General features: G+C 42.0%; 1 protein-coding gene, 1 long non-coding RNA gene and 3 other non-coding genes across 5 annotated transcripts; 1 reads left to right on the forward strand and 4 right to left on the reverse strand.

Moving 5' to 3' along the window:
• Positions 1–12,372: 12,372 nt before the first annotated feature.
• LOC138242820 (uncharacterized) lies at positions 12,373–17,099 on the reverse strand. Its single transcript, XM_069198378.1, has 9 exons — positions 16,969–17,099; positions 16,716–16,850; positions 16,401–16,466; positions 15,837–15,928; positions 15,589–15,715; positions 15,374–15,494; positions 14,783–14,841; positions 14,561–14,675; positions 12,373–13,995 (listed from the first exon to the last, which is right to left on the reverse strand). Exons 1-9 carry the CDS (start codon positions 17,044–17,046, stop codon positions 13,979–13,981), a joined length of 810 nt encoding a protein of 269 aa, XP_069054479.1. The 5' UTR covers positions 17,047–17,099; the 3' UTR covers positions 12,373–13,978.
• Positions 17,100–44,085: 26,986 nt separating this feature from the next.
• LOC138242902 (uncharacterized) lies at positions 44,086–45,207 on the forward strand. Its single transcript, XR_011191777.1, has 3 exons — positions 44,086–44,236; positions 44,324–44,437; positions 45,118–45,207. It is a non-coding gene; the product is annotated as an uncharacterized lncRNA (long non-coding RNA).
• A 1,746-nt stretch (positions 45,208–46,953) lies between these two features.
• On the reverse strand, positions 46,954–47,027 carry trnat-agu (transfer RNA threonine (anticodon AGU)). The gene has a single exon. It is a non-coding gene; the product is annotated as a tRNA-Thr (tRNA).
• A 1,529-nt stretch (positions 47,028–48,556) lies between these two features.
• Positions 48,557–48,628, reverse strand: trnaw-cca (transfer RNA tryptophan (anticodon CCA)). The gene has a single exon. It is a non-coding gene; the product is annotated as a tRNA-Trp (tRNA).
• A 2,154-nt stretch (positions 48,629–50,782) lies between these two features.
• trnal-uaa (transfer RNA leucine (anticodon UAA)) lies at positions 50,783–50,865 on the reverse strand. The gene has a single exon. It is a non-coding gene; the product is annotated as a tRNA-Leu (tRNA).
• Positions 50,866–72,089: the final 21,224 nt, after the last annotated feature.

A 72,089-nucleotide genomic window follows, 5' to 3' on the forward strand; every position in this document is an offset into this window, starting at 1 on the left:
ACTGAGCTTTCGGGTGAACGTCAAAGTGAAAGACAAATTCGCAATTTTCACTTTTTGATTAAGGAACAAGAAAACACCATCCTTCAAACTGGATTCAGACCAGGGACATAAGGCATACTCGCTGTTTTTTCTATAGTTTTAAGAGCTAGCAACTGAGCTATCGAGAGGTCTAAAATAAACGTTTTGTCACACGCGTAGCCCAATGTAGTGTAGTGTTCCTCTTTATTTAAATCCCAGTTCGACATCAAAATACTCACTCCCCATAGTCTCGTTTAGTAGAAGAAATGCAGGCTTCTACTCTATTAACGTCAAGAGTTCTTCTAAAACATTTGAAGGGATATCAGTGCAGGCGGAAATTGACTCTTTTTCTTTATGATTTGGTCATATGATTTTTCTTCATATGATTTGGTTTTGATTTTGAATCGTTATATTATTAAGTTTGTGCTTTCTCTGTTTTTATCGTATTGTGAACTTATTTTTTAAACAAATGCTTACAAAGGCAAACAGGGCACACAGTACAAGCTAAATACCCCAGACTGCGTGTAAAGTCCTCCTTGAGGTATGCTTTCAAAATAGCTGCACCAGGCACTTGGACACAGATAAACACAGGGATTCAAAATTCAGGAATATGAATGGTCAATTGCATACAGTTGGGTTTTTTTCGTTTTGTATTTAGCGATTTGTGTTTAAATCTTTTAACAATTCATTAAAATGCTAACAATATGTAAAATAAAAACAACAGCAACGTTAAATGCCAGGGAGACGGGCAGTTTTTTTTTACAATCAGATTCCAATCTCTAATGCTGTGTTTGAGAGCTGTGTGTGAGAGCTTACTGTACATAACTTTCCTTTTCTCACATTTTCTGAAAACTATTCCAAAGGGGCACCTGTCACGGACGTCCAAAGGGACTAGCCATGGGGAGTAGGAGAGCGGAAAAAGACCCATATGCGTAGCGGCGAGACGGGAAAAAGGCCCGGGCTCATTAGTGCAAGAATGCCGTAAAGAAACCTATGCCTTCTCGGCCTTTTGGCTAAGATCAAGTTCAAGTGGCATGCCCGCAGTTCTTGTCTTTCCAAAGGTCTAGAAGGCGATCGAAGATTCTGAAGAGTGCTTTAGCTGGTATCGCTCTAGGTTGAGCCTAGGGGGTTAAGGCCAAGCAGCAGCTGAGCTGGGTGGGATCCGGCAGTAACGTTCTCTCTCTCTGCTCTCTCCTCTCCCCTCCCCCTTTCTCTTGCTCTGCCTCCTTGGCCTCTTGGCTGGAAGTGGGTACACGTGGCCTGCCCGCGGTGCTTGCTTTCTTCCTCGAGACTCGGAAGCGCTATCCGCTCCCTCTCTCTCTCGCTCTCTCTCTCTCCCTCTCTCTCTTCCTCCTTGGCCTCTTGGCTGGGAGTAGGTACACGTGGCCTGCCCGCGGTGCTTGCTTTCCACCTCGAGGCTCGGAAGCGCTATCCGCTCCCTCTCTCTCTCGCTCTCTCTCTCTGCCTCCTTGGCCTCTTGGCTGGGAGCAGGTACACGTGGCCTGCTCGCAGTGCTTGCTTTCCACCTTGAGACTCGGAAGCGCTATCCGCTCCCTCTCTCTCTCGCTCTCTCTCTCTCTGCCTCCTTGGCCTCTTGGCTGGGAGCAGGTACACGTGGCCTGCTCGCGATGTTTGCTTTTCACCTTGAGACTCGGAAGCGCTATCCGCTCCCTCTCTCTCTCGCTCTCTCTCTCTCTGCCTCCTTGGCCTCTTGGCTGGGAGCAGGTACACGTGGCCTGCCCGCGGTGCTTGCTTTCTTCCTTGAGACCCGGAAGCACTTTCCGCTCTCCTCTCTCTCTCTCCTCCTGCGCCTGCACCTAGCTGGGCTTTGCCCACAAGGACAAAGGCCAGGGCTCCCTCGCTGCTCCCTTTGCTCTCTCTCTTTCCCTCCTTTTTTTTTTTTCTCCCTCAGAGATGGCAGACAAGAGGACATTGATCCGGTTCCACTGGACAAAGAAGACGGAGCCGATGCCGACTGCAAAGGCCTTCTTTATGACCTTCCTGCGAGGGATCTTGCAGTTGGTGGCCGGAGATCTCTACTGCCTCCAGGACAACAAGGCAGAGAGATACATGGAGGCCTACATGGCTACGGACGCATCGTACGAAAAGGCAACGAGACTGATCAGGGAGAAAGGTAAGCACCCTAGTTTCTCTGATTACAGGCCGGAGCCGATGAGGAAGACGAATCAGAGGACCATCACGGTTTGCACATACAATCCCTACGTACCAGCGGAACGGGTAACAGCGTACCTAGGGAGGTATGTAACCGTGGTGGGAAAACCGACAGAGGTCAGGGACAAAGGCGTCTGGTACGGCAAACGCCAGTACCGAGTCCTCCTGAAGGAGGACCCAGAGGGCGTTGACGGTTTCCAGCACCCCCCGGCTCACTTCAACATCTGAGCCGACAGGGGGTACCTCTACTACCCCAAGATGCCGGATTTTTGCAGCAAGTGCAGACAGTCCGGCCACAAGACAAACACATGTGACATCGTCAGATGTCACAACTGCAATGAGGATGGGCACCTGGCAAAAACCTGCCGGGCAGCCAAAAAGTGCGACGGATGCGACGCCGAGGGACACCTCCTTCGCCAATGCAAGGTAAGCAAACCTTCGTTTGTGCAGGTGGTGGAAGCCGGCAGGCAGAAACCGGTCTCTAGACAAAGGGAGAGGGCTGAGAACAAAGAACCCGCACCTCCCCCGCTGAGAACCGAAACTGCCGAGGCCACACCCCCAGCCGCATCGGTGCCACAAGATGGCCGCCAGGAAGAGGGACAAGATGGCCGACCGGAGGAAGGGCCCTGGATAACTCCCAGCAAAAAGGGAAAGCGAAAGGAGGAGAAGAGACCCAGGGCGGACCCACTTTCAGAATGGACAGAAAAAAAGAGTGGTAAGGGAAAACCGTTTCCTCGTCCTAGAGGAAACGGAACTTTCTTCCCTCGAGGCCCAGGAACAACCGGAGGAGGCGCTTCAATAAATGGAAACCCTCCCCCCCGAGGCCCAGGAAACGGAACCCCCCTCCCCCGAGTACCACGGACAAAAGGAGGAGGCAGCCCAGGAAGAGGTAACCCCCTCCCCCGAGGCCCAGGGACAACAGGAAGATGCATCACAGGAAGTCGGAACCCCCTCCCCCGAGGCCCAGGAACAACAGGAAGAGGCAGCCCAGAAATTGGAGCCCCCTTCCCCCGAGGCCCAGGAGAAACTGGAGGCCCCCGAAACTCCCGGAGAAAGGGAAGAAAGGAGCCTTTCCGAAGCGGTGGCGGAGAGTATCCTCGAGGACGACGAGGATTATTTCGAAGCCGCCCTGGAGCCCGGACTGATGGTAGGGCTGGACCTGTCCAGCATGTTTACATTTTAGTCCCCAGCGAAACCTGGAGGGAGCCCAGCATATTCCCCCCAGGACCCGAACGAGAGGAGTTACATCTAGGCTAAACAGTGCCCAGATGTAAACTCCCAAGTTTCAACTGTAAGTACAGAGAGGAGGTATAACTTTCACTAGTTTAACCATGACTGTGAAACTAACCTTCCTAACAACTAACATGAGAGAGCTGAGAGACCCAGTGAAAAGACGGGGAGTCTTTCATGATCTGGCCTCAAAGTCTTTCTCAGTTTGTTTCTTACAGGAGGTCCACCTGAAGGATGAAAGCGACAAGCTGACATTCACCAGGGAATGGACGAAGGGAGAATCATGCTGGAGCGTAGGAGGGTTCCACTCTTCCGGAGTGGGAATCCTCCTCGGAAACCCAGAGATGACGCTGGTTTCCTCCTTCTCGGTGGTGCAGGGCCGGATCCTGGTCGCAGACATTGACTGGAGGGGGCAGAAGTTGAGATAGATTAACGTCTATGCTCCGACGGAACCCTCTATCCGGAAGGAAGTGTTTGCTGACCTGGCCAGCTGCTGCACCACTAACAGACAGGTGGTGCTCGGCGGGGACTTCAACGTCGACCGGGAGAAGGGGAGCGATGCTAGCTCGGCAGAGCTGGAGTCACTACTCAAGCAGTTCTCCTTGGTAGACGGCTTCAGACGGTGGCGCCCTAACGACGCCGGAACGACCTGGAAAAACTCCCGGGGAGTGTGCAGCCGCCTGGACTACATCTTCCTGCACACGACCTGCTCCCTGGAGTCGGCGACGGTGTCCCCGGCGTGGTATTCCGACCACGGTCGCTTGACGGTGGTGGCTAACACCAACCTGCCGGCATTCAGTCGTGGGTCCTGGAAGCTGAACTGGGAGATAATGGAGGAAGACGACTTCAGGGCACTGTTCCGGAAAGACTATGCGAGCTGGGTTGATCTGAGAGACGGCTACAGCTCTGTGGTGGAATGGTGGGAGTCGGTGAAGGACAGGACCCGAACCCTGGCGCAGACGTACTGCAGACGGAAGGCGGCCAGGGAGAGGAAGGAAGCTGCACGACTCCAGAGGCAACTCGAGGAGGAGTACAGCTCGGCTAACGAGGGAGGAGCCTTCAATTCAGCTCAGGCACGGGACCTGAAGGAGAAGTTCCGCAAAGTGCACACCGAGAAAGCCAAGGCTTTCCTGGTCAAGGCACAAAGGGAGCATTATGAAAATAATGAAACCTGTTCCTCCTATTTCTTCAACCAGGTCCGGGGAGCCCAGAAAAAGAGGGTGATCCACAGCCTGAGATGAGGAGATGGAGAGGAAGTGCTGGACGAGAGCGACAAAGTAGAAGCGGCCACCGCTTTCTACACGGAGCTCTTTTCAGAAAAGCAGACGGAGGTGGAGGCAGGCGATGCTTTTCTGGAGGGGCTGAAGGCACGAGTACCGGAGGAGGTGAGGGAGGACTTGGAGGGTCCGATCACGGCCGAGGAGCTGAAGGCGGCGTTCTTGTCCATGGAGAATGGCAAGGTGCCGGGGCCGGACGGACTCCCCAAGGAATTCTACACCTGCTTCTGGGACACCCTGGCGGCAGATCTGGTGGAAGTGGCGCAGGAGATCTTCCGCCGGGGGAAACTCGGAGACACCATGAGGGAGGGCGTCATCTCCCTGCTCTTCAAGGGAGGAGACGCCACCGACCTCAAAAACTGGAGGCCGATCACGATGCTCTGCGTGGACGTAAAGATCCTGTCCAAGCTCCTGACCGGCAGACTGAGAACCGCCCTCCCCCACATCATCCACAGCGACCAGACGTGTGGGGTGGAGGGGCGATCCGTCAGCTGGAACCTCCAGCTGACCAGAGACGCCATCGCCTGAGCCGAGGACCGGAACGTGCCCATGATGGTGGTCAGCCTGGACCAGGAGAAAGCCTTTGACAGAGTGAACCACAGCTATCTGTTCAGGGTGCTGGAACGCTTCGGTTTCGGAGAGAGTTTCAGCCGCTGGATTCAGATTCTGTACTCTGACGTGGGCAGCAGATTGAACGTGAACGGAAACCTGGGGGATTTCATTCCCCAGGAATCCGGAGTACGACAGGGCTGCCCCCTTTCACCCCTTCTCTATGTTCTCTTAACAGAGCCCTTAGCAGAGGCGGTGAAACGGGACCCCGTCATCGACGGCCTGGAGATACCGGGAGGCGCGGGGGAAACCCTGAAGATCTCCCAGTACGCCGACGACACGACGCTGTTCCTGAGGTCGGACAGGGGGTTGAGGAGGGCCCTGCAGGTCATGGAGCAATACTCCAGAGCCTCGGGGTCGAAGCTCAACCGCCGAAAGAGCAAACTGAAGTTCTTCGGGCCCTGGAAGCACAGGACGACGGCGCCGGAGGGTCTCGAGCTCTGCACGGAGCCCCTCAGAATACTGGGGGTTTCCTTCCAGAGCCAGGACAACGAGACCAACAACTGGACCGAGAGGATCGCCAGGGTGAACGCCAAGCTGGGTCTGTGGAAAACGCGGTCGCTGTCCTACACAGGGAAAGTGATGGTGTTGAAAGCAGACGTCCTGCCGGCTTTGGTTTACCTGGCGGTGGTGTACCCGCTGCCGGCCAGACTCAGACGAGCGCTGCAAGGGATGATCTTCGGCTTCGTCTGGGGCGGCAGGTACGAGTACATCACGAGAAACCGGATGTGTCAGCCGGTCGAGGAAGGGGGTCGAGATGTCCCACATTTCCCCCTGAAACTTGACTGCATCTTTTACTGCAACCTCTGTCGGGCGCTGCGGGAGCCCATCGGCCACAAGTACCAGTACTTTGTCAGGCTGTGGCTCTCCGTCCCGATGAGGCACTTGGTCCAGTGGTCAAACACTGGGCCCAAGGCAGAGAGGCGACCAAAGTTCTACACCCACGCTGTCAAGTGGAGCAGGAGGTACGAGGCCACGAGACAGCCAGAGCTCTGCACCAACCACAGAGCTCTGTACAAAGAGGTGAGGGGGCATCTGGTCGCCGACGAAAGGCTGCAAGTTCCCCCACAAGTCTGGGAAAGGACGCAGCCTAAAGAACTGGACAAAGAACTGAAGGACCTCAACTGGATGGCCATACACAAGAGACTGGCTAACAGAGAGGTCCTCTACAGACACTCGCTTACCAGGAACCCGCATTGCCCCCGGGACACGGGTTTCGTCGAGGAGACTCAGGAGCACGTGTTCTGGAGCTGCCCCTTCGCCAAGGCGGTGTGGGGCAGAATGGACAACACCATGCAACTCCTGGGGACGGGTGCAGTGCTCAGTTACCAGTACATTCTGCTGGGGCTGGCACCTACCGGACTGGACAGAGGGACGCAGTTCCTGATATGGCTGCTGCTGTCCCTCACAAAAAAAGGCCTGTTGGACGCGAGGAACAATCTCATCCGGCACAACATCGAGTGGGGAGCGAGAGAGCTGGAGGAGAGGATCCTGGCGGACCTCAGGAGAAGGATGAAGAGCAACGTTGCTAAATGGGGTTTCCCCACGGCAAAGGAGCACTGGAAAGGCCTATGGACCCTGTACAGGGATTAATGGTTTACAGCAAGCGGTAGGGTTTGGAGGGACTCTCATAATAGCGCAAATCCGCCCACCCTTGCAAAGATTGATAACGGACAATCACCGCCGTTCCGCCGTTGTTTTAATTATGTGGAGTGATGATGTGTGAGATGTTTTCTTTTTGAGATGTGTTTTTTTCGGAATAAAGTATATTTTATAAGAAAAAAAATATGCGAGCTTACTGCCTCCTACGGGCTCTGTATTTGTTAGCGGTACAAGACCGGCCGTGGAGAAATGAAGTGAGGAGGGTGTGTACATAGCGTCCCTGGAAGGGCTCAAACCACCACCCTTTTGGTTAACAACTGAGCCACAAAGACGCATGTACAGCTTAACACTTCTCGGTCTCAGTGAAAGTGATACACTCCGTAAAATTTCCAGAGATTCATTTATTTTAAAAGGAAAATCACCAACAGCGGCCGAGATCTACTGGAGTTTTTTCATTCTATACTGCGATTTCTGAAGGGTACCCTGTGAAAATACGAGTTTTTATGAGAAGGGATGGACATATAAGGTCAAAAGGCTTGGGGAATTGAACTTTAAGGTGAAGACTGCGGGTTCAGTAGCAGCAGAACCTGATCAGTATCAGTTGACACCGATATACTTTGAAAATGAACTTGGGGATTTAGAGTCAGACGTGCTACCGTTGCACCATGGGGTACTTAATTTAAAAAAATAGAAAAAACAATCAGTGTTCCTGGATCTGTAATTGAGAACAACACCTACACAAGAGCTGCGCAGGAAGAATAAAATGTGGTCTGGGAAGAAAAGACTCTCTTCGGAAGAGCTGCGCTCTTCACAGATTTTTCTTTGTGAAGCTGATTTGTCTCCTTTGGGGAATTCAAAGGCATGGACAGCCGTGACTTCATGGCCCAATGGTAGCGTGTCTGACGCCAGATCAGGAGGCTGCGTGTTCAAATCATGTTGAGGTCAGCTGTTACTTTTTCAGGTTCTGCTGGTCCTGAACACGGAATTCACACCATGCAGTTGAGTTCTATCTGTACACCACATAGATAATCTAAACAAAATAGAGCAGTACAGGACACGTAGTGTGGAGCTCACACAGGCTTACAGTCTCCAGCATTGGAGTGAAGGGGAAAAAAAGAACTTTGTTTTTTTTTTTAAGAGAAAAGGCACAGTTCACATCTGCTTAACATCACGTCCAACTTTAGAGACAGCTACATCAGATAATGGAATTCCTGAAGTTTCAGATAACTTTTTTTAATACAGGTTCAAGCAAACCTGAAAGTTAATGAGTTTCCGGACACTTTTGTTTTATTAAAAAGTGTCTGAAGGCTAAAAATGTAATTTGAAAAAAAAAACATTAGCAGGTGCTTTTTGTAACGATTTGCTATTTCATGCCGGAAAACAAAGGAAACAGACCCAACGTTTGCTTTCAGGTGCGGTTCATTACATAATATACATCTATTACTGAGGAGCTTGAATAAAATTTACACGAGCCAGGTAGAAGTCGAACCTACAATCTTATGATCCGAAATCAGACGCGTTGTTGATTAAACCGCTGGCATTTTACATGACCTGAATTCCCCCATAGTGTGCTCAGCGCCGCTACTAGTAATGCACCGCTCCGTCTAAAATTGAGAAACGTGTTTTCTGATTTTTTATGAGTTTTAAAATATAATCTCTTTAAATCAGACAAGGGGTTTATGTTTCGCACTGAAATTCCGATTGACTGAGAATTCAAAGAAAGACTGTTTTCTTCCACCGTATAACACCGTATAATTATCACATCCACCAGACTCTCCAACCTCTCCAGACCTTGCTGGTTGAGCAATTGCTCCGATAAATTAGGTCACGTATCATGTTAAATCATTTCTTCTCAACAGAACATTTCCTGGTGCACGTTTTCTGTATGAAAAAAAAGACATTTTTCCCTTGCACGATTTCTCGTTTTTTATCAAAGCGTACAGAAATAAAAAAGAAGAAGAAATAGTGTCACAAAAGAACTCTGTCGCCCTTGGGAGATGTCAAACGCATTGGACATGAAAATGCCAGATAAAAGCCAGTTCTCTTCGTTTCTCAGTGTCGGGGCTGCTATGTAAAAGAGGCAATTTGCTCTGAGCGCAGGTTCAGCGCTTACTGAACGCAGATGTCTTAGAGCGGACCGGGGTAAAGTTAGCTCGAAGTTCGAAAACGATTTTGGCACGCCTGTAGCGCTTTCACGAAACCTCTTAGAATTGCGAGAATGCTTGTTTTGTGTATAAAATACATTGTGGATGCTTTCTCAGCCTTTACTTTTTCGTTTTTATGACATTTTTTTGACCAAGCACGAATATTCTTTTGTCCATATCTTCGCAATGGAAGCACAGAACGCCGTCAAACCAAATGCATTTTAAAGACCACGACTTGTGGATATTTCCACACTCTTTACATCAAACTATCAGTGAGCTAATTATCTTTTTTTAAACCTCCGGTTTTTCATCGATGCGTAATTACGCACGAACTGGAACCCGGGGGACCGCTGTGTGCACACGTTCACAACGCGAGAAATACTGTTCAAATCGCTTCGTGCGAAAAAACCCGTATATGACCATAGGAAGCAGAACAGCGCAGTCTCCCATTACCCAGACTGTAAGCACGGGAATAAAGCTTTGTTTGACTTCTGAAACCCTTCCTTTACGTCCTGTTTTCATTCAGGTAAGGGTCAACTATATTGAAAATACTACTGACAGCAGGAAGATTAAAATATTCTTTACTCAGCATCTTATTAAAAACAGCTCCCATGATGTTCAAACCGATTTTTTACACAGAACACTGACACAGCTTTGCATTCTGAATCTCTTTTTCTCATGCTTTTATTTAATATGGCACAATGCACTGGGAAAGGGGTATTCTGTTCACAAACCAATAGCATTTAAACCACAGCACCCACAATGCTGCAAGTGTTTTGCACACTAAGCGGGTCCTCTGACTTTTCCCAGCTTTATTTTGGGTTGTGGAACCTTTCTTTATATTTTTTAGGATTTTCTGAAGATAACACTACAGGTGGGATGGGTGGGTTGTCTTCATGGCTCAATAGCATTTCAAATACAGCACCCACACTGCTGAAACCAAGTGTTTTACACACCAGACAGGCCCCCGAACCTCATACAACCTTACTGTGGCTGTGGCCCCTGTCTTTATTTTGTAATGAGTTTCTGAAGATAACACTACAGGTAATACACTGGGACAGGTGGGTCGTCTTCATGGCTCAATAGAATTTCAAATACAGCACCCACTCTGCTGAAACCAAGTGTTTTACACACCAGACAGGCCCCCAAACCTCATACAACCTTACTGTAGCTGTGGCCCCTTTCTTTAATTTTTTATGATTTTCTGAAGATTACACTACAGGTAATACACTGGGACGGGTGGGTCGTCTTCATGGCTCAATAGCATTTCAAATACAGCACCCACTCTGCTGAAACTAAGTGGTTTACACACCAGACAGGCCCCCAAACCTCATACAACCTTACTGTGGCTGTGGCCCCTGTCTTTATTTTGTAATGAGTTTCTGAAGATAACACTACAGGTAATACACTGGGACAGGTGGGTCGTCTTCATGGCTCAATAGCATTTCAAATACAGCACCCACTCTGCTGAAACCAAGTGTTTTACACACCAGACAGGCCCCCGAACCTCATACAACCTTACTGTGGCTGTGGCCCCTGTCTTTATTTTGTAATGAGTTTCTGAAGATAACACTACAGGTAATACACTGGGACAGGTGGGTCGTCTTCATGGCTCAATAGCATTTCAAATACAGCACCCACTCTGCTGAAACCAAGTGTTTTACACACCAGACAGGCCCCCAAACCTCATACAACCTTACTGTAGCTGTGGCCCCTTTCTTTAATTTTTTATGATTTTCTGAAGATTACACTACAGGTAATACACTGGGACGGGTGGGTCGTCTTCATGGCTCAATAGCATTTCAAATACAGCACCCACTCTGCTGAAACCAAGTGTTTTACACACCAGACAGGCCCCCAAACCTCATACAACCTTACTGTGGCTGTGGCCCCTGTCTTTATTTTGTAATGAGTTTCTGAAGATAACACTACAGGTAATACACTGGGACAGGTGGGTCGTCTTCATGGCTCAATAGCATTTCAAATACAGCACCCACTCTGCTGAAACCAAGTGTTTTACACACCAGACAGGCCCCCGAACCTCATACAACCTTACTGTGGCTGTGGCCCCTGTCTTTATTTTGTAATGAGTTTCTGAAGATAACACTACAGGTAATACACTGGGACAGGTGGGTCGTCTTCATGGCTCAATAGCATTTCAAATACAGCACCCACTCTGCTGAAACCAAGTGTTTTACACACCAGACAGGCCCCCAAACCTCATACAACCTTACTGTAGCTGTGGCCCCTTTCTTTAATTTTTTATGATTTTCTGAAGATTACACTACAGGTAATACACTGGGACGGGTGGGTCGTCTTCATGGCTCAATAGCATTTCAAATACAGCACCCACTCTGCTGAAACCAAGTGTTTTACACACCAGACAGGCCCCCGAACCTCATACAACCTTACTGTGGCTGTGGCCCCTGTCTTTATTTTGTAATGAGTTTCTGAAGATAACACTACAGGTAATACACTGGGACAGGTGGGTCGTCTTCATGGCTCAATAGCATTTCAAATACAGCACCCACTCTGCTGAAACCAAGTGTTTTACACACCAGACAGGCCCCCAAACCTCATACAACCTTACTGTAGCTGTGGCCCCTTTCTTTAATTTTTTATGATTTTCTGAAGATTACACTACAGGTAATACACTGGGACGGGTGGGTCGTCTTCATGGCTCAATAGCATTTCAAATACAGCACCCACTCTGCTGAAACCAAGTGTTTTACACACCAGACAGGCCCCCGAACCTCATACAACCTTACTGTAGCTGTGGCCCCTGTCTTTATTTTGTAATGAGTTTCTGAAGATAACACTACAGGTAATACACTGGGACAGGTGGGTCGTCTTCATGGCTCAATAGCATTTCAAATACAGCACCCACTCTGCTGAAACCAAGTGTTTTACACACCAGACAGGCCCCCAAACCTCATACAACCTTACTGTGGCTGTGGCCCCTGTCTTTATTTTATAATGAGTTTCTGAAGATAACACTACAGGTAATACACTGGGACAGGTGGGTCGTCTTCATGGCTCAATAGCATTTCAAATACAGCACCCACTCTGCTGAAACCAAGTGTTTTACACACCAGACAGGCCCCCAAACCTCATACAACCTTACTGTAGCTGTGGCCCCTTTCTTTAATTTTTTATGATTTTCTGAAGATTACACTACAGGTAATACACTGGGACGGGTGGGTCGTCTTCATGGCTCAATAGCATTTCAAATACAGCACCCACTCTGCTGAAACCAAGTGTTTTACACACCAGACAGGCCCCCGAACCTCATACAACCTTACTGTGGCTGTGGCCCCTGTCTTTATTTTGTAATGAGTTTCTGAAGATAACACTACAGGTAATACACTGGGATAGGGGGGTGCTATTCATGAGTCAAAAGCTTCATCACAACATCTGAAAATTTTAGATTTTACATTCTTTTTATTTCCCATGTTTCGTTTAGTTTTTTCCTAATTTCACATTTTAAATAAGCTATATCTGTAATCACAATGAAGGTGTGGTATGCAGTCTTGATGATGTGACTGTGTAACCATCAGGCACGAAGGAGAGAAAAACAAAAAACTCCAAAGGAGAAAAAAAATCTCTGGGGGTCCAAGGCCTGATGGTTGACCTCCCCTCCAGGTCCTGGTTGTGTATGACAAATAGTTACTAGAAACAGTTCACATGCACAACCATGCAGATTGACACGGTGAATTCTATTTCATATATTATGTGAGACTAGATGTTAATGTTGAGTGTGTCCCATCCACTGGGTTGAGCAGTACAGGATCTTGAGTTTTGTAGGCTGGGTTCCTTGCTTCAGAAATCCAGGAGGATCCCTTGTCATGGGGGACGGAGCTCAATATCAACCAAAGGCACCGAAGAGAGAACAGTGGCAGGCATGGTGTGGAGAAAAAAAAAGGGTTAGACACAGAAAAAACAATTGCAACGTGGTTGTCTACTTACCCACTTGATATCTATGTTTCTGCACCTCCTAAAGAATTAGATCACTTGGGATAAAGAAGACTACAGAGACGATGTAGAAGACTACAGCATTGTTAAATATGCTTGTAGGTATGGGGCATCCTTAAAAAGGTCTGACATATATTTCCACAATTTAGGGGCTGTGTGCCTAAATGCTCTGCTACGTGCTTGCTATTGTTAACATAATCTGTTCATTGATCTAGACAGCATCCTACAACTACCTTAACCTTACTGTAAGAAAAGTATCACTTTGGTGTCTAGGCTGTTCTTTTTCATGAGTCTCCACTCCTGGAGATGTACATGGTACGATATTGAAAGCCAGTGGGGTTCGGACTTCGATGATGCAATTGTGTTTTATTGTTCCGGTTAGAATCCTTTTAGCACTGTGCCCTGTCTGAAGGTAGATAGAGTACTGTTTTGGAAACCTAATAAAAAGGAATCACCCTAGATACACTTCTATTTGATAGAAGCCATTTTTCTTTGATCTTTCTCACAACGGAGTGGAATTTCTTGATTAATCTATCTTACTAGGATGGATACAATTTTATCTGGAAATCTTTCACATAAATCATGTCATGGTGACATACTGTCGTTTTACATTTCTTTGCACTACTACAGTGATGTTAACAGTGTGTAGTGATCATATTTAAAAGGGACTGTGTTGTGTCATGATTAACTTTTTTACTGTTTTCATACAGACTTTGTTTGGTTTCTGGCAATAGATAACAAATGGTTTCTAGTGATTTTGTGTTCTAGTGTTTTTCATTATTGTTTGGCAAAGTGTACGAAAGTTTACTCTTACCCAAGATAAAATTTTTGGGGGGATATTGAAACTTGTACTTACGTGTCTTTTGGAGGTGAATTCTGCTGAGAACACGTTGACAGTCTTCTTGAGTTTCCAGCATGTCTTTTATGTAATGCTCGGGAGTAGGGGGTGGATGCTCACTCATCAACAGTGCCTGAAATATAAAACCGTAAGAAGGGTTACGAACTGCAAAGGATCCAAGGAGTATAAATGGGTCACAAATCAAGATCTAGGTATTTGCACAATTTGCCAGATCTCTCTTAATCAAACTCCTTTTTTCTTACTTTGTGTTTTTACAGCAAGACGTTATATTGTTTCTGTGCTAAATGGCAAGCTCTTTTAGGTGTTCATGGTTGTGTCTTTGTTTCTATACTATTGGAAAGAAACCTAGTAAGTGATTTGATGCATCCATGTCTAATCATTAATCTGACACAGTAATTCTATCTTTGAGATGCCTGTGTCATGTAATAAATTGCACAGATTATCAGTAATCTTTTATGTGTGCCTTCTTTGGTGTGTTTTTTGAAAAGTTATCTCTAATTTATAGAACCATTAATGCCAGAAGACAAGCCTGCAATCCAAACTTCTTAACAATAACAAACAATTATAACGTCCACTGAAATATGTCATCCTACTGTATGTTTCTGCTGAATCTAAAACTACATGTCCTGCTTAAAAAACCCTTTCATAGTGATAGTTTGCATGCAGAGCATACTCACCAAACTGGGGTTGGCAAAATGTACATATCCATGTTACTTCATTCTTTGCGCTTTCATACTCTTCTTTTGAGATGCACAATTCATGGAACCAGTTTTCACAACTGTCACACTGAATCTACACGGACAGTAAACCTTATATCAGTTCAGCTATCACCTTTCACTGGCATGTTTTGTTATTATGTGCTTACATTACACATACAGATAGAGATGATGTTCACTTACCCAGTTTGTCTGCCGCACTGGTGTTTCTCCACACATCAGGCACATGTCCTGGAGAGGAGCTATAATAAACATGCCAAATAGACTGATTTTTCCAATGTTATCTACAGATCATTGTTGCATAATTGAAGACAGTTTGATAGAGACCTTTTCGTATGCACTTTCCTGATTAGGTGTTCTACTGCTTCTTAAACCGCACATTGTCATGTCTCAGAATACTCCTGTCAACACCTGTTACCCTTTTTTGCGTCAGCGTGTGTTGCTATGATTTTAAGGGGGCACATGATAACACAGCTATCATGTTTCAGTTTGCTTTGCTTCACTATGGGCAATTTAGACCCACACTTTTCCCAGACAATGGTTGTGTCAACCACGACGAAGGCCAAAGTGTCATTGAATTTTAACTGTGTGAAATGTGATTTAATTAACTTTTCATCACTGTGTTATATAGTACAAAAAGAATACCCAAATGAGTTCTGCATATAAATAAATTGAGAATCTTTTTCATCCAGACTTGTTACAGAGAGAGAACATGCTTCAGGAAAATAATATACACCAAGAAACGTAGGCAATGAGGATCAAATGGTACAATACCTGAAGCCTCAAGAATTCTGATTGACAGGTCTTCCCGCAACTTTCTCATTTCTTTGGCACTGCTGTTTATTTCGATATATGTTGGAATATCCGGGAAATTGTTAATGATGTCTGCGCCCATCTAACAGACAAAAGTTTGTTTCAATTATTTCCCTAAAAATCTCTCATACAATAGTTTTAAGTCCAAAATTTCGGCGTGGAAAGGTTATGCTGACCTGCATCACAAAGACCCCACAGCTTGAGGCATCTGCTTGCCTGGTGTGACCAATCACGCTTGGGTGCCAGTTGATATTCAACCAGTCTTCTTTTCCTAGGACATTCCTTCGCATCTTAAAAAAGTCCCTGTGAATCAAAACAATAGGTTATTGATAAATGAGGAAATATTTGTCATGCTGAACTTGAACCTGAAATGTATGTGTGCCCCTGCAGAATTTCACCACGAAACTAATGCTTGATTTCTTACCTGAACCTTTTTGCCGCTGCAGTGGAGTCTCCCATCTCATCACTCCCCATAGGGTCGACCACAAAGACTTTCTGGGATGGAGCATACAGATACTGCAAGAAACAAAGGGCCCATCATCAGACATGAAGTTGCATTTAATGTGGGGCCAGACACACAGGCAGTTTCAGGAGTTTTATGTTGTTTAAACAAAGGTTTTTAATATTTGAATATTTTATATATATAATATTTATATTTATATATTATTTAACATTTAATATTTTGCAAACCTCGGCAAAGACAGTCAGGAAATGACCTAACAGTACTTTTTTTCCTACATGACACTTTGACTTGTTTGGTTGTCTGTTCATTACACAGCAGTATTCACAATAATAATTTAGGAAAAGTGCACTGTCACCATTGCCTTGGACACTCACTATCAATGTCCACCTTTTTTAACAGGAGAGGAACACATACATTGTGACTTTGTAATTTTTTTAGATGCAACAAGGATAATCACTTGAACTGTAATGGTTCCAGGTGTAATTATAAACCTACGCTGTTTTGGATTACCTGCACCACACTTACCAACAATTTCCAGTGGACACCAGTGTTAAAAAAGCTAATAATGGCTTCATAGTTTTCAAAGTTGACCTGTAATGAAAAGAATGACAAGATTAGTACAACAGGCTGCCTCACAGGGATGGTGTGCTACCTTTGAATTTTGATTTCTGACTATAAAGGTAGTTTCTTTAGGCAGCACCATGGGCACAGTTGTGACCTGTTTTGATTGCTTGTAGCTCTCCTTGTTTCTCTATTGATAAAACAATCATCAGTTAGTGAAAAACCATGTTTGCCCCCTCACTAATGTAATCCATCAACATTTGTGTTTGATGTCCTTACCTTGGACAAACGTTGTCTAGCCATGCGCTCTCTATTCCCACTCATGATTACACCAGTTGTGTAGTGGTTCATTAGGAAAACCTTCTTCCCCAAGTCCATGGATTCTTTCGCTACTTGAAAGTAACACTCAATGGTCTTATGGAAAAAGCAAACACAATTGAAGAAGATGTGATTTCACGCACTCACACACATTTGATTACACAAAAGCTCAGAAACCTTAACAAATGCATGCAATCAAACACTTTCATCTTACCTCGCCTATGAGCCACTCATCTGGTTTCAGAGACACAAACTCCGAGTGTCTGAGAATATATGTGTCTGCACTGTGCATGGATGGCAAAACTGCAACCACTAATTCACTCGGATTGATGTTCCAAAGGGCGTGTACCTAAAAAAGATTTACCAAGCCAAAAGCATACACAAGAGATCACTGGACCTAACATAATGAAAATTGAGATTACACATCACAAGTATAACACAAGTATGTCAACAAGTATAACAAGTTAGAGAGAAACGACAAAGAACACCTACAGTAGTAGAAGATGACATTCATAAGCTCTGAAAAAGAAGTGAATGTCCACACAGAGAAATATTTGAAATACAAATCCTACCTTCTTTTTGAAATCTGTTTTCTCTTTTATAAGTTTTGAGATGGGGCGTGCATCACAGTGTGGTGTGATCACTTCAGCCATGCCCACGGCAGCTTGCTTGGGTGACACTTTCCTTTCTTCTTTGTGCTGCCATTCTTTATATTCTGTGGTTCCTGCTTTCCCCTGCTGTACTTGCAGGCCGTTGCTGTCATCTGGCGATTTTTCATTTGTTTCAATATTTCTATTGGTAACTTTTTTTTCCTGTGTTCTCATTTTTTTGGGGATTGGAATTTTCTGTGGTGCGCTGTAGAATTTATTTTTTGTTTCTTTGCCTACACCTGGTGCTCTCTTTGCCCATTGTTCCTGTGCATGTTCATGACGTGTCTTAGTGGTGATCAATGGAGCCGTCAAAACCTTTTTGGGGAGAGCATTTTGGATTATATGTTCTCTGTACCGGCCTTGGAGGGATTGTCTCATTATCGTAATAAACTCTGCTGGCCTCAGTTTCCTCCTGTGCTGAAGTATTGAATGCTTGACAATGCCAAACCAGGTCTCAACATGACAATTAGTGGCTCTTGTTTGTGCTACCTCTGACATTGATATGTCTTTTTTGCTGTCTGAAGCATATCTTGCCAGGTCACCCAACAAAATTCCACTCCACAGTGGAAATAGTGCCATGTATCTTTGCAACAGAAATCTTATTATGTCTTCACAGAAATAGGGGTTCACATTGTGTTGTGTCCCATAGTCATCATGTCCTTGAGCTGATATGCTGTCTTCATAAATACCTTTGAACTCCACAGCGAAAGGAGAGCGGCCCAGGCTGCCTCTCATTTTTGGGTACAGTACCTCATCTGTGTCTTTGACTTCTGCTTCCTTTTCCATCTGGTCTGGTGTGGTTGTTTGAGAAATGTAAGCGTTAAGGAGGCAGACACTAGATTGGACTTCATTTGTGAACCTCCTGCTTGAGAGTACAATACACATGTGTTTGAAAACATTTCTGGCGACACTCAAAGTTGTGCTGTTTTGCAGGATGGCAAAGGAAAATGTTGCAAAGTCTCGCAGTCCTTTGTCTGTTGTTTTTTTACTAATTGCTTGAGAGACAGCCTTTATGACATGGGCAGAGCAAAGGTGCAGAACAGTGAACATCTGAAGTTCTGTGTACTTAAGTTTGCCTTGGCAGACTTTCATTGCACGATTTAAGTATGCATGGATGGTGTCCCCATTGAAGGCAAAAAGAACACTGTGAATCAGGGCCCAGCTGTAGTCAGTTTCTACATGCTGCACTCTCTTGGTAGTACATGTTGAGATGTCAAACATGAATTTCCGTAGCCAACGTTCTATACTGACAATGGTGTGGTCAGTTGTCAACATTTCAGACACTGGTAATGGAGGCTTTCTTTTTCCACCTCCAGGTAACGTAAGACTGTAGTACAAAATTCTTTTGTTCTCCGATGGAATTTTTCTGACTACCCCTCCTGTTGCATCCAGGTAAAGGCTGACTTTCTCCTTCATCTTTAGATGGGCAATAAGAATTCGCATACTCTGTTCTGTGTAAAGATAGGCAGCAAATGTGTCTAACTGCAAAATCTGTATATATCCTGGGAAATGGACAATGTCGAAGTCGCATGCTTTCATATATTTTTGTGCCATATGTAATTCAAACACTGGATCATAGTGAATGCGTTTACTGTTCCTGAACTCTGATGAAATGACTTTCAGGACATTCTGTGTTAGTGGTTTAGATAAATTGCCTGCTGCAATTTCAGCAAGCGGTGTTCTGCTCAGGTTCCTGTAGTACACATTGCTGATTCCTTTTGTGAGGGCACGGGCAATCTTTCGACGATAAGGCTGACGTGCTTGTCGAAATTTTGTTTCCCTTTTACTGTGCTGTATTTGCCCTGCTCGTACAACATCAATTGTGATGTCATCATTGCCCATTGGTTTGTGTCTTGTTGTCATAATGTATTTTACATTGCAGGACCTGAAGGTACAGACTGCTTTTATCATCAGAAAGTTTTTTTTTTTTCTGCTGTTCTCTTTCCTGATGTATTGGTATTTGAAGGCTATTGGGCAACAAGGATTTATCTTCCTGAACTCGTTATATAAGATCTGGGTCCATGGTCGTCTTAGTTTAGATGTACCTTTTAGAGGTGCTATTTTTCTCCATTGTTCAGCCTTTAAACATACTTGGAAAGTTTTAGGCACAGACATAATCTTTCTTAATCCCCTTTTATCCTGAGGTGATGTCCCAGATGAGCTTGCCCCCTGGGAATATTCACTGTGCTCTTCAGGCTTTTTTTCTGATTCTACACAGATTTTTTCTCCCTCTAACATGTCACCACTGTCTGTGCTGCCGTGTGCTGCCCATGCATCTTCTGTATCTTCTGATGAACTTCTGAGCTCTGTGTTGCCTTCCAAACTATGTCCCTCACTTTGACTTGAAATATTGACTATAGATTGTGTACTGTCATCTGGTTTGGAATCCCTACCAATACTCTCCTCTTTCTGCGCCCTAAGCACTTTGGTTCTTAGTTGTTTTCTATCTTCATGCCAAATCACTGATAACCATTTCTTGTTGCTGGGGCATTCCTCTCCAAGGAGTCTGTTTGACAGTGTTGACCACATACTGTCATTCCACCTAATTTTTTTTTCGAGTTTAGAAAACTTCAGAAATTCGTTGATCACATTCCCTACTCCACCAGCCCTTGACCACAGGTCTGGCCTTCTACTCCTCTGTCCTCCTTTAACATGTGACATTGCCAGCAATCTGAAAAATAGAGAACATATCTGAATGGACTGGAAACATAATTGAAATTCAATGCCCAATGGATGTTAATAGTGTAGGAGCGCAACAGATGTACAAGTCCATTAAATGGTTTTAGTTCTGTGTTTAATTTTACGGGCCCTATATTTTGATATAGCATCAATCACAAAACAGCATTCTGTCACTGTCACAACCACCAGCTAGCGGAGAATAACTCACAAAAGAACTAACCACTACCAGCAGCGGGTTAATTATAACAAGCACCGCCGCACGTGTTAATCCATCAGCACACACTCTACTGTGCGGCAAGCAGCACAATTTTAACCATCCAAACCCTCGGTATTGAGTCTTCTCTTTGAGAGCTCTACCTCGCGTTTACTCTAAATCTCGCTTACTGGTTACTGATCTCCCTTTTGCCTCTCGACCTTGGGCCTTGCCTTCTGTTTCGGATTGTTTGCTTCTCTCTGTACTTCCTGGATTTTGATCTACCTTTCGCCGATCGACTATGATCTTGCCTGACGTTTCGGATTGTTCTCTTGTCTCAATAACTACTTGCTCCTGCGTCTGCACAGGATCTGCATACCTTTTCACTGAGGATTCCTGGCAGCCACCACATAAAAAAAAAACTAGAAAAGAAGTATGTGTTTCTTTTAAAAAAATGTTTTTAAAGAAGTCAACATATCTGGGTTGTGTTTGCAAGATTTTTAAAAATTGCAAAGTTTTTGTGGGTATGATTGTAAAAAATCAAATCATAACTGAAGAAGGCTCCATGGTCAAAACATTGTGTTTTCTTTCTTCTCTTTTCAGCATGGAATAAATCTGATTACTGTATTGACCATATACATTTTCTTGCATTAGGACTTCATATTCTGCATACCTCAGCTTGCTCTCCATGAGACACACAGACAGGGAGAAAAGCTGGGAGTCAGAGCACAGGGTCTGCCATTGTACAGCACCCCTGGAGCAGCTGGGATTAAAGGCCTTACTCAGGGGCTCAACAGAGTAGGATTCCTCTGTCAACCATGGGATGTGAACCAGCAACCTTCCAGCCACCGGTGCAGATCCTGAGCCACAGAGCCACTCCTCCGCCTATTGTGCCAATTCTTTAAAATTTGTCCAAAAAGATGCAATTTTGAAAAAAAAAAACTGTTGTAAATAACATCAGTGGCTATTGAAAAGTACATAGAAAAAAAGAGACAAGTTAATAAACTTGGAATGACTACTTACAGCTCTGGAAAGATCGAAGATAGTGTTTCAGGTTGTTGTCCTTTAATTGATCCTCAACCAAAACAGAAATCCTCAACAGTCGAACAAGTCCATGTGATGAAAACCCTTATGCTCTTTAAATGGTTTTTAATGGATTGTGCATCTGTACTTAATTTTTTTCCACTCATAAGCTTTTGGATGAGAGATTCTGACCACTGTATAAGATCAGAAGCAACAGAAAAAACAGGCCTCTTTTCTGCTTATTTAACACACTCCTAATGCAAACAACACATTATGAATACAATGGAAAGGTTGCACCCAATGGGATCAAGCAGCTTAAAACATATGTTCTGGGGACAGGAAAGTTGTTATAGAGATAAATGGTATTCATGAAACAAATTATGTAGCAAAAAACTTTGCCAAAAGTCACAACCCATTTAACATATGTCTGACAGGTTAAATGAGTTTGATATCTCTTAGGTTTGAAATGCACTCCAACGGCTGTATGATGCAAGCTCAAGAGTCAAAAGAACAGTAGTGAACTACAGTTCTTACAATTATAACAAGCAGCCGTGTGCTCTTGTGAATGATCTACATCATACACCCTTACAGACTTGGAAGTTTGCACAGTTTGTAGTCTTTCTAATTCAAAATTGGTTAAGTGTGAAATAGACGGAATGGTTTAAATAACCAGACAAAACAAATAGTAACAAACATTCCTTACCTTGGTCTTACATGGCACAGTTTGTTTATTTCAGGCTTTACTTTTTACTTTTAAATCCCTTCTAAACGAAACATGTCCCATAACTCCCTATGTACAGGGTGAGGCCTATTTATAATTTAACTTAATCTTTAAGTTGTTAATTCCTTACAGGAGCAAGCAGCTTGGAGCATGCGTTCTCAGCACTCCACGTGCCACATAGAGAAAGGAAAACTTTTTAATGGTGTTCATGTACATTACAGCTACATGAGTTAAGCTTTTGAAGGCTGATTTGTAGAGAGGTAAAAACAAATTAAACTGGTTCATGACAGTTCAAGAGAAAATTTTTATATTAAACTCTCTCTCAGATATCAGAGTATGCCAGTTTGACTGCTGTAAAAGTATTAAAAAAATAACAATACCTCTTGGTTATATTATATTGCGAAACCCAAGTGTAACTAATATTTAACAAGTAATAGTTTAATTCCATGCTGAAAAGAGAAGAAAGAAAACAAAGTTTCGGCCATGGAGCCTTCTTCAACTGTAACCCTTGAAGAAGGCTCCACAGCCAAAATGTTGTGTTTTCTTTCTTCTCTTTTCAGCATGGAATTAAACTATTACTTGATCCTTTGCAGCCTACACCTGCTGACACAGCTAGCCATCTGAACTAATATTCAACAGGTTCCACTCACATAGAGATTCAAAAATGCTTTATTATCATGACTGTTAAATCACAGAGTTGCCAAGGCCAATACAACATCCAAAAACATCCACAAAGAAAATACAACATAAGCAGATATTCTGCTACAGATTATTGTCTATGTGGCATTCTAGTTTGTGTTATGTTTGTGTACTCCTGTGGTTTTATAAGTGATTTTTCTAGTTTTTTTCTGTGCTGTGGTAGATTTAGAAGTGTGTTATTTTTGTTGTGCTATACTTCCTCCTCTGTATGCAATTGCATTTGACCTCAAGTACAGGCAGCAAAGCTATTATCAAACTTTGGTTTTGATCTTAACATCATCAGAGGGGTTACTGATTTCTGAACAGACTTAGAGTGTGAAAGTCAACAATGTATTATCCAACAACAGGTATTGTTTTACTGGTTCCCCCAAGGATGCATATTGTCTCCGTTACTCTTTGTCCTGTAAGCAAACACCCTCAAGAGCTCTCACCACTCCAGACACTTAATAAAATTTGCAGACGACTCTGTCATTGTTTGTCTGCTGCAAGTAAATGAGTGTAGCTATGGACATGTCAGATGAGTATGATAGGAGGTGTGAAGAAAACTTCCTGAAGACAAATGTGTCCAACATCAAAGAAATGATAACAGGTTTCTGGAAAAAACCCATACCCCCACCCAAACCTAAAGGGGGAGAGAATTAGCTGAGGTGGTAGGAAAAAAAATTAGTAGTTGTGAAATGTTCTGAACCCTAAGTGAAATTTCAAAACAACTTAAAAAAACAGGTCCAATGTGGACATGATCCTCACAAAAGGACAAAATTGTCTTTATTATAAAGGCAACTTAAGCATTGTAATGTTAATGATTCATTGTTGATCTTCTCCTATCGGTCCTTCCTCAATTTGTTTTAATTTTCACTCTGATGTGTGGTTTGGAAATTTCAAGAACCAACTGGGTTGTCTTGTGAAATTATGTCCGTCTATTGTTCACTTGTTCTGCGTACAGCAAAATACATCTGTAACGAATCTTCACACCCCTTGTCTAACTAGTTCCAAGTTCCAACCAACTACAAAACCAATAGATTAAAATTCTGATTCATAGCTGCAGCCATTTCCTTACTTCATACTTGATTTCTGCGCTATTTTTTATATGCATGTTATTGGTAATTTATGTATGTTATTGTTATTGTAGACAGTAGTTAGTACATCACATTCAAACACTTTAAAAAACAACCTTAGGCCTTCAAGGCTTGAAAATATAGAGCTCTAAAATATTGGAATTATTTGAAGACAATATCAGGAGTGCAAGTGGCAGGAAAGAGATGAGCACAACATGTATTCTTATATTATTTAGTATGTTGTTTAAGAATAAAATAAACTGTGGGAAGACTGCAATAACAGCAATAGTACAATAAAAGATGAGAATAACAGTGGAAAAAAAATTACAGGATTACTAAAAAATAAGGAACTTAAAATGCAATCCAACATCAGACAATACTGATAACAGGGAAGAAAGTGCAAGAGACTCAACAGCTGAGGAGAAGGGGAAAATATCACATTGAGATAAATAAGGAAAAATGGGTCACAGGAAAAAATTAAATCAAAGAGCAAAAGGGAAAAACATGGAAAAGCCAGCAGAAATTCTAGCACCAGCACAAAAATAAGGGGACAAAACAGAAAGAATACAAAACAACTGAACAAAGGAACAAGACATGGAAGAAAAGAAAGCCCATGCATTCATGAACCTACACCAAAGAAAAGATAAAAATAGCTTATCTCCACAAAGAGTTAAAACCCATCGTAACCATAAATACTGTAGGGAAAAAAAGTCCCTAGAAAAGCTGTGTCCTGTTTTCTCTGGTTATCTCACCTTTTGGAAAGGGTGATTGTATGCAAAACATTAATGCTAAAACCTGTTTACATATACTGTATCTACCTTCCTGCCTGGGCAGATGGCAGATCCACCACATTCACTTCTGTCAGACCTACCCTTGTAATCCATTACCATGAAAAACTCAAATCAGCCCAGGTCTGGAAACAATGCAAAAGGAGACATACTGTATGGAGAGAGGACCCAGAATCCCCCCTGTAGTAGACTGCTACTGGGCAAGGGGTAAAAAAAATAGAAAACCAACCTATTCCTTTTTTAAAAAAACCCTAGAAGCAGGCACACAGGCGAGCTCAATTTCTAACAACACATAAGCAAAAGAGGCATCTATAAGGGCAGGTGACTGGAGATCTCAATAAGAGTCAACACAAACACAAATGATACAAAAACCAACACAGTCTTCCTAAAATAATTTATGTAAGTATTTTCAAACCGCTTATACTTTCTGAGTACGCTAAAAAAAATCAGTTGTGGACTGTACCTCTTACCCCACATTGAAAGTTTGTATATTTGTTATTTGTTCAAAATAGAGCCTATTGCTTTTTAGAAATCAAAGACACAGGTCACTATTTTTCTGTTCATTTAAAGTGTGTGTTGAGTGCGTATGTGGTCAGATATGTGCCAGCTTCATATGAAGTCGATCTGACTTCTATTCAGGACACTGTATTTGGCAAGCTGCCAGTAATAGGGTATTGAAGATACTGGTGAATAGCTAGCCCAGGTTACTGTTCACACAAATGCTCCGGCAGTTGTTAGGGTCAGGTGATCAGTCCTGGATTCCAGGCCAAAGGAAAACATCCGTACTTCAGGATGGGGTTGAGTATTTTAAACTAGGCTCATCACTAGGCTCATGCAGTTATGTCACATGATGTGGCTGTTTACCCTGTCTACGCCACAGGCCTTTTGTAGTTTAAGGGTATGGAGTTAGTATACTTGCTCCAGCTTTGTGTTTGGGAAATCCAAGGGATATTGGTTGTTTTTTATAGACAATTCAACAATGTTCTGTTTTTAAGACTTTGTACCATACACCGATCCGCCCCGGAGACCCAAGTGATTCTGGTTTAGGTAAGCCAAGGGACAATGATCTTCACGTTACCAGGGGGACAGTGGGTGGACAAGTCTCCCCTAAACAATGTATCTTGTCAGATTATGATGTCAGTCCGTTTAATAATGTTGTTGAACTCCCTTCAGCCAAAATACAGAGGAGCCCAGGCCCAGAATGTTACACATACTGACAGAAAGTGATCTCATTATGTGTGTCATGATGGTGCTGTCTGGCTGTCCTGCTGGTCTGGATGAGGGGTGCGTAGTGTGGTGCAGGTACTTGTCCCATCCTGCTCTTGGTCCAGGTTGGAGGGTTGCACCGATTCTGAGTCTTGTTAGCTGGTATGGATTGGTTTGGGGGTGTTGATACCAGAGTGGTCCAAGAGGGGGGTGCAGATGTCTCGGGGGCATTCTTGTTTTTCTATGACTTCACGTTGATTCTGTTGGTTCTGAGTGTCTTGGTTACATACGCTTGTGTGTATAGATGAAAAAGCTATTGAAGAGCACCTCATTCATCTCGGTGGAAGTTCCCATGTTCAAAAAATCCTAAAAAGAGAATTAAAGTTTCACACAACAAAGCATGACTGTGAAAGGTCAGGAGGCCTGACACTTGCACAAATGCACAACACTTGATTACAGTCAAAAAATCATGAAGCCATGAAGACGACCCACCTGTCCCAGTGTATTACCTGTAGTGTAATCTTCAGAAAATCATAAAAAATTAAAGAAAGGGGCCACAGCTACAGTAAGGTTGTATGAGGTTTGGGGGCCTGTCTGGTGTGTAAACCACTTAGTTTCAGCAGAGTGGGTGCTGTATTTGAAATGCTATTGAGCCATGAAGACGACCCACCCGTCCCAGTGTATTACCTGTAGTGTAATCTTCAGAAAATCATAAAAAATTAAAGAAAGGGGCCACAGCTACAGTAAGGTTGTATGAGGTTTGGGGGCCTGTCTGGTGTGTAAAACACTTGGTTTCACCAGAGTGGGTGCTGTATTTGAAATGCTATTGAGCCATGAAGACGACCCACCTGTCCCAGTGTATTACCTGTAGTGTTATCTTCAGAAACTCATTACAAAATAAAGACAGGGGCCACAGCTACAGTAAGGTTGTATGAGGTTCGGGGGCCTGTCTGGTGTGTAAAACACTTGGTTTCAGCAGAGTGGGTGCTGTATTTGAAATGCTATTGAGCCATGAAGACGACCCACCCGTCCCAGTGTATTACCTGTAGTGTAATCTTCAGAAAATCATAAAAAATTAAAGAAAGGGGCCACAGCTACAGTAAGGTTGTATGAGGTTTGGGGGCCTGTCTGGTGTGTAAAACACTTGGTTTCAGCAGAGTGGGTGCTGTATTTGAAATGCTATTGAGCCATGAAGACGACCCACCTGTCCGTGTGTATTACCTGTAGTGTTATCTTCAGAAACTCATTACAAAATAAAGACAGGGGCCACAGCTACAGTAAGGTTGTATGAGGTTCGGGGGCCTGTCTGGTGTGTAAAACACTTGGTTTCAGCAGAGTGGGTGCTGTATTTGAAATGCTATTGAGCCATGAAGACGACCCACCCGTCCCAGTGTATTACCTGTAGTGTAATCTTCAGAAAATCATAAAAAATTAAAAAAAGGGGCCACAGCTACAGTAAGGTTGTATGAGGTTTGGGGGCCTGTCTGGTGTGTAAAACACTTGGTTTCAGCAGAGTGGGTGCTGTATTTGAAATGCTATTGAGCCATGAAGACGACCCACCCGTCCCAGTGTATTACCTGTAGTGTAATCTTCAGAAAATCATAAAAAATTAAAGAAAGGGGCCACAGCTACAGTAAGGTTGTATGAGGTTTGGGGGCTTGTCTGGTGTGTAAAACACTTGGTTTCAGCAGAGTGGGTGCTGTATTTGAAATGCTATTGAGCCATGAAGACGACCCACCTGTCCCAGTGTATTACCTGTAGTGTTATCTTCAGAAACTCATTACAAAATAAAGACAGGGGCCACAGCTACAGTAAGGTTGTATGAGGTTCGGGGGCCTGTCTGGTGTGTAAAACACTTGGTTTCAGCAGAGTGGGTGCTGTATTTGAAATGCTATTGAGCCATGAAGACGACCCACCTGTCCCAGTGTATTACCTGTAGTGTTATCTTCAGAAACTCATTACAAAATAAAGACAGGGGCCACAGCTACAGTAAGGTTGTATGAGGTTCGGGGGCCTGTCTGGTGTGTAAAACACTTGGTTTCAGCAGAGTGGGTGCTGTATTTGAAATGCTATTGAGCCATGAAGACAACCCACCCATCCCACCTGTAGTGTTATCTTCAGAAAATCATAAAAAAATAAAGGTTCCATAACCCAAAACAAAGCTGGGAATAGTCAGATGACCTGCTTAGTGTGCAAAACACTTACCTGCAGCATTGTGGGTGCTGTGGTTTAAATGCTATTGGTTTGTGAACAGAATACCCCTATCCCAGTGCATTGTGCCACATTAAATAAAAGCAAGAGAAAAAGAGATTCAGAACACAAAGCTGTGTCAGTGTTCTGTGTAAAAAGTCGGTATGAACATCATGGGAGCTGTTTTTAATAAGCTGCTGAGTAAAGAATATTTTTATCTTCCTGCTGTCAGTAGTATTGTGAATATAGTTGACCCTTACCTGAATGAAAACAGGACGTAAAGGAAGGGTTTCAGAAATCAAACAAAGCTTTATTCCCGTGCTTACAGTCTGGGTAATTGGAGACTGCGCTGTTCTGCTTCCTATGGTCATATACCGGTTTTTCGCACGAAGCCGTATTGAACAGTATTTCTCGCGTTGTGAACGTGTGCACACAGCGGTCCCCCGGGTTCCAGTTCGTGCGTAATTACGCATCGATGAAAAACCGGAGGTTTTAAAAAAGATAATTAGCTCACTGATAGTTTGATATAAAGGGTGTGGAAATATCCACAAGTCGTGGTCTTTAAAATGCATTTGGTTTGACAGCATTCTGTGCTTCCATCGCGAAGATATGGACAAAAGAATATGCGTGCTTGGTCAAAAAAATGTCATAAAAACGACAAAGTAAAGGCTGAGAAAGCATCCACAATGTATTTTATACACAAAACAAGCATTCTCGCAACTCTAAGAGGTTTCGTGAAAGCGCTACAGGCGTGCCAAAATCGTTTTCGAACTTCGAGCTAACTTTACCCCGGTTTAGAGCGGTGTGTCCAAGCGGCTGTAAACGGTGATTGTTGTCCTGTCACCGTAGCCTAGTTGGTTAAAACGCTTCTCTATCAAACAAAAGAGCGGAGATTCAAATCCCAGCCGTGTCTTTCTTCCTATCTTGTAGTACAGAACGTATCATTTCGGGCAATCACAAAGGGCTTGATTTCGTTAAATGCATGCGTTCATTTCCTTTCTGGAAAACTTGTTTTTGATTAAATTCACACAGATTGCGAAAAATGAAATTCAATTCTTGGTTATCAGTGCAGAAGAAATATTACCGGCTGGCAAAATAAACGGTAAGAGATTATTTTTTTTTAACCGAAAACTTGTGATTCGAGAGAAGGACTTGCCAGTCAGTGTCTGTGGTGCAATTGGTTAGCGCGTTCGGCTATTAACTGAAGAGTTTGTAGTTCAAGTCCACCCAGGGACGGGGTTTTTTTGCGATGTAAACGTTGTCTTCAGTCGATTGGATTTCTCAGCGAAACCATAACCATTTTAATATTTGCAGGAAATGCGAGTGTTTAACACGTGTCAGGGTCACCGGGAAATGTCCAATAATGCCCAACATTGCAACTCCCTAGAAAACCATATTCACACAAGAAAAAGTATCGTTGAATCTTCATTTATACTCCAGTTGAATCCTCTGCTGAAATATTTAAAAAATAAAATGCAGGTTTGTTTGAGAACTTGACAAGCATTGTTACGATAGCACTGTGCAGTTGGATTTTGATATTTTGACATATTTACCTTAATTTTAAACATAAATACTATACAGTCTATTGTAATTTTAAAATATGTTAGCTGAGGATGCAAAGGGGTGAAAGGGAAAGGTCAGAGGGTATAGTAAAAACAAGGTTAGGATTGGTAGAGGTGGTAGGGGTGTTGATGGTTTTTCTCTGTAGAGGATGACTGAGTTTTTTATCCTTCTCTGAAGTGAGAAATTGGAAGAGTTGGGAGTTGAGGGATCTGATGAGGTTAGTTATGAAAGGAAGTTGATGTGGAGCTGTTAGCCGTAAAACTTCCTAACTTCTTTGATGTTGTCATCAAAGATAAACTGCAGTAAGCAAAGATAAAGAAAATTATCTTTGCTTACTGCCCTGTCTTTCTCACACCTGAAGAAACACGTTATGTTTCCTTTCTTCTCTTTTCAGCATGGAATAATCCTTTACTTTTTCCTTTGCAGCCTACGCATGCTGACACAGCTACCCACCTGATAAAATTCCTATAATCACAACTATGAATGTCCACTGTGGGTATTTTTTCCATTATTATTTATTTTGGCATTGAAGCATATTTTATGTAATACCGAAGTGTCATAATCACTGAAAAACATATTTTTCATTTAGAAAGAATTAAAAAATATAAATCACTATGAATTACATTTAGCCTGTTCTGATCTAGGTTTTCTATATACTTTAACATGCCATGTTCAGAATGTCACAACGCAGAAATGCAACAGTGAAGTTTTGTAATTACAAATGTTCGTGATGAGTGATTTTGTCTCTCTTACCTTAGTGTCAGAATACTAAGATGTTTTGGTAACAAGGACGGAGGGAAAAAGTAATTCAGCAGAAGGGGTGCTATTTTGTTGACTATAAATCCTCGCATGCCATGTTTAGAGGGTCATATTAAAAAAATGGTACAGTAAATTTTCTTATACTTCATGATTTTCATAATTTGTTACATTGTGTCTCACACCTTTGTGTCACAATTCTGAGATGTTTTTTTTTTTTCTAGACAGGGGCCATCGCAACACAACAGAAAGAGCAATTAGCTTTTCCCTATGAATTCTCTCATGCCATATTCAGATGATCATATTTAAAAAATGGTACAGCAACATTTCCTGAAGTTCAGGATTTTTTAGAGTCTGTTACATTGTGTCTCACACCTCAGTGGCAGAATTGTGAGATGATTTTATAATCAGGAGGGAGGATCATAGCAATAAGCAGAAAGTGTCATCACCCTTTGCTCATCCTCCGTTAACCATATATTCTCATATGCCATGTTCTAAATGTCCCATTGTAAACTGCTATAATAATATTTCTTGCAAAATGCAAGATTTTGAGACTTTGAGAATTCACGTTTTGCCTTTGTCTTATTTACTTGTTGTCTGACATGCCAGTTTGTGTTATTGTGAGTTTTGAAAATTGGTTTTCGATTTTCTGAAATGTGTTTTATACAAAAATGCAATTTGGATAATCATTACTTACATATTACCCTTTACTGAGGATATGTGCAGTAATCCACTCGGATTAGTATTTTTAAAAATTACTATAGAGAGCCATCTACAGGCGAAAGGCGGCATAACATCACAGCAGCAGCATTTAAGGTGGAACAAAAAACGCGAAACGAAGCTGGCGAATAAGCAGCCAACTTCAGCCTCGTTAATGCAATAGGATTGGGTGAGGTAGAAAAATATTTCTTCCTCTGAATCCTAACATTTTTGTAGGTGTTCTAGGACTTCTCGCCTCAGATAAAGCTGCCAATACATCACTTATTTCTACTCCATCAATATCAGCAGTGTTATCAGTACTGAGCCCTAAGTGTAGGTCCTGTTATCATATAAAAACTTGAACGTATCGACTGCATTCACCTGATAAAATCTGATAAAATTGAAAAATACATCGGAAACAAATTTGCGTGTTTTTTTCAGATCCAGAATAGCATCATCATGAGACTCAAAACAGACCTGTTTTTAATTCTTTCCAGGAGGAAAGATTATTCAGATGCAAGCATGGGTCCAAAATCAATGTACTCACCTTTCGCTGTTGCTTCTTCAAATCCTTCAACTGAACGTCGATATTGAGGGATGATATCATACAAATTTTGGTTTTGTTTTAAAGCAAATTTTATTAAAATATGAGCCTCTATTATAGTTGTCTTTGATGTTTCGCAAGGTATAATAGACCCCCTTGTGCCCTCTGCTAAAATATTATAAAATACAACAATCTTTATATACAGTATATATAGATTTCATATACATGTATATGAAAATTAAGATAAATATACACAAATATTAAAATAGAAATGTACAGTCCTAACATTATCATGCTGTCCAACTGTCTTTTTTGCTTTTCAAGTTGTCCAACAAATCTGTGTTGTAATTTTAAATATTTTAACTAAGGGTGCAGCGAGAGTATAAATGAATTCTCCCGGCAGCCATTTGAAGGTCAAAGTCCATGGCTGAATATGATTTCCTTGAATGTTGGTCATTATTGGCCATTCCCAGTGTTAATGACTAATGTACTCAATTGTTTACTTGTTGTAGTTCGACGCACAAAACAACTGCATTTCCTGCAAATATCAAGTGGGTTAAGGTTTTACTAAGAAATCCAATTAAGTAGAATAATGAGAAATGGGCTCGAACCACTAACCTTTCAATTAACAGCTCCCAGAGACTCACGTGCAACCCTTTTCTCCATTTGCAAGCTTTTGGTAAAAAAAAAGACTTTATTCTTGCCAGCCTGTGATATTTGTTTTGCACTGATAAGCAAGATCTGTGTTTCATCTTTCGCAAGCTGTATGAATTTCATGAAAAGCAAGTTGTTCTAGAAAGAAAATGAAAACTTGCATTTAACAAAATCAAGCCACACGTGATCATCCATAGTGATACATTCTATAAGACAAGACAGGAAGAGAGGCACCACTGGGATTTGAACTCAAGATCTCCTGTTTTAATAGGAAAACGCATTTACCAAATCAGCCAAAGTGGTATCAGAGTATTAACATCATGTCTGATGTCAGTGATTGCAGCTGACTATCGCTGGAGGACAGTTCACTGTGAACAAGTCAGCCTGCATAATGAGGGGAAGAGACCGGCCTCTGTGATGCACTATAGAGTTACACTAACCTTCTGCCCTACTGTTCTCTGCTGCATTCTACCCTAGCAGAAAAATATTGGTTTCCATGCGTGTAAGGTTTCTTTTTTTTGTCAAATATTTTCAAGCATATTTTTGCTGTTGAAAATAAGTGGTTTGTGGTTTTGAGTGTTGTGTTCCTCTTCCCTTAGTGTCACCCAAAGTGATACATTGTGCTTCGGCAATTCTTCAGGCTATAGTGTTTAGAGGAGTTCAGTTGAATTAGTTTGCATAGATAAATTATTTATTTTCCTTTTAATCCTTTAAAGCATATTACATTGTCAATACATTGTATCTTTCTTCCTACTAATTGTCATCATTTTTTTTTCTGGCTTGATCTCGTAATCAGATATTTCAGAATCTTCCTTAAAAACTAGTAAAAGAAGTGGGACACATTCATGCACACTAAAAAATACGAAAGGGTAGCAGGACACAGTAACCACCAAACATCTTGTAGATTATGAATGTTCCTAAAATATTTCAGTACTTTAGAGGGTTCTGCCATTTAAGATGTTGTACTGTGCCTGTCTGATTTATCAAACGTCTCATTTAAATCTCCCGTCATTTCTATATCAGTCTGAAGGCCTTGCAGTAAAGATTGCAATTCATCCCAAAATGCCGTTTCCCACTGTTGATACGTGCAAAGAAATTAATGTACATTTTCCCCCCAAATTAACCAATTTAAAAATCAAATGCATCCCTCCTCATCTGCAGTTGGAGAGAATAATGTCAGGATAAATACAGGTTTAAAAGTGAGGAGCATTGATAGTCCTATTTAAAAATTGTGCTAAAAAGCTCACAATATATTAAAAAGTTATATAAAATGCAAAAATCATTAAAACATTTTAAAACAAGGTAAAAAGAAATGATACACAGTTATAAAGGTCAGGAATTATCAATTGGAAGTTACAATCCACTTACAATATGCCAAAAATGGCAAGAATATGTAAAACAGGTGTATATATATATATTTTAAATAAAACAAGTTAAATATAAATACTAAATACTTTTAAAATTCAGGAATGTGTTTGGTCAGATGCTTACGATGAGTGTTGGTGTTTCGTGTGATTTAGCGACTTGAAAAAAGATTCCATTTAAAAACGGCAATAGCTCGTATGAAAAAAATAGTTCGTAAGTATCTTTGTTGTAACAGCTGTACCAGAACTAGTGTATTCATATTCAGCAGAAAAGTACCTGAACTTGACTGGTTTATATTCAGTTATGTGCGTTGGGAACAAAAGGGAGACGTACATGGATTTTCTTAGGTTTTAGGAATCAGAAAATGTATTTTTACACGTTTATGCCTACCAGCAGAAATAACTTCCTGCTTTCAGTGCTTTTATTGTTTCTGCTTGTAACCTCGAACAGAGAAACCCAGTACGGACTCACAGAAACGCCCTGGAGTTTCTGTGTTTCTGGGATTTAAGAGGGATGTATGAAGACAGTAAAGGTGAGTTTGTTGTTTTTTTCCCCCCGCTGAAGAGTATGAAGGCGGTTTGACGAGTCTGGAGGGAGGAGACGCGCATTCCGCACAGGGAGTGCAGAGCAATGAGTTTCACCTGCAGCTCGCCGAGTCCTGTCCTATATAACCGCTGAGCCCGAACACACAGAGTCTCCAGCCAGTGTTGGAGACGCACTATGTCAATAGTTTTTTTTTAAGAAGAAGTCGGTGTTCTTTCGCTATTATTAGTATTATAATTGTTATTATTTTTATTATTATTGAATTATTTGAGTTAGTGGTTACTGTGCTAGACCGGCGCGAATACAGCTTCTATTTCTTTTCTCTGTTCAAACACTGCTGGGCAAAGCTTAAATTAAAACCCTTTTTCTGAAACATTGAGTGTGAGGGGTAACAGGTGGAGGTAGTCCGTATCGAGGTCACCGGGGGGTACTCCTGTCTCCCCAGATTACACTTTTTATTTTTAAAGATAAACGCGAGATAAACAATGTTTGTTTGAAACCGCTCCACAAATTTTCTCACATGCACGTATTCTCCAATATCACCACAACAAAACCATAAAGTTTGTTTCCACAGACATGACACTATTATGCAATAAACCAATAAATTAATGAACTAGCAGAATCCCAATAAAAACACCCGGCTACCTGGCCAGCCCAGGATGTCAATATCATACATTTTTACCAACAGAACCGCAAAAGCAAAAACCAGCATATATATATATCCCATGTTTACCTTATTCTGGAGCATGATATATATCCAAAATAACCCAGACTAGTTTATCTCAAGAGCTAGAGACTAGTAAACGTTATTGATTACGTAGTACATGTTTGAAGAACGACCGCTAGAAATAAGGCGATTTGATTGGTAAAAACTGGCTGTTATTTATTATATTTTCAGCCCTTCAGAGCCCTTAGGGGGCGAGACTTCCTCTAAAAGCTTCAGGCTGCATTTGTAGCTGTCAATCATTGACTCAGAAGGGGTAATCAATCAGTTTTTTTATCAGTTTCTTATCAGTGCTCCTTTTATTCCACACCAGAAGGCAACTCTGAGGTTTTCTTTTCATTGCATAACAGCAGATAAAGGCTCTCTAGCAGTGTCTTAAGGTTTTTATAGCAATTGCAATGGTTTTTATTCTTATTTTCAATATTTTCATGATTTTGTATTAATGTATTAATGTCATTCCAGGTCCAGTCTTCACAAAACATGATGTAGAATTTTTTCTAATTGATCAATTTGTCCCAGATATTTATCCAAGCTAGTAGTTACCTAGAACAAAGTTTTAAAATCATTACCAGGCCCTTGACATGCATATAGTTGAAAACTCTGACCTCTGAAGACCAAAAAAACATGTTCACCAGCTGTTTTTTTTCATATGTCTGTCTGCTGAGTGGACACATTAAGAAATTTGACTATTCACACTCAAAGGCAAGGGGGCTAGCTTCAATTTAAGACCTGAACCAGGCTCCTGCTATGTTCTGCAGCAGAGATATAACAAATGTTTAAGGGGGAGGAAATTCCAGGCAGACATTGTCTAAATATTATGTTAAATGTTGTTAAGTGGTTAAAGCCCAAATGAAGGGCTGTTTTGGATGAAAGCAGTCGATTGGGTCTGATCAAGCTCGTTACTGACCTCACTCACACAAACTCCATACGCGGTGTTCGGGACTACGTGCGGTAAAGAGAAGAGTGCCCCCTTCTGATATATCAAGAATACACATAACTATGGAAGCCTGTCTCGCCAGGGAGTGAAAACAAAACGTGCTATGGTATCTCATATTTGCAACTTCAAAATTATCCCCATTTAACTGTCTGTCCTTCTCTTATTGTAAGGGATTTGGTTTCTAGGGCTTGTACCCCCGCCACTCTCACCCTAGTTCGTGCCTCACTGTATAGGCTCGAACCCAGGTCTTGCCCACTAAGCTAAAGACCTTTGAGTAAAAAGAATTGTACCAGAATTGTTTTGGATAGATTTGTGAAATGTTATTGTTAAATACATAACTCACCAGAGCTGTTTTTTAAACAAAATAAATTAAAAAAGCAATAGGGCTGGAGTTTATAGACTGTGATGCAAATATGAGAGTAGGAGAGGAGGGGACTAGTTCAGGAGTACAACCGGCCCTCCCCTGCCCAATTTCACAGCAGGCTCTGTTGTACCCCAATGTGAAATTCAGTATCTTGGAGTTCAGCTTTTGATCACTCAGCTGAGAGATGAGCCCTGGGAGTATGGGGCAAATACAGGAGATACACATGACTCAAGGGAGAGTTTTTATCCCTAAGGGATAACTTGTTTTACAATGGCAGACAATATAATGAAACAAAACCTCTGTTCTGCTGCTCCAGGCTGGTTCCACTGGGAACAAGTGGAGCTAGGAGCTCATGAACAGCAATTGGCCCAGAGGGCAAAAGATGTAGAATATAAGTCTATTAAACGCATACCTTAGACGTATAAATGTGGTCCGTAATTTGTCTAGAAAGAAATTCTAATATACGTATATTGTTATACGTCAATTATACATCTATGATTATATGTTCATTATATATAAATGGTTGGAGTTCTATTATACAGATAACTTTAGAGGACTATTATACATCAAAGAGATTTTAAATCAAGGCATAAATCAAGCCAATGACTTAGTTTAGGAATTTGTTAATTTTCAGAATAATCAAACACCTGAAAAATATATAGTTCAAATTATACATGATATACAATATTGTAATTAACAAAGGCTAATTATAAAAAGACACAACTAGTGAACTTTAGCTACAAATTCTTGTAACATGGCAATATATATAGTAAAGACAAACACAAACTAATTACCTGAACATGCTAATATTTAAGTCAAAAACACATTTCAATTCAGATGTAAATTTTGAAACGTATAACTTCTATATTTCCAAGAAAATATGATTACAATGTGAAGTTAGGACCAATTTTTACTGTTCACCATTTGCAAAGCCCTCTCTTATTGTCCTAACAGTTAGAACCAGCAACTTATCATTTTCAGTGTCCAGACTTCCAGGCCTCCTGCCTTGCGTACGCAATCTTCAAACAAAGCATTTTGTGCTCCTTTATTTCTTTTTCTGTTGTTGTTGAGTGGGACTTCAGCACTGCAGCTAGGAGAAAATTTTATAATATTAGTACTCAAATAAATTATGATTAATCTCAAGAAAGAACCATTAAGGTTTACTAAGCTCAAAGCTTAATCAATGTATTAAGTTTAGCTTGCATCATAATAATGGACCAATAGTCTGTCCTAATTAAAGAGTACCCAAAGTTTGAAAGTACAACATAGAATAAGAGTACCTTTAATTGCTCTATAAAGATTTGTGTTTCCCAGGCCCCTCTTTTGTCGTTGATCTTTCCAGTTTATGCCAGCGAAGTTGAATTCCATCATCAGTTCATTTGTCATTTGTCTGAAAACCAAATTCTCACTGAGCTTAGATGTTTTTCAAGTGAGTTTCCAGTCAATGTTTTTTTACTCAAATATTTAGGATCAAATGTACTACTGTAATCCTTATACTTTAAAAGACAGTTTTGCAGCTTTACACCTTGCAAATTCAGTGCTTAGCACATAGGTATCTATAAACAAAATTTTGTGCATATTTTAACTTGATTAAAGTAAAAATGTAATGTAAAAACATCTTAAAAATCAATAAGCAATACCTTGACAACACTGTGAACACACTCCCTCTGACATCACTGTCACCTACTCTCCAAAGTTGGTTTATTTGGAAATAATATATTTGAAATAATATTAGAAGTTTTTTTACTACTGGATCTTCATCAATCAACTAATCAGACATACACATTACCCATGACTACTCAATGGAACGAACACATTTTTACATATTAACTGCACTTTTCTGCAGTATTTGCTCAGTCTTAGAATACAAAGTGACCATATTTCAAAGTTAAATTGTAGTAACGTTTTAGAACATAGAATATTATGTAAAACACTTTATTTTGGCATTAAAAAATAAGTAATATTATACATTATAAACTAAAAATAACAAAGTATGCCAGAGATGGATCCTATTAATCAGATGTAGGCTGTGAAATTTTGACCCATCTGTAACCTAGAATACTAGTGAATATTTTCTACACCACAGAGAGAATATACAGTAATATCATACCAGCAGCAAGGACTCGCTCGTGTGTACAGAACTCATCCATTGTGCTCAGCCTCTTGATGTGGAACTGGGAGTCCAACGGTTCTGTACACCTTCCCACACACCTCAGTTCATCTCTGATCTCCATCAGGAGACCCAATACCCACTTCTGAAACTCTGAAGTAATTCACATTTTGTATCAACATTTGAAAGGAATTGGATCAGGATTTTCTTACACTATTGTTATATTAGCATTACTGTAGTGTTGCTAATGTGCTACATGCAATTAATAATCTTACAAATTTTAAGTTCCCACATTTGTAGTTGATTTTATGTGGTCTTCACTTTCAAACTATTTTATGTGCCATTTATTGCTTATTAAAATACTATTTTTAATCAAAATAATATTAAGTAAGACCTGGAAGTAGTATAAAGCGACGCCTTTTGTCAAACTTTTTGACAGGTACCATGCCCCCTTTTTCAGCCAATGTGAGGCCGTGGTGGGCAGATGTCCAGCCCCCTTTTCAACCAATGGTGTGTTGTTATGGTCAGCTGTCCCGCCCTCCACCCGAGCCAATGGTGTGTCATTGTGGAGCAGATGTCCCGCCTTCCCCCACTGAGGAGTCCTTAGCCTCAAGGTCCAAATACCTGCCACCGCATTCCCCTCGATTTATAAATAAGTGTTTGAAAGCGCGTATTAGCGACGAGGGTTGGAAGGCGATCATGTCTGCCGCGGGGTTGAGCGTGCTCTATTATAACCCTAAGGAAGCGGGGAGTTACGGCAGCGTGGGGAGTCTGTTGAGGGCCGTGACTTCCCCGGGTGTGAGCGCCGGGTGTCAGACTGGTTGTCCGGCCAGCTGGCTTATACGCTGCACACGCCGGCACATGTGAGCTTTAAGAGAAACAGGACCCTGGTACCTGAAATGGACTGGCAGTGGCAGGCCGACTTGGTGAACATGAGAGACTACAGTGGGTTCAACGATGGTTTCTGTTACATCTCATCACGTATAGACATGTTGTCTAAATATGCCTGGGCCGTGCCACTGAAAAGTCTGGAGGGGGCGTGACAAGCGCTTTCAGAAATATATTTCAAGAGGGTCGTACTCCTAAAAAGCTACAAACGGACGAGGGAAAATAATTTCTTAACAGGACCTTCCAAAATCTTCTGAAATGTGAGAATATTGAACACTTCATTATGGCCAGTGATGTGAGGGTTACAGTGATAGAGAGGTTTAACAGAACTATTAAAACTTGGATTTTTCCACAGCGCATTTCATTTCATGCATGAGCTGATCGATGTTGCAGTAGTACCCTCTAGGTAAGGTACATGTCCATATAGTCTCATCACTGATGAACAGAAAATCTTCATCTTGATCGAACGTGTTTAGCGTATGCGGATAGTGCAGCTCGACCAGACCCACTTCCCAGCTCCTGTCCAGGTCAATCGCCTTTGCCAGATGCTCTGTGAAGCACGCGCTGGTGTTCTTTGGAAACATCTTTGAGGATGAATTACTGGCCAGCGTAACATAGAAGACATTGGGGTTCGTTTTTCAGCACCTCTGTATTTCTCTGACCTCGGAAGCCTTTACCCAACTATTGAATTTATCGCTCTATCTGCGCCACTTTACCAAAATCTGTTTGTTTTTCTTACGCCCCCTGGCTGCTTTAATCTTTTGGATGCGAAAGACGCTCTCAGAATTGGGGTTTATCTTCTGTAGCTGTTCTGTGTAGAAAGAGCCCTTAATGTCATCGCCTGCATAGTCCTGCAGTTTGTAATAGGGTCTCAGAGCCGGGGTCCGCTCTTTGACAATGAAAATTTCATCTGTGAAGGTCTGTTCATACCCCTTCTCAAACACTCCCTTTTATTTTGGACACTCGCACATGATCACCTACATTAAATGAAAACTTTGACGGTTTTCGCTTAAAGTGTTCGCCATAGACGGTTCTCCACATCTCAAAGGAGTTATCAGTCGTAACAGAAACCGTGGTTCGTTTAATAGTCATGTGGTAACTATGATTATAATAGTAAATAAGATCAGACAGATCGATATATCGAAAGGTGTTTTTGTGTGTCAGGTACCTCCACATTTTTGTTTTAATAGTTTGGTTAAACCTCTCTATCACACTACTGCTCTGTGGGGGAAGGCGGGACATCCACCCTATAACAACACCATTGGTTGAAAAGGGGGTGGGACATGGGGTTTTAAAGTTTTGACAGACACTGCACACCACAGTGGGGCAGACTTGAGTTTTTCAAGTAGCTCTCAGTTACCAGCGTTGGCTAGCAAGGTGCCCGGTATGTTGATTTCGGCCATTGCCCCCATGAACACATCGCAACCTTTTGGCTTCTTACCGGCCGCAACTGATTGCTGTTGTGTGAGAGCCCTGACAAGATCAATCATGTTAGAGCCCTCAACGGGTGCCCCCTTGTACACAAATTTTCGTTAATTCCCGGCTATTATTGCGTGCCATAGTCTTTAACAATATCTCGGCATTTCTCTGGTACCACTGAGATGCGCTGTCTAAAATATACCCAAAGTCAGTGTCGGTCGATGACGGCTGTTGTGGTGATGCGTGTGATAGATCGGCGGGTGCATTTTCAGGTCGTACAACAGTTAAAGTCCCCTCTTCAGAAACCTCCTGGCATACTAATGTCAAATATCGTTGTAACACCTGACTATACAATTTCACGTTTTCATATTCAGGCAGATGCGAGTTCTGAAAAATGTCTCTCATTTAGTCATCCAACCTGCAGGTTGTTATTTTTCTCACATCGCTTTCGTTGCCGGACCGGTCTAGGAGTCGATCGAGCTGTTTCTGAGGTACAGGTAAATTTTTTTTCAGCATGGTCCATTATCGGAGTTGTAGAAGCTCCGTAATCAATGGTACTGCAATACTCAACAGTGTCCCAATAAAACTGCCGGACTGGTTCACCAAGTCTCTTTCTTTTAAGAGAAAGACCCTTTTGACTCAAAGCCTTTAAAAGCTTATGCTTTCTCTTCAGGGTCCCAAACTGCTTAGCAGGCTTAGCTATTGCCTGTACAAGATCATCTGAAGCCCCACAGAGAATAGCTTTCCGGTGACTGGGGCTGGCATGGTTGCGAGATCACTGACTTTTAGATTCTTTAAATACATAAGCCGCGGGTACATCTGGGGGGAAAAGACCTGTTCACAAGCGATAGTCATCTGGGGTGTCGGCATTTAAATCCACCAACAAGTAACCGAAAGGTTTTTTAGTAGCGTCATCAAACGCTTCCAAAAAAATCTGGCTTTACCGGGGTACATATGCCGTGACAGGGTTGTAATCTGTAGTTTATCTCTAGGGTTTTTAAACAGCACCATGTACTTTGTATTTAACTCTATGGTTCTACTTTTCCGGCCTTGACAAAACACATTTTGGACGATATACATGATGCTGAGGTTTCGGTGGTGTACGTATTTTGTAAAAGCTTTTTCTATCTCATTATTTTCACACGCAGACTCCATCAAATCATCAACTATAATCAAATTTACTCTATCCGGTGGCAGTAGCTGGTCGTGGGAAAACGACGTCGGTAGCCCTTCTATAAACTGAATGTATGGAAATTTCACATGCAACTCAGCGTATAGAGGTTGGCAGCAGCTGTAACACCAGACTATGTTTTCGGGTTTACGAGTCATAACGGTATCACTGTTCTCCAAGAGCTGTTTTATAAAATAACTTTTACCGCAATTCGAGGGTCCGGACAAAATGCATGAATAAGAGTGTTTTAACCTGACATCCATCGTGTTAATATCTGTAGGTCAACAATGTCAAATTTTCTTGCAGCACCCGCTTGTCGTACACCACCTTCTGGGTTTTCTTTAAGGTCCGGGTCTCAATGCGCCAATCCTTTTTAACACACACGATCATTGGCTGTTGAATAGAAATGTGTTTAAATTCCTGGCACTCTGCATAAGGGTTAACGCCATAGTCAAAAACCAAGTCCCGCAGACTCTTAAAGTTAACTTTTCACAATTGTTCACATTGAGCGTAATGCCTTTTACCTTTAAACAGGCTTTCCCTCCAGACAGTTTGCACCCGTACGACTTGGGTCCTGTTGATACAAACTCGGTGATGTGTTGTCCAGCAGCTATTTCGCTGGTCAGCTCACCCAAGTAGTCACCCAGTTCCGGATTCCACTCACCCTCCCGGCTCACAAAGATAACGGAATCTGTCTCGTGGTACAGACAGCGGCCTTGCAAAGCATTTAGCAGATTGTATAACTCCAAGCGGGCATAGGCGGTTGTAAAGCTAGCGATGAAAATGTTAGTGTTTGAATGGCCTGTGTTTTCATTGATAAACTCGCAGGCTGACACCTCATGATATGGCGTAAATAAGTACCTGAACAATTCATCGGGGTTTCTCACAATGGTGGTCTGTGGTAAATTGTCTCTTTGTCCATACTTCCCCCACAAACTGTTCAAGGCAATTTTTGAAAGCTGTCTTTTGGCCGGATTCTTTTTAATGTTGCCGGGGTCCAGCCGTCACCCTCTTTTTCATAATATTCGCTGATATATCTTTGATGTTTCGCGACATCTGTACACCCCTCTGGAAACCCCGAAGCTTCCTGTTTCCCTTTCAGATGCAGTTTGATGTAGTCGGTAAAAATATCGTGTGAGGCCTTTTCGAAATGCCAAATTTAGTAAATTTTACACACTCAATACCCCAGATCTAAGGCCATCTGTAATTCAGGGGTGCACCAGACACCAGTCAAGGCGCGATCTTCATCACCGTGCTCACAGGGGGTGGTCTGTTTTGTTTCAGCACACGTACGACACAGTGTGAAAAACAGTTTTTTGTCAATTTTGGTTGGAAGAACTGGAAAGTATAAGCGTCTGCGTGTGTAAACTTTCACCTTCGCTAAACCGAAATACCGTTTTAAATCTCCAAAGTTGTTATAAATGATTCGGGGGTGCCCCAGTGGGTATTTTTTAGTTTTGTTCACAAACGGATACAGACTGGTGAAATCATAGCTGTGTAATGCAAACAAATAGCATTTGTTCTCCCCCGAAAAAGTGACTCCCGCGGTTGCAGAGGCTCTGGTAACTGCGCAGCTGTTAGAAATTTACCCAAGTCTCCATTTTCAACAAACATGTCTCTGAACTCGTGCTCCCACAAAACACGCACGTTAAAACCTCTCATTTTGAGAAAATTAATTTTAACCATCGTCTTTCTGTACAACCAGCCAAAAGTAGTGTTTGTCAGCGGATTAAAATCGTTTTCACAATAACAAACGCTACAACCATGAAAAAAGCAACCGTTGAGCTCAAAGGCTGTCGGCACTCCGTCAATTACAGCATAACCATCCAGAAAATATGGGCCAACCTTGAACTCACTGGCCGTGGTTAACGCGTGTTGGATTTTAAAGGGCTCTGTGTGTTCGATGTACATAAGCCACTTTAACTAACCCCCCCACACACACACCGCACGTCTCCAAAACATCTCAAATTATCTCTAATACGTGATTTTAAAACGTTAAGACCAATCCGTTAAAGTATGAAGAACAACACCCCATCATTTGTTGCCTATTAATACCTTAAAGACTTTTACGCTTGCGATGTGTGGAAATTTATCTCAAACTTTCGAAAAAGCTGTCGCGAATGTGTTATTAAAAATAAACTGTGTCTTATTACATTATTTTAAAAACTTTAAGACCAAACCCGCGTGTTTAAAATTTCTTTTCTGGGCAAACACATCATTTGTGTTTGCGTTGTGTGTTAATACTTTTAAAGTTTAAAACGTATAAACTGATATGTGAATACTTTTCGCTCTCGATAAAACAAGGGGGGGGGGTCATCACAACATTGGTTGTGATGCGTTTTAAAGCATCACAACCAATTGAAAAATGTCTTGTGTTATGTAGGCGTGGTTACACCATTGGCGCATATTCTTAAACGCTCCGGACTGACAGGGTCGCAGCGCGTCCTTGGCGCTGTCAGACACCGCCCCTTGTTAGGAGCTGCGGAGATGGCTTCTTTGTGTGGAGAAACAACGGGGTCTGCTACTCTACAAAGTGAAGAGGTAGGCGGCTAAAATATTTTTTCTGATCGTGGAATTGTTGTATCGGTGCTTAGCGTATGTCATTTTAATACTTGGTCTTCTTTTTAGCAAAACCCGACCCCACCCTCTGCACCCTGTGACAGCGGCGGGGGTGTGAGTTCAGCTGGGGTACCAGATGTTGAAGAACTGCCGGGTGCTAGCGATGATACCACGCTACAAATGGTAAATATTAACAAAAAACCTTAGCTCAAAAGTTTTTTAAGCCTTTCTTTTCTTTTTCCTTTAATAGAATAAAGAGGATGTGGACGGGTCAATCTTCAGCCTACCAGCACAACTGAATGTTTCGTGTCTATGCTTGTGTGTTCGGCCAAATGTTAATAAAGCTGATGCCCAACAAGGTTTAGCTAACGATGTCCCTAATGAGCCCGATGTTATGCCCCAGATTGTGAAAGCATTAGTTTATTGCATCTTCAAACACTGTTTAAAGGGGGTCTTGGTTGATGACTGCCCGGCCTGTTTGATTGACCATCCTGGGCAGCGGGGTCACACATGCCTGTCTGTCGGCTACACAGATGGGTTTGAAGATGTGATGTTTGCCGCTTTAGAAATTTATAAGTCTCTCAGTTTAGCCAGAATTTTATCGACTGTTCTGTACACCGCCAGGTGTCTGGGTTCGTACACCATTAGAAATGACACTGAGCGGTGCATAAAACAGTTGCTGAAAAATATAATTGAGGACCGCACCCCATACGAGCATGTACACACCATACTTGAACGGCTGGATGAAAAATTAGTAGATGTGACTTTTGATGCGTTGCAAAAGAAACACTATTCTTATTTTTACAGACGCAAAAAAAAAGATCTATGTAAAATGTGAATACAGATTTCACTCTGTTTTACAGACCCGGGTGTGCCATCGTCCGAAGAATGAAGAATTTCGAATGTATACGTCTGAATTCTTACTAAGAGTGCTTTACACACTTCTCTCTACAAAGCTTGATATGCAAAACAAGGAGTCGAATGCTAATATCCTTAAATTTGTTAAAGAGATAGATGTGTATGTCAAGAACTTGAGTGAAATTATTGCAGATCTGATGTTTTCAGATCAGAAATTGAAGCCTGGGGTGTAGGGGAAGCCTACAGTGTGTATTCCAAAATACAGTGTGTTTTGCACAGAACCTGTGGTAACACCATCCCGCTGATTACGCAGGCAAATGTTTTTGCTCTGGTAGATCGGATCGCCTAGTGTGGTTCGCATGGCTTTAGACATGGGGAGCAGAAGGGGGTTATGAATGCTTTTTCAGATGCCTCAAAGTTTCTCAGCAATGTTGGGGTGGTGGTTACATGTACCGAACTAATTGTCCGCACCAACATTTAATTGTTGAATGCAAATTGGAGCCGGTAACGCGTGTGTGCTGCGTTGTTTTAGTGTTTGAAACACCTACTGTTGAAATAAAGCGGTTCACATTTCACATGGTGTTTGTCCTGCGAGTTCTTTCCGTGAGACTTTACGCAGTCAGTGTGTGTGTGCTTACAACCCTGCTGCTTTTGAGACACGGCTTGTGCAGCGTATAAGCAGCCTGGCCGGACAACCACTCGGCCACCCGGCCGTGGCTGGCGCCGCTCACACCCCGGGATCTCGCAGCTCACACCAGACTCTCCGTGCCGCTGTAACTACCCGATTCCCTAGGTTTATAATAGAGCGCACTCATCCCCGCTGCAGACATGGTCCCCTTCCAAACCAATACACACTTTCACATACCTAAAGCGAGGGATGCGCCGCCTTTGGGCTTTGGGACCCTGAGGCTCCAGACCGACTGGCCGGGGGGGAAGGCGGGAGTTCCGACCCTTAACAACACACCATTGGCTCCTGAGGGGGCGGGACATGCACAAATAACAACACGCCATTGGCTGACAAGGGGGCGGGACAGCCAACCACCGCTGAGTGCCATTGGCTGGAAAAGGGGGCGTGGTACCTCCCAAAAGTTTGACGAAAGGTGTCGCTTTATACTACTCAGAACACATGTAAGACTTACACACAGCTTTTAATATGCTGTAGTGAATTTGCAGGTATCCTGGGGAGGGAAGAGAACTGATATTAAGGAAATACATATTTAAAGGGGATGTAAGTATTAAATGTGTTTTGTCACATCTGGGTGTTAACTGAATAACTTTTTAGCATTATTTTTTGTGTTTTGACTCTATACTTGTGTTTATCAGGAGACAGCAGAAATATTGATGTTTACATTTATATTCACATTCCCAGTGATATTGACTTAGGTACTCCACTATTTACTTGTAGTTTGACTGGTGTCAAAAGTTGAAAATCTCTGCAAACATCAAGATGGCTAAGGACGTGGAAAGAAACTCAATCACATTTAGAGAAGGTAATGTTTAGATCGGATTAATTCAAAGTGTGTCTCTGGGTGCGTTTGATCTACCAACGTTGTGTTTAACTGAAGGACACCCTGACTGAGTGTGCCATAGAAACTGACATTTTTTGTATTTTTTCTACATTCACAGATTTTTGGCTAAAGTAAAAAAAAAAATCGTTGTCATTTTCTTGCCAGCTGGCAGTAATTCTTTTGCACTGATAAGAAAGATGAGCATTTTATCTTTCGCAATGTGTGGATTTCTTGAAAAACAAGTTGTGCCAAAAGCGAAATTAAAAGTTCATTTAAACATAATGCAGAAGCATATTGTCTGTAACAATAAACAGTGGGCGAAGACAGGAAGTAAGGCACTACTGGGATTTGAACCCAGGATCTCCTGTTTACTAGACAGGCGTTTTAACCAACTAAGCCATAGCGCCAGCAAAGCACTGCCCTTTTTCAGCCAGTTGGACACACTGCTCTGTTATATCTTCGTTCGGTGTGCGGTGAGCCTGCTCACTGAGCAAGTTGAGAAAGGATGTGAAATGGCTTTTATCTGCCAATTTCATTACCAAGGAGCTCAATATGCTTTTGATTATCTACAGGGTGTGTAGTGCAACACAGGCGATGGACTGCTGGGATTTGGAGCCAGGATTTCCCGTTAACTAGACAGGTGCTTTAACCAACTAAGCCACGGCGCCGGCAGAATTCTCCTCTTTTACTGCCCCTTGGACACACCGCTCGGAGACAACTGCATTCAGTAAGCTGAGTCGGCTGGCTGAGCATGTTGCCTCCTTTACATTCTGGCCCCGACACTAAGAGAAACGTACAGAAATGGCTTTTATCGGGCACTTTTCATGTCTAATGCGCTTGACATCTCCCACGGGCGACAGAGTTCATTTACGACACTTCCTTTCTTTCTTTCTTCTTTCTGTACTCTTTGATGAAAAAAAAACGAGTAATCATGTAAGGGAAAATGTATTTTTTCATGGAGAAAACGTGCACCAGTAAATGTTGTGTTTAGAAGAAGTGAGTTAACATGAAAAGTGACCTAATTTACCAGAGCAAATGCTCACCTAGCAAGGTCTGCTTTACTACTAGAGAGACGTAGAGTGAAAGATGTGATAATTTCACGCCGTTGTGGAACAAAACGCTATTTTCTTTTAATTATAAATGAATTAGAAATTCAGAGCGACACATAAAGGCTTTGTCTGCTTAAAAGTGATGATTTTTAAAAACTGATAAAAATTTGGAAAACACGTTTCTCACGTAGAAATTTAAGATGGGGGTGGGGTATTACTAGTAGTGGCGCTGAACTCACCATGGTGCAATTCATTTACGTGACGGACTAGTGGTTTAATGGATAACGCGTCTGATTTCGGTTTATTAGATTGTCGATTCGACTTCTACCCGGGGTTGTGTGATTTAAATCAGGCTCCTCAGAAATAGAAGTCCGTTATGTAAATAGACCGCACCTGAAAGCAAACGTTGGGTCTGGTTTCCTTTCTTTCCTGCATGAAATAGCAAATCGTTACAAAAAACACCAGCTAATGTCCAATAGCGTTAGTCATTTAAGCAAACATGAATATACTGTAGGTCTTGGTACATGGGAGTGGATTTCAACCACAATTAAAAAAGGACAAATTGTAATTACAGGCTTCAGACACTTTTTCATACAAAAGTGACCAAACACTCCCTAACTTTCAGGTTTGCTTGAACCTGTAACAAAAACGAGGTCTGAAACTTCCATTCTCTGATATCACTGTCTCTAAAGCCAGTGATGTTTCACGGATGTGCAGTGTGCCTTTTCTCTTGTCATGTTCATGATGATTCGCTGAATAAGCTCCTGACTGGGTGTTCTGTACTGCGCTGTTACTTTGTTCAATTACCTATGTGGTGTACAGATAAAACTAGACTGCATGGTGTAATTTCCGGGTTCAGCACCAGCAGCACCTGCAAACTCATCAGCTGACCTCGACGTGATTTGAACATGCAACCTTCTGATCTGGAGTCAGACGTGCTACCGTTGCGCCACGAGGTCGCTCGCCACACGTGCTTTTAATTCCCCCAAAGAGAACAATCAGCGTCCCTGAAAAATATTTTTTTTCATTCTCTCCTGTGTGGAGCGCCGCTCTTCCAACGAGGGTCTCTTCTTCCCCGACCACAGATTATTCTTTCCGCCCGGCTCTCTCACAGAGAGCAGACACACCGTCTCCACTGATGTGTTTACTACATCTATAGATCTCACCCCCTACAGCCCCGATATTCCTGGACAGGATACTTACCACCAGCCTCGTGAACTTCTCATCTTGACCTCTCCCAGGAGGAGCACAATTAACACAGAATCCTCTCTCCATTTAGCAAATAACACAAAACACTGTTTACCTGTCAAGACAGAAAACCGGGCTGCTCCAGGTGAGGCTTGAACTCACAACCGCGGCATGACTCCACTAATCATGTCATTTTACAAAGCCTGAACCTGGAAAGAGATTGGAAGCCGAGAAGTTATGGTGTTTTTTTAATACTTGCCTACTCTTTCAATTTTTCCGTCAAGTCTTTTATTTGGTAGTACTTTCAATTGATGTTAATCCTTGTCCCGATGCACGTTCTGGGCCATGGTGCATCTTGAATAATGTTCTTATAGGCTTCAGTTTGGAAAAGTGCGCTCTTCAGAAGCTACCAAAACCGCTAATGGTTACATAACACTTAATGCAAAAGCAACGTTCGGGTTTGAAAAAAAATATTACTTGCTATGAATACAAACACTGTTACAGGAGGCGTGTTAGGGATATTTTAGCTTAGATCATCAATTCATCTTACATTTCTTCTCCATCTATATCAACAGCGTAATCGCTACTGAGTGCTAAAGGCAGGTCCTGGCAATACAATCTTCTTTAGAAAACATTTTTAAAACTATTTCCACTACCATACGTAAAGTAAAAGATAGCGATTGCACGCAACGAATAAAATCTCTTTTCCAGGGACGTTGTAGTTAGATGCAAATTACAATCGAAAATGTATCAGCTTTAACATTTTCTTTTGGATTCACAGGACAGTCAGCATGAGTAATCAAAGAGCCTGTAGTGGCAAGAAGTTTAAAAGCACACTAGTGATCTGTCTTTGGTCAAAGGAATTGCTGGAGCAGTAGGACGCAGAGCAATATCTAGCAGCTGTAGACGATGTTTGGGGAAGAGATAATTCTGTTTTCAGCACAGGGATTGAGAATGAGCTCAGTCCGGCTCCCAGCAGAATCCATTCTGGTTTGGTTACTGTTAGACTGTGCGTCTGAGGCTCTTTGGATCGCAAAAAATAAGTTCACAATACGATAAAAAACACAGAAAGCACAAACATAATAATATAATGATACAAAATCAATACCAAATCATAAAGCCAATTAAGTACCTATCCTTTGAAAACAGTGACATTTGTATCTACTTTTGAATTACAAATCAGACAGCGTAGTCCCTTAATTCAAAGATCAGATCTTGGCCAAAACAAGACAACCAGATGTTAGCTGAATTCGGAACAAGAGCCTCTGCTTCATCGTTTATTGAGCTTTTGATCAACGTCTGAGTGAAAAAGATTCGCTATTTTAACTATTTGATTAAAGTTCACAAAAGCACCTTCCTTCGAGCTGGGGTCGAAACAGCGACTTAAGGATTCCTAACTGTTTCTAATACAGTCAGCCGCACTACCAACTGAGCTATCGAAGGGGTTTAAAGTACTCCTCTCTGGCACATATTGCCCAATGTAGTGAAACATTCCGGGTACTTAAATTCCAGTTCGACATCAAGTTTCCAACTCGTTTCCTTAGACTTGTTTACCTTGAATTTAAGCCACAAACCAGGATTCTACTGTATAATCTTCCAGGGATGTTACAAAATGTTTGATGGGGCATCAATCATTACAGGCAGAAATTCACTCCTTTTTTTTTCTCGAGGCATCATATTAAATGATCCATTTCATTTGGATCAAGAAGAGGATCACCATGAAAAACAGAACAAACTGTTTGATTCTTTCTTTATTGGGAGCTGTATCACAGCTAATGCATGTAAAGCCTTCAGTATGCGATAGTGAGAGCTCAGTTATGCCAGGGAGTGGGAGTGAAGAGAACTGAACTGAAATTTAGCAAATTCATATTTAAACAGAGTGTAAATCATCAAAGTGTTCTGTCACTTAAAACTTATTATAACACTACCAGGAGTGGGGATTGAACCCACGTGGACATTTGTCCATTGAATCTTAAGTCTAACGCCTTAACCACTCGGCCATCCTGGTCTACAACAATATGCTCTTCAGTTGTTTAGCATTTAAATATGATTCAACAATTAAAAAATATTAAACCACAAAACCTCTTAGAGTTGCGAGAATACTTCCTTTGTGTATAAAATACATTGTGAATGCTTTCTTTACTTTTTCGTTTTTATGACATTTTTTTGACCGAGCACGAATATTCTTTTGTCCATATCTTCCCAATGGAAGCACAGAACGCCGTCAAACCAAATGCATTTTAAAGACCAAGACTTGTGGATATTTCCACAGCCTCTACATCAAACTATCAGTGGGCTAATTATCTTTTTTTAAACCTCCGGTTTTTCATCGATGCATAATTACACACTTACTGGAACCCGGACAACCGCTGTGTACAGACGTTTACAACGCGAGAAACACTGTTCAATACGGCTTCGTGCGAAAAACCTGTATATGACCATAGGAAGCAGAACAGCGCAGTCTCCAATTACCCAGACTGTAAGCACAGAAATAAAGCTTTGTTTGATTTCTGAAACCCTTCCTTTACGCCCTGTTTTAATTCAGTTAAGGGTCAACTATATTGACAATACTACTGACAGCAGGAAGATTAAAATATTCTTTACTCAGCAGCTTATTAAAAACAGCTCCCATGATGTTCAAACTGATTTTTTACACAGAACACTGACACAGCTTTTCGTTCTGAATCTCTTTTTCTTGTGCTTTTATTTAATATGGCACAATGCACTGGGATAGAGGTATTCTGTTCACAAACCAATAGCATTTAAATCACAGCACCCACAATGCTGCAAGTAAGTGTTTTGCACACTAAGCAGGTCTTCTGACTTTTCCCAGCTTTGTGTTGGGTTGTGGAACCTTTATTTTTTATGATTTTCTGTAGATAACACTACAGGTATACACTGGGATAGGTGGGTCTTTTTCATGGCTCAATAGTAATTCAAATACAACAGCCACACTGCTGAAACCATATGTTTTACATACCAGACAGGGCCCCTAACTCATACAACCTTGCTGTGGCTGTGGCCTCTTTCTTTATTTTTTTATGATTTTCTGAAAGTAACACTACAGGTAATACACTGGGACAGGTGGGTCATCTTCATGGCTCAATAGTGTAGTGGTTTGATGGGTTTACAATTATTAATTGTAACAGTAATCACGAGGTTGTTCGTTGTAGCTTTTAGAAAATCAATCGTCAAACAACTAACAACGCACACACACGGGTTCGATACACGAGATACAATTATTAATATAAATTGTGCACCAAAGATATACTAGTCTGCCTGGATACGAGCGGCAGACCTTACTGTGAGGGTTATCAATATACAAGGTATATAATCTCGAAGAGATGCAAACACAAAGAGATACACAACAGAGAATATATTTCAATATATATCGTTCGGTTACCAAATCGCTAACCAGTGTTATTACCCACTGTTACTCTAAACTCGGAAGTAAATACATTACTCATGAATTAAATTGATAACAACTTGTGTTGAGGTACAATTGAATTCTCGAGAAGCAATGTAGAACATGGGGTTTACTTATCCACTGTGTATGGATTTGGAATCTCCCGCCACGAACACCAAACCAGCTGACAGGCTCTGTTGCAGCCTCTGTTGCAGCGGTTGTCCAATGGGCGTTGTGTCGGCGTCCTCTGTCTACCAGCCAACCAGTCAAGGTGCAGCTCGGAGTAGGATGGGCGGAGGAATCTGACTGCGGCGCGCAGGGCAGTTGTTGCTCTGAGGGGATCTACCAGGAGTCCGGCTGGCTAGTAGAAAGTCTCTATGCACAGAGTGTGACCGCGAGTCCTCACAAGTCACTCTTTTGCCCGGGAAGAAGCTGGTTCGTGTCCGGTCCAGCGCTGCTTCTGAATAAGCTATTCAGGTTGTCAACGAGGGTCCAACTGTAGGCTGCCGTTGATCAAGCGAAGCATTCACGTCGGTAGAATTCTGAGTACGTACGGGATCCTCGGCCTCGCGCTTAGAACAAAGTCCAAGTCCTTTTGCAGACAACAGCAGTTGTCACGTGATTGTCTCTGAGGATGCGCGAAAATGGCCAAGGAGAGCCCCGATCTGAGCTTGCGCTCCCTTTTTGACCAAGACCCAGATGTGTGCTGATTGGTTGAGAGTTTGGCGGGCATTGGAGACCCACATGGTATTACCACGCCCTGCCAGTCCCTGATTGGTTGGTCAAGATGAGATATAATTCACTTACTCTTGACACTTAGGAATGCAGTCCAGATGTCCATTTGGCACTCCCTAGACTGATAGGCGCCAATGGATGACCATTGATCATGATAGCCAGGCTTAGCTAACTGCATCCCCGTCTGGGAGCTTGTTCCTTATCAAAAGAAAACATCTTAAATCAGCCTGCATGAATACTTTCTCTGTGGCTGCACCACAGAGATGGAGGGTGAGATGGGGCCTCCTTTAGGACAGCATACCAACGCTTAATTCTGTCTTATTAACAAGCATTGCCGCTACAATAGCAATTCAAATACAACAGCCACACTGCTGAAACCATATATTTTACACACCAGACAGGCCCCCTAAACTCATACAACCTTGCTGTGGCTGTGACCCCTTTCTTTATTTTTTTATGATTTTCTGAAGGTAACACTAAAGGTAATACATTGAGATAGGTGGGTCTGCTTCATGGCTCAATAGCAATTCAAATACAACAGCCACACTGCTGAAACCATATGTTTTACACACCAGACAGGCCCCCTAACCTCATACAACCTTGCTGTGGCTGCGGCCCCTTTATTTATTTTGTAATTATTTTTTCAATATGGCACCATTAGACAGCCGGTACATAGGGATAGGGGGGTGGTATTCACGAGTCAATAGCTCTTCAAGCACAACAGCCACAGTGCTGCAACCAAGTGTTTTACACCCAGACAAGCCCCCTAAACGTATACAATCTTGCTGTGGCTGTGTCCCTTTTCTTTATTTTTTTATGATGTTTTCAATATGGCACCATTAGACAGGCGGTACATGGTGATAGGAGGGTGCTATTCACGAGTCAATAGCTCTTCAAGCACAACAGCCACAGTGCTGCAACCAGGTGTTTTACACATCAGACAGGCCCCCTAACCTTATACAAGCTTGCTTTGAGTTGTGGAACATTTCTTTATTTTTTAATGATTTTTTTTACTGTAATCAAGTGTTGTGCTCATTAATAATAATAATAATAATAATAATTGCTTACACTTATATAGTGCTTTTCTGGACACTCCACTCAAAGCGCTTTACAGGTAATGGGGACTCCCCTCCACCACCACCAATGTGCAGCATCCACCTGGATGATGCGACAGCAGCCATAGCGCACCAGAACACTCACCACTATCAGTGAGGAGGAGAGAAGAGAAATGTAGCCAATTCAAAGATGGGGATTATTAGGAGGCCATGATTGGTAAGGGCCAATGGGGAAATTTGGCCAGGACACCGGGGTTACACCCCTAATCTTTTCAAGAAACGCCATGGGATTTTTAATGACCACAGAGAGTCAGGACCTCAGTTTTACATCTCATTCGAAGGAAGGCTCCTGTTTACAGTATAGTGTCCCCATCACTATACTGGGGCATTAGGACGCACATGGACCGCAGGGTGAGCGCCCCCTGCTGGCCCCACTAGCACCTCTTCCCGCAAATTATCTAAAAAGATAATTAAAGTTTCACACAACAAAGCATGACTGTGAAAGGTCAAGAGGCCTGCCTAATGGTGGTGCTGGCCCCACTAGCACCTCTTCCAGCAGCAACCTTAGTTTTTCCCAGGAGGTCTACCATCAAGGTACTGACCAGGCGCACACCTGCTTAGTTTCAGTGGGTTGCCAGTTGTGAGTTGCAGGGTGATATGGCTGCTGGCCATAATCAGCAGCCTTCAGTACTGAAGCAGGTGTGAGCCTGGTCAGTACCTGGATGGGAGACCTCCTGGGAAAAACTAAGGTTGCTGCTGGAAGAGGTGCTAGTGGGGCCAGCACCACCATTAGGCAGGCCTCCTGACCTTTCACAGTCATGCTTTGTTGTGTGAAACTTTAATTATCTTTTTAGGATTTTTTGAACATGGCAACTTCCACCGAGATGGGTGGGGGGTGTCGGGGTGCTCTTCAATAGCTTTTTCATCTATACACACAAACGAATGTAACCAAGACACTCAGAACCTGTCACGCAGGGGCTGACTACTGAGGATAGGGATCCAATGCGGTGCCCTTGGTAGGGTTGGCGCGAGACACAGGCGTAGTCGGAGTAAACAGGCAGGGGTCCGAGTCCGGGAAGGCGTATTTCAAAGAAAACTCAGTCTTCACTCAGGTTGGGAGATTGTCAACAGAGATCTTTAATACAATCAGCTGAAGGGGAGCATATCACAGAGAAAGGGTTTCCCCTAGCACTCAAGACATGCTCACTAGACTGAAGTTATACTTTCCTTTTTTATACATTAAAAGTAGGCAATACTTTAACATATCAAAGGAACATACAGGGAAAGGGGCAGTGTCAGAAGTCAAACAAACAGGACAGGGGGGTGCCATTTGGCATCCTAAAATCTGTTTCAATTTTCTCTGGTTGAATGGGTGTGAGGAATCACAGGCTTTAGTTTGCACCTAAGACAGTGGTCTTAGGTGCGAACAGAAAACCTTTCCCACGCATAGTCACTGTCCTGACCTTTTGACTCGGTCTTCCACACGTAGCACAGGCGTAGGCACAGAATCGACAGGCGAAGGCGTAGTTCGAGGGACTGGCAGGGGTCGGAGTCCGGGAAGGCGTAGAAGTTGCGTCGGTGTGGATTCAGAAGGCAGAGGTGTAAACGAAGAGACAGGCTGGGGTCAGGATCCGAGAAAGCGTAAAACAGGCGAAGGTACAAAATCGAGTGGCTAAAGCGGTAGTCGGAAAAGCGGGGTCGAGGTCCAGGGGAGAAGTCGTAGTAAGGCAAAGGTGTAGTTAGTACGTAAGCTCCGGAAGAGAATCTCAATCGTGTGCAATGACCGGGGGGCAGATGAGGGTTTAAGCAGAGGACTGATTGACACGTGCACGTTTGGTACGGGGAGAGCTCGTAGGAATGCGGGAGCGCTTGCCTGCTGGAGGGCGATTCGTGACAAAACCAACAGAATCAACCTGAACTCACAGAAAAACAAGAATGCCCCCGAGACACCTGCACCCCCCCGGACCACTCTGGTATCAACACCCCCAAACCCATCCATACCAGCTATCAAGACTCAGAATCGGTGCAACCCTCCAACCTGGACCAAGAGCAGGATGGGACAAGAACCTGCACCACACTACGCACCCCTCATCCAGACCAGCAGGACAGCCAGACCACAGACAGCACCATCATGTAACCCCCCTGTTCATTCCAACAGAAAAGCCGAACTGACCCCCACCAGCATGGCGACGCTGCAGCTCTGGTCACACCAGCAGACCCAATGGGCTCAGAGCTGGGGGACATACAGATGCAGCCATTCAAAATGCGTGGGCGATACCGCATTATTTTCCGGTACGCTGTACGCAGTCTACCGCAAGTTACGGGTAAATACTGCGAGTTACCGGTAAATACCACTAGTTACCGTAAATTCTCCTATAATATGACAAGCAAAATAATAGTATCCGGAATTTCGGCAAGCTGGAGCTAATAAAGCTCAACCTCTCATGTTTGAGCTGTGGCCATCAAAGTCTTTAACGAAGATATTACTAATAGTATTAATAATGAATGACCTTGGACAAGCTGTAAGTGTAAACTCAAAGTATTGCCCTGGTCAACATTCTTTTTTTCATTGACCGTCTTTGTAAAAGAAACACCACAGCATTTCGCAATCACGCATTTGTTTCCAATCATGCAAAGTACAGTAATTTTTGAGAATCGATTCACCATGCCTTTCACATGCTCATAAAAGAGATTGATTTAGGAACATAAACATATTACTGTATGAAAACTGTACTGTATACAGTATGTATATGTATATTTAATGTCTTAACTGTGCCCGTTTAAGTATTGAATATTCAAATCTAATTTTACCACTGAAGGGAAATCTTAGTAGCTGAGCATAAAAAGAATAGGAGCATACTGCAACGCGTGTGAAGGCCATAAACAATATTAATTTTGGAAGATAAACATACAGTATATGGCTGGTCTCGGTACTTTAAAGAAAACATACACGAAACATGGTTTCATTATGACCAGAATCGGTCTTGAGATATTTTTAACTTGATTTACAGTATTTGAGAGGTATGTCTTAACACCGATACTACAGTACGTAAATACTGCTCACGTATATGTTTCTAGGTTTATATTACGCATTTCATACGGTCAAATTACTTTTGAGCAACTAATAAGAAGCGCGAAACGGTATGCCCAGGGCGTTTTAGTTTCGTTTTACTGGGACTCTGCTTTAACAATGTCGCCGTGGATTAATTAGAGATATCAAGTACATACAAGTCATTTTTTAAATGTTGTAGTTCGTCTTGTAAAAATGTTACGAGTACATCATCTATCAACAATTACACAGGTTCTGTTTCCATATTGCGGATTTTGGTTACGTAATATTATTTTCTAAATTTCACGTTGTGAATATATGATTTGGGCAAACAAAGCCGCAAAGAAGTACACTATGGGTTGTTTTTTTTTGCAGTTTTATCTAGAACAAGCGATGCTTAAACCTTTGTCTGATTCTTGTGAAACTATCCACATGACAGTTACAGTACCTAGGAGCTGACTTCAGTGATGTCACTGATGGGATGTTTCTAAAAATCCATCCTCTGTAAAACGTCTTCTCTAGTTGTCCTGCATATGTATTCGTTAATGAAGCTGTGTGTTCTGAGCCTGGATCTCTACATTTCTGTATGAACCAGCTTAGAGGGCTAAAGACAGCTTGTGTTTAAATTGAGTGTAAGGCAATTTATGCTTCTAAAGTCATGGTCAGCATTTATTATTGTACTGTGCTGTAAACTTGTTCTGTGCCTAGTCACATTATTTTATAGCGTTTTTATAGCGTTATCAAATCCGGTGGCGCTGTGTGTTAGTTTCCTGACTCCCATGTCACATGGTCTGTGATTGAAACCTGTGAAACCGGTTTAATTCGTCACAGCCAGCACTCAGGCAGAGAGGGGGTTGTACTCTTAAAGTAGAAGAAGGCGAGATTTCCAGCGAAAGACACCTCCCCCTAATAATACACCCTCATACGATTCAAATTGTATTACAGCATTGTAATTACACATTGTAATTGTATTACACATTGTACACATGCTTAAAAGAGAAGAGATAAAACGCAAGCCTTCTTCAGGTGTGAGGGTCTTCTGCTCAGAATGAAACGCTAAAATGTAATGTAGGCTCTGAATGGGTTCAATTATGATTTGGGCTTGATTAAGGTCGCTGCCTTTCATCTAAAACCCTACTTGAATCCTTCTAAACTAAAAATCAGTGTTAGTGAGTTCTAAATAAAGAGGTATCCAGGTAACAGTGAAACGGGCGGACAGTCTGGGGAGATCGCCCGTTTTCCATGTAAATAGTTCCCTGGTTCCGCACCCCTTGGTGTTTCTCTCGCTCTCTCTCAGGTCACCTGATCATTAGCTCGAAAGATTTCAGTGCTTTGTGTATATTCTAATGGTAGTGGGGGCAGGGTGTGTGGGAACAGGTTTGGTTGAAATTGCATTGGAGATCTATGTTCTTCACACCTGAAACATTTTCTCTGAAAGCATTTTCTTCGCAGTTTAATCGATCTTGTTACAGCATGTTACAGTTTACTATTATTAACCATATTAATTTTAAGTGCTTAATGCCATTTTTTGACCAGGCACGAATATTCTTAAGTCCATATCTTCGCAAGGGAATCAGTGCGAATTGCAATACTAATTAATTTAAAACTACTAACTACTAACTAATACTAGCTAATTAAAACAAACCAGAAACGTGTTGTTCTGTCTAATGACATTACAAGTGGAAAGATTACAGATTTTAATCGTCTTTAATTTTGTTACGTTATACATTTTAGAAACGTTTCATCCATACAAACACCACAAAACTATTTTCGATTGTATTTCTGAATATTATGTTACACTTAGTTCACTGTTTTAAATACATCTAATTAAGAAAGTTAGGTGTTAGCATAAACTATTAGCAATCAATAATATTAAATTTAGCACTGTAATAAGCTGTTGCACTTTCCCCCGCATCTTGTAAAAATATATTTTCATTGTTCAAATATACATTAAGTCTGACTATCATATAATAAGTTAAATACAAAACTAAAGAAAAAATAGGGTTAAATATAATTCAAAATATTTTGCTAACAATGTTTACTGTTAATGAATAATAAAATGTATTAACTAAGGAGTAGGATGGCACAGTTGTTAGTATGTTTTTTGTTTTGTTTCTTTTTCATAAATACAACAGTAGTACCTGATGTCTCAGTGGCTTTCAAAATTAAATTATGAATGCAAACCTGTGAACTAGAAAGATAACTAAGATATCCATCCATTTATAATGGTGGCAAAGTGATTAGCATTGCTATCTTGCAGCACTGGGGTCCTAGGTTCAATTCCTGCCATCCTGTGTGTGTGGGGTTTACATGTTCTCTCTGGGTTACATGTTTTTTCTCCATATGTGTGATATGACTCCCTCTCGCACTCCAAAACATACTGGTAAGTTAATTGGTTTATGGGAAAACTGGCCCTGGTGTGTGTGTTTGTGTCTGTCTGTCCTGTGATGGACTGGCGCTATGTCCAGGGTGTATTCTGCCTTGTGTCCGTTGCTTACTGGGATAGGCTCCAAATCCTCTGTACTGGATAAAGAGATTAGAAATGGATGGAAGTAAAGGCACTGTGTGGATGGAACTATACACAGTGTTAGAAACCCACTATGAAATGGCAGCATCTCACTGAGAATAAAATATCTTATAGTGCTGGCTTAAGGAAACAGCCTTTCCACCTCTCTTGCACATCAGTATCCATACCTAGTTATTTAAACAAATTGCCTCTAATTATAAACATCTTAATATGCTGGCTCTGTGGATCCGCATCAGCTATGTTTGCCCATTCCTTCAATTCATGTGCATCCAACACACAGTTCAATGCCAGCAAGTACACATAATCTAAAATACAATCCTTATTTCAGTATCTATGTAAACATATAGTCTGTTAACTTCATCTTCATCAAAAGTATGCCTAACCCCATTAGGAAGTGTTCCTGTTATAAGTGTATTCCTCAGCTTTCCCCAAATTATCTTCCTCTTGCCAACATCTCTAGTCTTTTATCCTGCAATAACTCAGCCAACACTTAAATCTCCATAAGCTGCTTGTGTTAATTTCTTTAACTCACAAATATCATGTGTAAATACTGGCCATGTAATACTCTGCATTGTGGAATAATAGTTTATTTTAAATGGAACTAGAGAAACTAAGAACTAGAGAAATCAAGAAAGGCTTTTTTCTAGAATTAATAAATGCACATCCTGTTCACTGGGGAAATTAAATCCACACTGAGCAATCTTCGATATGTTCAGAATATGACAGCAAGAATCCTATCAGGGATGCATTATACCTGTTTTCAAGTCCTTGCACTGGTTACCTATCAGATTTCGAGTCAACTTCAAAATCCTTATCCTCCTTATATACTGTCCTACAACTGTTATTATTGATGACCGAATTATTGTACTTGACATGACTTCATTCAGCCTTTCCTGAACGTCTATGACAGGCAGAGAGAGTGCTGTTTCTGGTGCGATCTTTTGCAGCTGACATTTCACTGTTTTAAACGAACAAGAAATTAGATTGCTCATAAATCAGTTATTCTATATAAACACAGTGTAATTGCCCTCCGAAAATCCTCTTTTTCTTGTTCGTTTTAGAGACCTTGATCGAAACTGATTTTAGATGTCAGAAAGGATTTATTTTCTCTGTATGTCCTACATTGCTTTGTCGAGATTTTAACTTTATACCTAACTTTATATCTAGGCTCAGATTTCAACTATAAATCGTACAGTAATTAATAGCAGTAAATACTGATGTTTTGCGCCCTCTTACCACAAAAATATATGTTTTGTAGTTGGGATTAACTTTATTTCGTACGCGTAGCTACTCCGATTCGGATATCGAACAGTTAAAGATGGTGGCAAATCAGACACCCAGAGAGAGGGGGGGGCGTCTTCTCGCCTCCATAACTAAAATGCCAAATAGGAGTGGCTTAAGCGACATACACAGTCGTGTAACTGACAGTTTGAGGTAGCCTATCGTGTAAATTTCGCTTTGTTGTTGATAGGTTAAGCTTTCGAAACTGCCCCAAAGTCATGTGACTGATTTTTCGCCCTGTTTCGTTGGTTAAACGCAATGATCACAAGCACCACCATGGTAACTGGGATGTGTAGTTTTTAATTCCATTTGAATTATAACTGTACGTACTGTCTTCATATTTGGCCAGGGCTTTAAAGAGAAGGCGAGCCAAAAACTTTCGGTGCCGTCGTCTCCATTTTAAAGGTACCCCCGTGCTGGAAGAATTTGACCTCGGAACGTTTGCCCAGCGTAGTTATAGTGGACATAAAAACAAGAGTTCGCTGGCATTATATCCTAGAAGACACAGACCGGCGCCAGACCGTTAAATGCTTGATGAACTAGGGATTGGACAGTTTCCAAGTGCTTGTACAATCGATGGAAATGTTCAAATAAATGTGCAAAAGAAATAAACAAAATAATCATTTATTTCTTTATCATATTGGCTAGCTAATGTCCTCTCTTTGCTAGTTAGTGGCTGTGTTTCTGCGTTGGGTAGCAATGGGTGACTGTTCTCAGGCGGAAGATGTAAACAGCTTAATTTTTGTGTTAAATAATTTTAAAAAATTAAAATTCATTCTATACAGCAATCACATATTTGGGTACCGTTTCATAAAACTTTCATGCTTAAAATGTTTAGGGAGAAATGGAAGACTGGTGTGTATTTTTTCTTTAAACTATCAAGACCAGCCATACACAGTACAGTTTATGTACATACAGTAATGTTTATGTTCCTAAATTAATATCGTTTATGACCTTCAGATGCGTTATGCTCCTCTTCTTTTTATGCTCAGCTACTAAAATTTCCCTTTAGTGGTAAAATTCCATATAAATATTCAAAACTAAGCGGATTGAAACGTGCACAGTAAAGACATTAAATGATTAAATCTTTTCACTACCAACCAATGCACCACGAGTGCCCCTGTCGGTCATTTTGGCCAGCCAATCACTTACCGCGGTGCCCTCCGGTGCCCTGCGGGTTGGTTACTGTACCGCGGGTTTTTAACGCTCATTTTTAACCGGGGTAAAGTTAGCTTGAAGTTCGAAAACGATTTTGGCACGCCTGTAGCGCTTTCACAAAATCTCTTAGAGTTACAAAAACACTTGCTTTGTGTATAAAATACATTGTGGATGATTTTTCAGCCCTTACTTTCTCGGTTTTATGATATTTTTTTGACCAAGCACGAATATTCTTTTGTCCATATCTCCGCAATGGAAGCACAGAACGCCTTCAAACCAAAAGCATTTTAAAGACCACGACTTGTGGATATTTCCACAGCCTTTACATCAAACTATCGGTGAGCTAATTATCTTTTTTTAAACCTCCGGTTTTTCATCGATGCGTAATTATGCACGAACTGGAAACCGGGGGACCGCTGTGTGCACACGTTCACAAAGCGAGAAATACTGTTCAATACGGCTTCATGCGAAAAACCCGTATATGACCATAGGAAGCAGAACAGCGCGGTCTCCAATTACCCAGACTGTAAGCACGGGAATGTTTGATTTCTGAAACCCTTCCTTTACGTCCTGTTTTCATTCAGGTAAGGGTCAACTATATTCACAATACTACTGACAGCAGGAAGATTAAAATATTCTTTACTCAGCAGCTTATTAAAAACAGCTCCCATGATGTTCATACCGACTTTTTACACAGAACACTGACACAGCTTTGCATTCTGAATCTCTTTTTCTCATGCTTTTATTTAATATGGCACAATGCACTGGGATAGGGGTATTCTGTTCACAAACCAATAGCATTTAAACCACAGCACCCACAATGCTGCAAGTGTTTTGCACACTAAGCAGGTCCTCTGACTATTCCCAGCTTTGTTTTGGGTTATGGAACCTTTCTTTTTTTATGATTTTCTGAAGATAACACTACAGGTAACACACTGGGGTAGGTGGGTCTTCTTCATGGCTCAATAGCATTTCAAATACAGCACCCACACTGCTGAAACCAAGTGTTTTACACACCAGACAGGCCCCCGAACCTCATACAACCTTGCTGTGGCTGTGGCCCCTTTCTCTATTTTGTAATGATTTTCTGAAGATAACACTACAGGTAATATAGTGCCATAGGTGGGTAGTCTTCATGGCTCAATAGCATTTCAAATACAACAACCACACTGCTGAAACCAAGTGTTTTACACACCACACAGGTCCCCTAAACTTATACAACCTTTCTGTGGTTGTGGCCCCTTTATTTATTTTTTTAATACGAATTTTAGTTTTTCAATATGGCACCATTAGACAGGCGGTACATGGGGATTGGGGGGTGCTATTCATGAGTCAATAGCTCTTCAAGCACAACAGCCACAGTGCTGCAACCAGGTGTTTTACACCAGACATTTCCCCTAACCTTATACAACCTCGCTTTGAGTTGTGGAACATTTCTTTATTTTTTAATGTTTTTTTTGACTGTAATCAAGTGTTGTGCTCACTAGGCAGGCCTCCTGACCTTTCACAGTCATGCTTTGTTGTGTGCAACTTTAATTATTTTTTTAGGATTTTTTGAACATGGCAACTTCCACCGAGACGGGTGGGGGGTGTGGGGGTGCTCTTCAATAGCTTTTTCATCTATACACACAAACGGATGTAGCCAAGACACTCAGAACCTGTCACGCAGGGGCTGACTGCTGAGGATAGGGATCCAATGTGGTGCCCTTGGTAGGGTTGGCGCGAGACGCAGGCGTAGTCGGAGTAAACAGGCAGGGGCCTGAGTCCAGGAAGGCGTAGTACAGGCGTAGGCACAGAATCGAAAGGCGAAGGCGTAGTCGAGGGACTGGCAGGGGTCGGAGTCCGGGAAGGCGTAGAAGTTGCGTCGGTAGGCAGAGGCGTAAATGAAGAGACAGACTGGGGTCAGGATCCGAGAAAGCGTAAAACAGGTGAAGGTACAAAATCGAGTGGCTAAAGCGGTTGTCGGAAAAGCGGGGTCGAGGTCCAGGGGAGAAGTCATAGTAAGGCAAAGGCGTAGTTAGTAGGTAAGCTCCGGGAGAGAATCTCAATCGTGAGCAATGACCGGGGGACAGATGAGGGTTTAAGTAGAGGACTGATTGACATGTGCACGTTTGGTATGGGGAGAGCTCGAGGGAATGCGGGAGCGCTTGCCTGCGTGAGGGAGATTCATGACAGAACCAACAGAATCAACCTGAACTCATAGAAAAACAAGAATGCCCCCGAGACACCTGAATCCCCCTCCTGGACCACTCTGGTATCAACACCCCCAAACCCATCCATACCAGCTAACAAGACTCAGAATCGGTGCAACCCTCCAACCTGCACCACACTACGTACACAGGTTTGTATTTTTGGCTGAAGATGAAAATGTCTAACATAGATTGTTTTGGTTCTAGCAAACAATAAAAATAGTTGTTAAAATCCAAACACACATAATGAGATCACTCTCTGTCAGTATGTGTAACATTCTGGGTCTGGGCTCCTCTGTATTTGGGCTAAAGAGAGTTCAACAACATTATTAAATGCACTGACATCATAATCTGACAAGATCCATTGTTTAGGGGAGACTTGACCACCCACTGTCCCCCTGGTATCGTGAAGCTCATTGTCCTTTAGCTTTCCAAAACCAGAATCACTTGGGACTCCGGGGGGATCGGTGTATGCAAAATATGAATTCCTTATGCAAGAAATTGTATATGGTCAATATAGCGATCATATCTTATCAGCAGATGGTAATCTCCAAGGAACAAGTAATAGGTTTATTCCACGCTGAAAAATGATCAAATGATTGATGAACCCAAGTGATTTGAAAGAAATGTTAAACAACTCAAAGCGAGGTTGTATAAGGTTAGGGGAGCTGTCTGGTGTGTAAAACACCTGGTTGCAGCACTGTGGCTGTTGTGCTTGAAGAGCTATTGACTCGTGAAGAGCACTATGTACTATCCCCATGTACCGCCTGTCTAATGGTGCCATATTGAAAAACTCATAAAAAAATTAAGAAAGGGGCCACAACCACAGCAAGGTTGTATAAGGTTCTGGGGGCTGTCTGGTGTGTAAAACACTTGGTTTCAGCAGTGTGGCTGTTGTATTTGAAATGCTATTGAGCCATGAAGTCGACCCACCTGTCCCAGTGTATTACCTGTAGTGTTATCTTCAGAAAATCATAAAAAATTAAAGAAAGGGGCCACAGCCACAGCAATGTTGTACGAGGTCCGGGGGCCTGTCTGGTGTGTAAAACACTTGGTTTCAGCAGAGTGGGTGCTGTATTTGAAATGCTATTGAGCCATGAAGACGACCCACCCGTCCCAGTGTATTACCTGTAGTGTTATCTTCAGAAACTCATTACAAAATAAAGAAAGGGGCCACAGCCACAGTAAGGTTGTATGAGGTTTGGGGGCCTGTCTGGTGTGTAAAACACTTGGTTTCAGCAGAGTGGGTGCTGTATTTGAAATGCTATTGAGCCATGAAGACGACCCACCTGTCCCAGTGTATTACCTGTAGTGTAATCTTCAGAAAATCATAAAAAATTAAAGAAAGGGGCCACAGCCACAGCAAGGTTGTACAAGGTTCGGGGGCCTGTCTGGTGTGAAAAACACTTGGTTTCAGCAGTGTGGGTGCTGTATTTGAAATGCTATTGAGCCATGAAGACGACCCACCTGTCCCAGTGTATTACCTGTAGTGTAATCTTCAGAAAATCATAAAAAATTAAAGAAAGGGGCCACAGCCACAGCAAGGTTTTACGAGGTCCGGGGGCCTGTCTGCTGTGTAAAACACTTGGTTTCAGCAGAGTGGGTGCTGTATTTGAAATGCTATTGAGCCATGAAGACGACCCACCCGTCCCAGTGTATTACCTGTAGTGTTATCTTCAGAAACTCATTACAAAATAAAGAAAGGGGCCACAGCCACAGCAAGGTTGTACGAGGTCCGGGGGCCTGTCTGGTGTGTAAAACACTTGGTTTCAGCAGAGTGGGTGCTGTATTTGAAATGCTATTGAGCCATGAAGACGACCCACCCGTCCCAGTGTATTACCTGTAGTGTTATCTTCAGAAACTCATTACAAAATAAAGAAAGGGGCCACAGCCACAGCAAGGTTGTACGAGGTCCGGGGGCCTGTCTGGTGTGTAAAACACTTGGTTTCAGCAGAGTGGGTGCTGTATTTGAAATGCTATTGAGCCATGAAGACGACCCACCTGTCCCAGTGTATTACCTGTAGTGTAATCTTCAGAAAATCATAAAAAATTAAAGAAAGGGGCCACAGCCACAGCAAGGTTGTACGAGGTCTGGGGGCCTGTCTGCTGTGTAAAACACTTGGTTTCAGCAGAGTGGGTGCTGTATTTGAAATGCTATTGAGCCATGAAGACGACCCACCCGTCCCAGTGTATTACCTGTAGTGTTATCTTCAGAAACTCATTACAAAATAAAGAAAGGGGCCACAGCCACAGCAAGGTTGTACGAGGTCCGGGGGCCTGTCTGGTGTGTAAAACACTTGGTTTCAGCAGAGTGGGTGCTGTATTTGAAATGCTATTGAGCCATGAAGACGACCCACCCGTCCCAGTGTGTTACCTGTAGTGTTATCTTCAGAAAATCATAAAAAAATAAAGGTTCCATAACCCAAAACAAAGCTGGGAATAGTCAGATGACCTGCTTAGTGTGCAAAACACTTACCTGCAGCATTGTGGGTGCTGTGGTTCAAATGCTATTGGTTTGTGAACAGAATACCCCTATCCCAGTGCATTGTGCCACATTAAATAAAAGCAAGAGAAAAAGAGATTCAGAACACAAAGCTGTGTCAGTGTTCTGTGTAAAAAATCGGTTTGAACATCATGGGAGCTGTTTTTAATAAGCTGCTGAGTAAAGAATATTTTAATCTTCCTGCTGTCAGTAGTATTTTCAATATAGTTGACCCTTACCTGAATGAAAACAGGGCGTAAAGGAAGGGTTTCAGAAATCAAACAAAGCTTTATTCCCGTGCTTACAGTCTGGGTAATGGGAGACTGCGCTGTTCTGCTTCCTATGGTCATATACGGGTTTTTCGCATGAAGCCGTATTGAACAGTATTTCTCACTTTGTGAACGTGTGCACACAGCGGTCCCCCGGGTTCCAGTTCGTGCGTAATTACGCATCGATGAAAAACCGGAGGTTTTAAAAAAGATAATTAGCTCACTGATAGTTTGATGTAAAGGGTGTGGAAATATCCACAAGTCGTGGTCTTTAAAATGCATTTGGTTTGACGGCGTTCTGTGCTTCCATCGCGAAGATATGGACAAAAGAATATTCGTGCTTGGTCAAAAAAATGTCATAAAAACGACAAAGTAAAGGCTGAGAAAGCATCCACAATGTATTTTATACACAAAACAAGCATTCTCGCAACTCTAAGAGGTTTCGTGAAAGCGCTACAGGCGTGCCAAAATCGTTTTCGAACTTCGAGCTAACTTTACCCCGGTGAGCACACTATTGGGGATTTCCGGTTATGTGAAATACCAGCAGTTTAATAAATAACGCATCTGATTTTGGATCATAAGATTGTAGGTTCGACTTCTACCTGGCTCGTGTAAATTTTATTCAAGCTCCTCAGTAATAGATGTCTATTATGTAATGAACCGCACCTGAAAGCAAACATTGGGTCTGTTTCCTTTGTTTTTCAGCATGAAATAGCAAATCGTTACAAAAAGTACCTGCTAATGTCCAATAGCGTTTTTTTTTTTTCAAATTACATTTTCAGGCTTCAGACACTTTTTAATAAAACAAAAGTGTCCGGAAACTCCCTAACTTTTAGGTTTGCTTGAACCTGTATTAAAATAAGTTATTTGAAACTTCCGGGATTCCATTCTCTGATGTAGCTGTCTCTAAAGACGGATGTGATGTTTCGCAGATGTGAACTGTGCCTTCTCTCTTGTGTTTAAGGGTATTCGCTGTGTGAGATCCTAACTGTATGTCCAGTAGGGCTCTATTTTGTTTAGATTATCTATGTGGTGTACAGATAGAACTCAACTACATGGTGTGAATTCTGTGTTTAGGACGAGCAGAACCTGAAAAACGAAAAGCAGACCTCAATGTAATTTGAACATGCAGCCTTCTGATCTGGAGTCAGATATGCTACCTTTGCGCCATGGCTATCAGCACCTTTGAATTTCCCAAAGGAGACAAATCAACTTCACAAAAAAAAATCTCCTGTGAAGAGCGCCGCTCTTCCGAAGAGAGTCTCTTCATCCCAGACCACATTTTATTCTTCCTGCACAGCTCTTGTGCAGGTGTTGTTCTCAATTACAGATCCAGGAACACTGATTTTTTTTCCCTATTTTTTTAACTTAAGTACCCCATGGTGCAACCGTAGCACGTCTGACTCTAAATCCCCAAGTTCATTTTCAAAGTATATCGGAGTCAACTGATACTGATCAGGTTCTGCTGCTACTGAACCCGCAGTCTTCACCTTAAAGTTCAATTCCCCAAGCCTTTTGACCTTATATGTCCATCCCTTCTCGTCAAAACTCGTATTTTCACAGAGTACCCTTCAGAAATCGCAGTATAGAACGAAAAAACTCCAGTAGATCTCGGCCGCTGTTGGTGATTTTCCTTTAAAAATAAATGAATCTCTGGAAATTTTACGGAGTATCACTTTCACTGAGACCGAGAAGTGTTAAGCTGTACATGAGTCTTTGTGGTTCGGTTGTTAACCAAAAGGGTGGTGGTTTGAGCCCTCCCAGGGACACTATGAGCCTTTTAATGTACACACCCGTCTCACTTTATCTCCATGGCCGGTCTTGTACCGCAATCAAATACAGAGCCCGCAGGGGGCAGTAAGCTTGCATATATAGCTCACTGTGTATATAATGAAGAAGTAGAGGTTAGTTTCTCATCTGCGCATTACAGAGCCTTACGCAACTCGTACTGTACCAACAGCTAGGGTTTGATCCCTGCACGGGCTATTAGTTGAAAAGCCATTGTAAATGACGTGTAAGAGATTTATAGATACTGTAGATCAGTGGTTCTCAAACTGTGGTACGCGTACCGGCAGTGGTACGTGGAGTGCCACCAGGTGGTACGCCAAATGACCCTGGAACTGTGTAGTGTGCACTGAAAAATCGGGATGGGTTTTCATATTTTGTATTTTAATACGTGTCAAATACGCAGCCTACGTACTACGATACAGTACGCGCTAATACTTCAGTGGACACAAGAGATACTCTGTAATTCTATACCACTCTATAGAAATGCGTGCTACGGATGCAAGTGACCAATTGTATTTAAAAAAAGCTACTGCATCTCCAGCAAATAGGGAGAACGAAGAATGTGCGTGATTTTGGAACTATGCCAACGTTCTAAACACAGCAATGCATAGAAATACGTGCTACGAACACCGGTAATCTTGTGAGCACACGAAAGCGTGATAACAGAAAAATATTTAAGAACTGTTCGAATTTGAGAAAAATACACCGAGCGTCTCTGTGTTTCGCTCCCATGCGCATGAAATAAAAACTTTAAATAAATACAGAAATAAAAACAGAAACGCGGAAAAATGCAAGCTTTCGGATTGCTAAAGCAGGTAAGCTACACTATTTTTGAAGAACCTTATTTACTGTTGGCAAAAGAGCTGACACGTATTATGTGTGGAGAAAAAGCTGCTAAACAGCTCGACCTGCTGCCCCCCTCCCCCTGAAAGACACAGTCATTCATAGAATTATTGAAATGAAGGATTATATCAAAAGTACACTGATAGAGCGCGTTAAGATGAGCAGATGTTTTTCACTGCAATTAGATGAGTCTGTAGTCGATTTGGCCAATTTGCTCGTTTACGTTAGATACGAGTTTGAGGGTATGTCCCATGAAGACTTTCTGTTCTGTAAACCGCTACCAACAGGAACTACAGGAGAGCACATATTTCAGCTTCTGAATGAATTTATCGAAGAGAATGGCCTCGACTTGATAAAATGCGTCTGAGTTTGTACAGACAGTGCTAGAGCAAGCCGACATAACGGTGCAGTTGCACGAATTAGAGAGGTTGCTCCAGAAATTAATGTACGCATTACAACATCCACCGCGAGACCTTTGCCGTCAAGAAAATGCCTGACGATTTAATATCTGTTAGACTCTGTTGTGAATTGTATCAAGGCTTGAAAAATTAATTCACATCTCCTTTGCTCAACTAAATAGGCTCACCCCTCTCACTGAAATGGTGCTTTTTTATTAGTTGTTGTTAATGTTTTTTTTCTGTAAAATACTTTGAGAAGCCACCTTTAAAGGCGCTATATCAAATAAAGTTCATTATTATAATATTTATTATATGTATGTGTGAGTATGTGCACGTACACTCATGTTGGTCATTGAGAATTTCTGGGGTTCTTATGAGATGATGACTTGTAGGTGGTACTTGGATGCTTTGGTTGGATAAGGGGTGGTACTTGGTCCAAAAAGTTTGAGAACCACTGCTGTAGATACTTTATTGATCCCATGAGGGAAATTAATAAAGCTTATCCAGCTGGCTTTTATGTTTCACACTAAATTGCGATCTTGAAACCAAAATAATTAGAAATATGGAACACAACCGTTGTTCTCCAAGAAGGAAAGCTGTTTAACGCTGACGTCACTCCTTTTTATTTAACCCAGATTGTGAAGACAACTCCACCCTATCAAAGGTAAATGTTGCACAAAAGTTGGAAAGCACACTCTGAATCCATCTGTACTGTATATTTGATTCCGCGATCCGTTCAAGGCTGCTTGGTGCTTTCGCAAGCAAGTCATTTCAGGGAAGAAACTCACTTTAGAGAACTACTGGTGCATTTTCACTCATTGAATTTGATCTTTGTACTCTCTTTTCATTCTCAGCTATAATATTTCAAAATTACAGTTCGGATTTGTTGGAAAACTTCACAGGCATTATTAAGTTAGGACTGTACAATTGTATTTTAATATCTTGGTATATTTACCTTCATTTTAATATGGATTTAACCATAAATGTTGTACTTTTGTTGTACATTTTAACTGAAGACGCACGACGACTATTATACCTTGTGATACAGATGCAGCCATTCAAAATGAGCGGTAAAAACTCGCGTAAAACTCGGTAAAAATTTCCACCAAAGGGAAATTTTAGTAGCTGAGCATAAAAAGAAGAGGCATCTTCTTTACGCATCTGAAGGTCATAAACAATATTAATTTAGGAACATAAACATTACTGTATGTACATAAACTGTACTGTGTATGGCTGCTCTTGATAGTTTAAAGAAAAAATACACACCAGTCTTCCATTTCTCCCTAAACATCTTAAGCATGAAAGTTTTATGAAACGGTACCCAAATATGTGATTGCTGTATAGAATGAATTTTAATTTTTAAAAATTATTTAACACGAAAATTAAGCTGTTTACATCTTCCGCCTGAGAACAGTCACCCATTGCTACCCAACGCAGAAACACAGCCACTAACTAGCAAAGAGAGGACATTAGCTAGCCAATATGATAAAGAAATAAATGATTATTTTGTTTATTTCTTTTGCACATTTATTTGAACATTTCCATCGATTGTACAAGCACTTGGAAACTGTCCAATCCCTAGTTCATCAAGCATTTACCGGTCTGGCGCCGGTCTGTGTCTTCTAGGATATAATGCCAGCGAACTCTTGTTTTTATGTCCACTATAACTACGCTGGGCAAATGTTCTGAGGTCAAATTCTTCCAGCACGGGGGTACCTTTAAAGCGGAGACGACGGCACCGACATTTTTTGGCGGGCCTTCTCTTTAAAGCCCTGGCCAAATATGAATACAGTACGTACAGTTATAATTCAAACGGAATTAAAAACTACACATCCCAGTTACCATGGTGGTGCTTGTGATCATTGCGTTTAACCAACGAAACAGGGCGAAAAATCAGTCACATGACTTTGGGGCAGAGTTTCGAAAGCTTAACCTATCAGCAACAAAGCGAAATTTACACGATACGCTACCTCAAACTGTCAGTTACACGACTGTGTATGTCGCTTAAGCCACTCCTATTTGGCATTTTAGTTATGGAGGCGAGAAGACGCC

This window comes from Lepisosteus oculatus, chromosome 14 (assembly GCF_040954835.1).
Source record: "Lepisosteus oculatus isolate fLepOcu1 chromosome 14, fLepOcu1.hap2, whole genome shotgun sequence".
Taxonomy (NCBI): domain Eukaryota; kingdom Metazoa; phylum Chordata; class Actinopteri; order Semionotiformes; family Lepisosteidae; genus Lepisosteus; species Lepisosteus oculatus.

What these genes read in the sequence shown, in the direction of transcription:
- LOC138242820 (XM_069198378.1), bottom strand. Translation starts at nt 17,046, where the DNA reads ATGCACAGTGCAGACACATATATTCTCAGACACTCGGAGTTTGTGTCT. An exon ending in CTAGACAACGTTTGTCCAAG is followed by an intron (nt 16,467 to 16,715) that starts GTAAGGACATCA and finishes TTTTCATTACAG; the next exon opens with GTCAACTTTGAAAACTATGA. An exon ending in GTGGGGTCTTTGTGATGCAG is followed by an intron (nt 15,495 to 15,588) that starts GTCAGCATAACC and finishes TTTGTCTGTTAG; the next exon opens with ATGGGCGCAGACATCATTAA.